This window comes from Cricetulus griseus (genome assembly GCF_003668045.3).
Source record: "Cricetulus griseus strain 17A/GY chromosome 1 unlocalized genomic scaffold, alternate assembly CriGri-PICRH-1.0 chr1_0, whole genome shotgun sequence".
NCBI lineage: Eukaryota > Metazoa > Chordata > Mammalia > Rodentia > Cricetidae > Cricetulus > Cricetulus griseus.
The window spans coordinates 8693079-8765167 of record NW_023276806.1 but is presented as its reverse complement, the minus strand read 5'-3'; positions in this window follow the sequence as shown (position 1 = coordinate 8765167).

Genomic DNA, 72089 nt, shown 5'->3' with positions numbered 1-72089 from the left:
TTTTAATCTGATTTATGAAGTTCCTATCTCAGGGTACCTCCTTTAAAATTATTTCAAATCCATCCAAGATGTTTTCTTCCTAAATCCCTCTTACTGTGGTTGGAATATGAATTTGAACTCTAAGGCTTGATTGTCAGGCATGCCAAGTGCAGACAAAATGATAATCATACACCATTTATTTCACTTTATTGCCATGTTAATTCAATTCATTCAACATTTGTTGAGTGTCCATTATGAGGCTGTCATTATGCCAAGCACTTATAACAAAATTTGTGCTAGCTATCAATGTTTTAAATTTGTTTAACAAGCAACAATAATCATATTTCAATTTTATACAACCCATTATTTTTATAGCTGTAATCTATCATCTTTTAAAAAGAAACAAGTCCAAAAGTGGATGTTGTCACCTATGTATAATTTATGGTGTTGAAATAATGATGATAATTACTGTGTATGTATTAGACTTTCATTCTAAAATTTCCAGCGATGGTTTATTTTTGCTGCCCCTTTGCTTTTTATGTCTAAGGAAATTTGAATTGCTGGAAATGAGATAAGGAAATTTGAATTGCTGGAAATGAGATGCTAAATATCTAATATTCTAAAAGTACTTTATGTCTGATTCCAAAAGAAATGACAAATGAAACTACTTTAGCCCTTACATAAAGGACACACACACACACACACACACACGAGAGAGAGAGAGAGAGAGAGAGAGAGAGAGAGAGAGAGAGAGAGAGAGAGAGAGAGAGAGAGAGAGACCGAGAACCCAATAGTAATGGAGGATTGTAACATCAAGGAAACAGATATATCTAAAACATAGCTATCACCACCAATATGATTGATGTACTGTTCTGTACTTTTCAAAGTATTTGTTGGTACTGTTATGGAGCAAGGCTATGATATAAAACTATCTATAATGATGGGGCTTTACATATTTGTGCTTTAAGAAGGAAATGAACATTTAAGTCATATTCATAGGAATTTCATTTTACTTTTGTGACAGTTGGCAATAGGAAGGGCCATAGCAGATGACTGTTTAATCATAAGGCAAGCATAAGCCTCAGGCAGCCTTTAAATTCCACATAACAGGTGGGGGTTAGCTAAACAGATACATTTCTGTCTTGCAAGAATCTTTGGGAGCCCATTCCCTGTGGAAGGATACTCCTGGCATAGATACACAAGGCACTGGATTTTCTCATGTCCTCTTTGAGGTCCTCTATCATTTTCATGAAGATGTTTTTAAGGTCATTCTCTTCTAGTTCATCTGCATTGTGATGTTCACGTCTTGCTGGTGTATGGTTCCTTGTCTCTGGTGGCGTCATTGTGATTTTTGTTGTGGAATGTGCTTTTATATTGTGCTCTTCTCATCCTTTCTTCTGGTGTGGGTAGCAGGAGTCTCTTCCTCTCCTGGTGGGTATGGGACGAAGGTTCCTTTCTTGTAGATGCAAACAGTTCCAATACTCTGATGTCTCTCTCTTGTCATGGATGGAGTTGGCAATGTTACTGGGGCCTTGACAGTGTCTAGGTGTGTTGGATCCCGCTGCAGAGTTCAGTTCTGGTGAGCAGATAGATCCCTGGTGTCAGATGTTTCTGAGCAGGGCTGCTTAACCGGAACTGGAAACCAAGATTGGGTTTTAATTTAAATAAAATTTATTTTAAAAAAGAACCCCCAGATACCATGTTACAATTCAGAAACTTGGATCCCATCTTTAACCATAGTGCTCTTTTATGGAGGATGGAGACTGGCTGGAAAGGCTCCAATCCATTGAAAGACTTGTCCTAAAACAAATAAGCAAAAATTCTTTCCTCTTAATTTTAAATGTTTTTAATTGAAATATAATTGCATTGCTTTCCCTGTATTTACCTCTCTTCTCCCCCTCCCATACAAACCACTCTCAAGTTTATAGAAAATGCATAAATCTATTACTGGGGAGCCTGGCCTCTGTAGATATATCTGTACCGAAGCTCCTGCATTTATGGCTCAGGGAAAATTAGGCAGAAACACTGTAAGAGTCAGAATACTAAGAATTCTGTGGTGAATCAGTCAGTCTTACCCATAAATGGCCATATGGACAACACTGGAACACTAAAAATCTCAATAGAATTATTTAAATTGAAGGTTGAAAATTTCTTGAGGTGCCATCTTTAGACAAAGCTAAAAAGTATTTCTAAAGACAACATTGAGGTTGTTCTAAGCTTCCACATATGTTCACAGGAACTCACACACACACTCATACACACATACACACACACACACACACACACACACACACACACACACACACACACACACATACACACACTCACTAGATTTTCTCTCACACCAAGCTCAGTCTCTCTGATGTTTAGGCAGCAGGAAAAAGGCTCCTTCTGTGTCCTTTGTTGTACCTCTATCACACCTCACCTATTACTTCCACCCTGGACAGACATTACACATGGTCCTCTCTATGTGACTGGGAAGCAAAAACATAATATTAATAACACTGCTTTTGTGACATCTCATGCTAAGTTGCTTCCTGTGGGTTAACATTAAATTCCTTCCAAACCTCCTAACTCTCTCCACGGCCATCCTGATGACTCAAGGTTTCCTGCCGTCAATCCTTCTGAGTTGAATGCACAAAGCAGAACTTTCTGGCACAGAAGTAAGGTAACCACTATTTGGAGAGTTCAAAGTTGGGCTCCTCCAAAATTTGTCCTCTGTGGGATAAAAAAACGATAATCTGCCCACATAGAAAAGTCCAAGGCAAAGGACTTTTAAGCAGTAGGCATGCTTCCTTTCTCCTCTTATTTTTTCCACTTTAGATTTTATTCATGGACAGTTGCCAAAGGTTGTGAGGGTAAACCAGGATTTATTAGGTGGTTTATAATGCAGATGTTTTAGGTTGACATAATATTCTAACTAAGGTGGGTACTCAAAGTGAAATCTTTGTTTTTCTTCCAAAGGATCTGAATTTGCCTGTTAACATGCTATTGTTCCCTGCCACTTTATTTGCCTGAACTGTTTTTCCTACATACTTAAAATGTAACTAAGATTCTTTAAGTCCATAGCATTGTTAGTAATATCAGCTTATTCTTTGGTTCTATTTATTAAATCTACCTTGATTTGTAGTGATATTTTGATTGTAATCTTACCAACAAAGCTTGCCTGAAGATCAGAGTGCAGAGACAAACTACAAGTAGCCACACACACACACACACACACACACACACACACACACACACACACACACACTAGTTAGCCACACACCTAAGCCACTAGTTAGCCATAGAAGACAGGCAGTGGTGGTCATACCTTTAATCCCAGTATTTGGGAGACCAAGGCACATGGATCTCTGTGAGTTCAAGGTCACTGTGTGCTACATTAGAGTGAATCAGTCTAAAGAGAAACAAAGCTCACACCTTTGATCCCAGTACTTGAGATATCACTTCTTTAATCCTAACACTAGAGAGGAATATAAGGAAGGAGCTCAGTGCAGTTCCAGTGAAGTCTGAGGTTTGGTGGAGGTCATTGCAGTCTGCAGTCACATGAAGGACAGGATCACACCTCTTTGGTCTGAGCCTTAGTAGAAGTAAGGACTCTCTAGTAGCTTGGCTGCTCTGGTTTTCTGATCTTCAGCTTGAACCCCAATATCTGTCCCTTGGTTTCAATGTACTACATTGAACTTTCCCCTCTACCTCTTGCATCTTTAATATGAGATAATGTATGTGTTTGTCTCATTTATGGCTATAACTGAAGTCCCAGAAATCTTTATGACCTCTACACTACACAAAATAAAGCCACAATGAAATAAGGTAAAAAATAAATATGAAAAATTAACAAAAAATTGATAGATAAAGGAAAACATGACGCCAGGGGAGGGCAGGGGAGAAGAGGAGAAATTTTAAAATAATACTTCCAAAGCAGAAGTGTCTGAAAACAAGATTAACAGTCATTGACAATGTTATGGTTTCTGTACAGCTCTGTATTACATGTTAATATTGACGTGTGGCCCATCATGAAAATCACACACACACACACAAACACACACACACACACACACACACACACACACACACACACACACGAGAGAGAGAGAGAGAGAGAGAGAGAGAGAGAGAGAGAGAGAGAGAGAGTTGGCTAACCACATGGAGAAGTTAGGGATCCTTAAGGCAGATGGTTTTCTCTTTGGCTGCTTCTGCATTTCTTTGGTTCCTGGATGGTTGCCAATAGTTCTAAGAATTACATAGTTGTTGGTTAACTTCTATTGGAAAAGCAATAATAATTTTCCCAGTCTTTTTTACAAATATCAAGACTAACTATGGCTTCTGGAGGTAGTTATTTTAACTCACAATCCCAGTTAACATTTCCATATTCTGAAATTTACCTAAATTGTAATTTTGCAAGGCCATAGTCCAACATGAAAAGAGGTTAACATTATCCATTCTCCACCTGATCATATCAATAAGTATTCAGGAACAGAGGAGGAATTGTATGTTGAGGGACAAACAGCAAATGTTCATTTAAGCTATGAATTGTGTTTTACTATTCAGATTTCATTCTGGTTTAAGTTGACCATATACCAATTTAGATGCATGTGATAGATGCTCAGTTTGAGGTCACTCCATCTTCTGTGTAAGAAGAGTTAGTTACTTACATTCCATCAGTTTCATGGCATTCTATTATATTTTACTAAAGGCAGGGACAACTAGCTTTGTCCATAAAATGCCTCATTCATAGGCCTGCTAACCTATACTCCTCTTTAAGACAACTGGTGATTTTTCTCAGAAAATAATAAAGACTTTTTGGTAGTCACCAGTCATGAGTCATAGTGTTAATGACTCTTAGTGTAAGGACACCTAGCCCATCTTCACTCTTTTTTTTTAATTAGTGTGTGAGATAGAAAATCCAGAAATATTTCCTTCTTGTTGTAATTCTCAGTATTCTGCTTTTTATTTCTTTTGTTTTCTTCCCCAATTTAATTGTACATTTGTAGTTCTAGGTGTTCTATAAAATTTATAGGGATATGTCCTAGACTTTTCTTGTAGGAAAAAGTTATATCTTCTGGTCCCTTTGTTTGTAGAAGTCAATCTCAGATAGTAGCTAACAGGCCTAGGAAACAGGGAGGATGATTTCCTGTCCGGGATCCAAACGTAATTAAATGCTGTTAGATTCAGTTCCCTGGTCTATAAAATTAAGTAATTTCAATGAGTTGTTGTAAAGACCAAATACAGTACATAAACTACACATAAAGTTCAACGATTACTGTAGAGTAAATGCTTCTGTCATTGCCATCAGCATTATTTCTTCTCTATTAGTAGATTTATGATTTGAACTTGATGTCTTTTAATTTTCTCAAGAATCTCCAAATAATATCATCTATCTTTTTAAAATTTATTTTATATGCATGTATATATGTGCACTATGTGTGTGCCTGGTACCTGCAGAGTCCAGAGGGAGCCACTGGATTTCCTGTGTGGGTAATGGGCACTAAATCCAGGTCCTTATAGGACTAACCAGTTCCCTTAAAGGCTCAGCTCCTGAAAGGTTTTTATAATTTACTATTTTTTTTGAGTTGTTACTTGGAGCACAGCTTAAGCTGTACATGATCCTGTTTCAACAAGATTTACTAAGAGTACTATTTTGACACATGATATTTACTCATTTTTAAGAGATTCATGGGAAACCAACAGGATCACTATTGTTAATTATAATTAACAAGACTGACCTAATTTTGGCTGTACCTACAACATTAGAGAGAGGTTTCTAAACATAATATATTTTATCCTGTGATTTTCTCTGCTCTAAAACTATGAAATTATCTGAAAATGCTATGAAAAATTGGTCCCCTTCCCTTTCAAAACTTATAAGTTAAAATATTTCAATATTTTGACAGCATGCTGCTGACAAACCTACAAAGGCCAAAATTATCAAGTATTATCCTGGATGAACAGAAACTTAGTTATAATAAAATGTTTTTCAGTATTATTGAATTATCTCCTTTTGTCTTTCAGCATATATTTTGGGGATGAATAATTTGTTGTTGTTGTTCTCTGATGTAAAAATTTTACTGGTATTTTATTATGGTCAGTGTGAATTTTTCTTATAGTGGTTCAATTTATGGAAAGGTATTGGAATTACATGGCACTGATTCCAACTCCAGATGTGATAACGTGTGTGTGTGTGTGTGTGTGTGTGTGTGTGTGTGTGTGTGTGTGTACTCTTTGCTGAGTTGTATCATATCTTATTCTCATTCTTTAGCTATCCATTGTGCTGCTGAGTGAATTCATCCATCCTTCATTGGTATGATGTTCTTCTTACATTATTTGTCTATTTAAGAGCTTGAAATGTATAATAATGTTGATGTTTCATTCAGAGTATTTGGAAGGAATATAGCTTATTAGTTTACATGTGGAAAGTAGAAAAATCCTGATCCCATGCATTTCTATCCATAAGGCCACTGTACTTTTTTTCAAAATCAATTCAATAATTATTACTAAATATTTCTTGAGACTTGCTCTTACTTGGACAATGATCGGACCATCACTAATCAGTATGCAATTAGGAATGCTGCACGCTAAGGAGGTCTTCAGCTCACCACCCGGTTTCACAACTGTCAGCAAAAGGAGTCTTATGTATTCTAAGAGAAGTAAAGGGTCTTTGTCTTCACCAGAAGGTATCTAATTATCTAAAGAAAAGTGATTAACTGATTATGATGAATAAATTAATCTCTAAGGAGATGCACAAATTCAGACATTCTTAATTAGAATAATTTTCCTGGGACATGTACAAAAATTCTCTGTTCTTATTAGCAATGATTAACAGAACAATAACTAATTTTTGGCAGCTCCCTATAAAATTATTAGAATCACCCTTAGGACATAGATTAAGGAGTTGTAAATCCATATCAAAGTTGTTTTTTAAAATACATGAACAAAAATGCCAGTGTGTAAGTACAATCTCTATTTCTATTCAAAAGAATTTCCCTTTCCACTTGTTATTCTATTATCACAACCCTCTTCATACTCAGAACTTATTGACATTATTCCAGTTTGTGGGGAGTAAGTGACATGTTTTATATGATGAACTAAATGTTGTCTCTTATATCAGCCTAGTGAATCCATGGATAATACTGAATTCAATTTAATTCACATGATCATTTAAACCTTTATTTTTTCCTATTTGGTTTATAATTTGCCTGTTTATGAATTCCATTAGTTTTTATTACTTATGTTTTATATCATTTACAGATTGTTATGAATTCATCATTAGTATTTTAAATACATTCTAAAATTTACTGAAGAGTTAAAATAAATAAGTTCAATATACTGAAGTCAGACTTAGCCCGTTACTGTTAAGACATATAAAAATAAATACAAACTAGTTCTGACAATTCTCAATATATCATGTATTTAGAATGGACAAATTTTCACCAAACTTGATACTTTTATTTTGATCCATCAATGGGAATCAGACTGAAGGGTGGAGAATATGAGAATGTATGTTTTGTGGTGTCTTAAGAACCTCATAATAACAATATCCTCATAAAGAGCTTAGCACTCTTTGAGATGCCATGGAAACATCTCACAGGAATAGAAATATGCTGGAGAAAAACATTCAAAATTACCATCACATAATTAAGTGAAACACTATGTTTTGGGTCCCTTTCATCCACCAGTCACATATATGCCACCTTCTTCATGAATGCGATACATTTTCTCAATGAAATGATGTCTATGCTATTCATGTAGACTTCTAAATAATGAATGTTCATCAGAATAATTGATGGTTTTTCACAAAACTGAGCCCCTCAATCAAACAGACATGTACAAATAGTATTTGTCAGACTATTTAAAGTTTGTCATGCATCCATATGCACATCTATCTAGAAAATAAATGTGGTAATATAAAATCATCAGTCATTCTGTGGGGACAAATAGCTAAAGTTTCAGATGTGTAGGTAGGATTCTTCTACCAGGTTATTAAGGGCCTGAGACACTGGGTGACCTGAAGCAAATGTGCCTGTAACACTCACTGGAGAACTATTGGAAAAACAGAGTCAGCATGGTGATAGGAGCAACAAAAGGAAAAGAGCTGAAGTCTTATATGTTCTACAGGAAACAGATATAAACAAGTTCATACACTCCTTCTCACTCAATATAAACTGCAGGTCCAACCAGTGCTCATATGCCCTCTTATAACTTCTTTTCCATGTCTACTCATGGGCCTCAGCCACACTGGCATTCCAGTCATTACACTGACAGTCATGTTACATTCATACTTCAAGGATCTTCTACTTGCCCTTGGCTCTTCTTGAGTTCTATATCCTGGCAGGAGCCATGGGACTTCTTTGGGGAGCAAGACCTGAAACTAGCACAAATCACTCTACCTGAAGCAAGACCCTGAAGACCCAGACCCACTTGGCAAGGACTGGTGGACTGTTTGCTGCATGATTCTGGGAATGACTCCACAAGTGTATGTGCTACCTGCTCTCCTTGCTTTCACTATGCTATCCATAGTGCTGGCCTGAACGAGTCACAGTAGGTCTTGAAGTGTAATATTATATGTTTGCATAAATTCTGGAAAGAATGATTTTAACCACAAGAGTCCTTGAGAAATGCTATTAATTTGATGTTTTCACAAGTTAATGGGAGCAGTATAGAAACAGAGAATGGAGCAGAACCATAGAAATCCACAATTCCTTCATTTCTAATAATTGTGCCAATACCCTAAGAAGTTAAAAGAGATAGACATAAAGACAGGGATAAACAGTGCCAAACATTAAGAGTAAGTGTCCAAGTTATGTTGGCTATAGGGTAAATGGAAAAACGTGGTCTATCCCCAGAGGAGAGAGTAATGAAAAATGTAGAATGGTTTGATCCAGCTTTTCCTAGAGGGTTGATCATGAAAACCTAGGTCCTACCAGCTGTAAATATTAACCACAATAGACAAAACTGTCTCTCACCCTGCATAATTCTCTAACTGCCTATGCTGCCAAATGGGTACACTGTTCTACCTATAGGTGTGCCTAGTCAGAAAAGTTCCTTTGTAGCTTGTAAAATTGCTTATGCTTCTAACAGGTGACATAAAGATAAAAAAGGTGATAGCTACTGGTTGGAGAGTTGGCAGATAGAAGGGGAAAGAAGCATGGAACAAACTGGCAAAACTGTAACCATTTTTAAACATAGGAAGTAAAAACTAATTGTAAAGCTATTTATGCAAACCATTGAAACTATATAAATAAAGATAGTCCAAGGTACCCAGGGCCACAGGTGGTCACAGTCTCTTCATGGCACCAACTTTATGCATCCATCCCAATTCATCGAACCCATCTCGAGCAAATCTTCCACCAGTATTCTCAAATAAAACCTGGGTTTATTCACTTCCCTTTCCCTGGGGGGAAGCAATTATCATATATTCCTCCAATTTTATTAATTATCTTTCAAGAGGCCACTTAGAAATAGGTAGTGCTCACTCTTAGATTTGAACAACCTCTGCCAGGTCCCATATTTCAACCCAGATTTCACAAGACCCCACATCAATTACCTCATTAAACACTTTTGTGAGTTGGAATAATTTAAAATGAGGAAGATGTGAAATTAATTGTCTGTCTTCTTTTTTTGAATACACAAGTTTTGAAATGCAGGTAATATTTACATTGATGATCACAGACATTGAACTTTTTAGAGTCTCTTTGGATCAACCCCCAACCCAATTCCATGAAGATTCCAAATATATGTGAGACAATTAATTTTCATATAACTCTCTGTTTCAATACTCAAGAAAATGACATTTACATTTCTAATCATATACTTTCTTAGAGCATCTTATCTTTAGCAATCAATATTGGTTTCTTTCTTTCTTTTTTTTTTTTTGGTTTATCGAGACAGAGTTTCTCTGTGTAGCTTTGGAGCCTATCCTGGCACTCACTCTGGAGACCAGGCTGACCTCGAAATCACAGAGATCCACCTGCCTCTGCCTCCCAAGTGCTGGTATTAAAGGCGTGCTCCACCAACATCCTGTTCAATGTTGTTTTTTTAAGAGAAGAGAATAATGCAGCTATTATTTATCTTTATTCTTAGAAGCCAACAGATTCATCCTTTAACATGAGGCAGAACAGGTTGTTGAATACAGAGTACTGAGGATTACTCTTAGATGAAAAGAGAGAAGCTTTTAGATGGAGGTAGTAAAAATGATGCCACTGTTGGAAAATTACTCAGTTGGAAAGTCTCCTTACTTACTAAGTAAACAGAATTGTGCAGCACTGCTGTGGTTGTTTTTTCTTTTTCTTTTTCTTTCTTTTTTTTTTTTTGACAGTAGCATCTTGCAGAATACGAAATGAGGCTGGATCATGAGGCTGGATCATTACTCCCATGAAGGAGACTCACAGCAAATCAATTTGGAATGTATGTTGAGTCCTGTAAACGTTGGGGTGTTGCCTTTTAAATGATACCCTTGCTTTGCTCCTTTCCTGGCATGGTTCATGAATGGTTGAATTAATTAAAAACTACAGATTTCTAACATGAGCATTCCACTAGGAAGTGAGTGTGTTATGCAACAAAGAACATATAAAGTGTTTTATGATTAAAACCCACCTAATGAAGGAGCACAGATCTGTTGTACAGGTATACAGAGAATTGACAACACTTTAAATTTTTCTTTTGGGTAGATTTTATGTTCTGTGTTTTCAATTAGATTTTATCTCACTGAAAAGAGGTCATAGTTACACAGATGTCTCCATATGTTCTTCAGGCATTACATTTCAACATCTACCTAAACCACAAATATTACTAAATTCCAGATGGCATGAATATACTATATTGTGCCCTATATCTATAAAATTCAAGAAAGCTTAATCTCTAAATAAGACAAGCAACTGAAACAACCTATTTAATATTGGTCACTAGATTATGTTCACTATTATAATATCATCATAGTTTTCCAATCAGTTTCCTTCTTTTGCTCATGTGATATGATTCACTTCCTGTGAATATTTTAAATCTAATATTGATCTACTGTATCAAGGCTTCCTGACCACAAGCATTGTAATGTTATGGCATATATGTGACCATCAATATAGCTATAAGCATCTGACTAGTGAGAGATAAACACTGCTCTAAATAGATGGGTTAGTAAATATCTTAGATCAGAAAAGGAATGACACCAATTTTTTATCATATTCTTCTGATGGCATATAATGTATACATAACTAATTGTTATTTCTAGAATTTTTACAATTTTCCCTTTAGAGCTTTTAAACTTCCATTCGTTAGAATTTTTTAAAAAGTCTGAATTTAAAAACTAAATCAGATGTGAGACAATGTAGATGAAAGACTTCTTTGTCCAACTACCATCAGGATACAACAAAGAGAATTTATCTAATGCACAGATACTTTCGCTTCAAAGTTTTAAAGAAAATATTTGTGTTATACATGATAGTCATACTAATATTTCTCATTTTCTTAGAGTAAGAAAATACCTTATGCAGTACAGTTAAACAGGACTATGTCGGAATAGTCAACATTTGAATGTCTTATATTTTATATTAAATGTTTCAGTCTTAAAATATCAGTGTTGATAATGTAAAAAGTTCTCTAATACAAAAAACAAAAACAAAAACAAAAACAAAAATAACCCATCAAACCATATCATTTGTGGCAAACTCATTATAGCTTTTCAGGAAGTAGAATCATGATAATGAATAGTTAAACAGGATTTTTTTAAAAAGCTATTAAATGTTTCTTTGTGAGATAGCTTTCTATTTTTATTTATGTATATGCAACTGTGTTTCTCATGAGTTTCTGTGTACCATATACAAGCAGGGCCCCAAAGAGGCTCTTGTAGCTCACCTGGGGTTACAGGTGGCTGTGAGCTATCTGATTTGAGTTCTGGAACCAACCTCAGTTCCTCTGCATGAGCAGAGAACACTCTTACCCATAAAATCATATTTTCAACCTCTTGAGTTATCCTTTACTCAGTCAAGACACAAGACTCATGATAGATGTATTCGTTATGATTCTGTATTTCCCATAGGACTTTCTTTTCATTAGGACTGTCATAGTGGCAAGTGAATGCATGCCTGACAGCAGTATCAAATGTAACTTCTTGTGTGTTTGATAGCAATAATTATCAGCTACTCTGTCAATGAATAGAAAATTGTATTTTTTTTGTCTTTCAGTACAGTTGCATCAATCACAGTGAACTCATTTGTTTTCAACATGAATATGGCCTACAATGTCATTGGAAGTGCATTTCTACACCAGTGGCTCCATGTAGCCTGTAGAAGGTCTGACTGCCTTAAGAATGCCATGAGTTCCATCTGTCTGTGAGTCTGTCATACATTTCCTAAGTGAGCCAATGTGCCAATTCTCTGAGCAAGCTATTTCCACGGGAGTTTTTAAAAGTCCTCTGTTGTCACAAGAGGAAACCCATACCTTACACTGGACAGGCCAGAGACCTATGATAGAGCCAAACACTACTGGCAGAATTTTTTTTTAATTAAAAAAAGAGTGTATATGAAATGATCCCTAATGATATTCTGTGTATTTAATTAGTCCAGATGTTATCAGAGAGCCATCATCCAGCAACTTATGGGAGAAGATGCACAGACCCACAGCTGAACACACTGGGCAGAGCAAGGGGACCCTACAGAGGAGGAGGAGGAAAGATTGTAGATCAAGAGAAGACTACAGCCCACAGAATCTACTAGGCAGTTCTCATAGGGGCCCACAGAGACTGAATTGACAATCACAAACCCTGTATCAGTCTGTGGTAAGTTCTCTGTCTATATGTTATGGTTCTATAGCTTGGTGTTCTTCTGTGAGCCCCAACAGTGGGAGTAAGGGGTATTTCTGATGTTTTTGCCTGTGTTTGGGACACGTTTCCTCCTATGGAGTTGCCTCATTCAATGTGAGGATATGAGTCTAGTCTTATTGCAATTTGTCATGCCATGTTTGATAGATATCCCTTGGATGTCTGCTCTCTCTCTCTCTCTCTCTCTCTCTCGGAATGGATCTAGGAGAGGGGAAGTGAGAAAGGGGAAGGAGATGAGAGGAGTGGAGATAGGGAAATGGTGATTGAGATGTAATATATGAGAGAAGAATTGAAATGTGGGGGGAGAAAAGTAACACCAGGAAATCACCTTGGCACTTTTCATTGTGATAGAAGAAATTATAATTTGATCATGGAATATATGCTTCTTTTACTCCAGAATTAAGTATTGTATTTGAAAATAAAGATAATTTTATTTTAAATCATCATGGATTTTTGTTTCCCTCAAATAATCAACTATAAGATTATTTTCACTTTGTTCACCACCAATCAAGACTGTTTGTTGGCCAACTATAAAGACATTTTACACTCTATAGAACAAAGTGATGGGGGAAGTACTTCTGTGTGTGTTTATCTTATTGGTTGTTTAATAAAGTTCTGTTTGGCCAATGAGACAGCAAGTTAGAGGGACTAGGAGTCAAAGAGGATTTTGGGAAATGTAGTAGAGAAGCGGTGATCTAGGTAGGAAGTGACATAGCAAGGAGAGTCATATTTGTCCCGACATGCAGGACATCAACCTGGGGCAAGAGAGTCAGGGTTAGGGAATGTGGACAAGAGACGCAAAAGAACGTCCACAAGACAGGATTCTGATCAAGTGGCAAAGTTTACTTTTCTCAGGCTAGCTTATATAGTCAGGATATGGGGAGGGGCAGAATGGGTTGTTTGTGCAGGAGGTGTTAGTATAGGCAGGATATTAGGAAGCCACAAAGAGGATGTTTGGCAGGGTAAAGAGTTCATGATTAAGAGGTCCAGGAAGGGTTGCCTAGGTGACTGAGCCTGTGGGTGGAGGACTGGGTCAGGTTGTTTCTTTTCTTGAGCTGAGGTTCTAAGGAGCTGCTATGTAAATCCTGACTATGTGGCCTGCCAAACATGACTTAGGATCTCATGCCAAGCCCTGAGATTTGGCTCCCAACAATATTTAAGCAAAAGGAGAAACAGGAAGGACCCCTTTCCCCTCTGCTTTTCCTCCAGTGGAACAATGTGATCCATCAGCAAGGAGGGATGCCAATAATGCATCTGCTAAGATAAGTCTTATAAAATATATAGATGAATGATAATTGAGACTGAGCTAACACATGAGAATTCTAGTCATTGGCCAAGCAGCATTGTACCTCATACAAGTTTCTGTGTATTAATTTGGGCCCTAACTCGGGCGGGCAGCTGGTGTAAAGAGCACATATGGCGGTGGGGCTCGCCGGCTTTTGGCGGAAAGATTTATCATAACAACAAAGCAAACTTGATTTCAAAATGAGATGTAAAATCTAAAATGAGAGTTGCTAAAAATGCTTGGACCTAGGAGACAAGAGCAGGATGGTGATGATCTGCTCTTAGAGTCTCCAGGAAACCAGGACAAGCATACAAAACTTTTCTCCCATTTTCACACCATAAGAAAATAGCCAATTAATGTGCCTATCTACAACATTAAGAAGATTCAGTAAGCCAATGAATTAATAAATTCAAATGAAACAGATGAGATCGAGTTAGGAGTCAGATCAAGTCAAGGGGATCTTGAGAGTTAGGCAGATGGAGTGGGGTGAATATAATCAGAATATATGGCACACATATATGAAATTTTCAAAGAATAAAAATATTTAATTAAAAACACAAGTGATCTTTACCTTGGGGCTTTGTAGAGTAATAGCCATTTGCATTGCTCTGTAGTTAAAGGCGTCATTTGTGGAGGATGCTGTAGTTTGCATGGCTCATGGCCTGAAGGAAAGACAGGGAACACACTTAAGTCTCTCTGGCTTTTAAAATACAGCAAAGCTAACAATGGCAAAATATTTCTATGAAGTCAAGCTCCACTTACATTTCTAGCTCACTGTCTAAAGAAACAATCAATGTCCAGTCATCACTATTTGGTTGTCTATTTAGCTTTATAAATACAGGAATAATTTCAAACAGCATCTTACCCAGTTTACTCAGAGTAGCATCATTTCATTTGAGAATGAACATCTGGGTTATTTAGGGTAATGACACAGGGATGTGAAGCAATAGGGACAAGTCCTATGTGTGGAGATGCACCAATGGCCCAGTGATTGATTAGTTGAGGGTGACCAGTGAACAACAGTTTTAGATAGATCCAGGGCCAGCATTTATGGGATGAAGTCTGGGAACTTAAAGTTTCATATCTTTAATATACATTTTATTTGTGGGAAATTATAGATGTGGCAACAGAGTTCACATTATGGAATGCTTACTCCAATGAGGGAAACTATTAAAATATATATCTATGACAGAAACTAAGAAATATTCTATATTCACAGCTGACATCTTCATTCAGCTGCATTTTTATTTGCATGGTAGAAATTAAATGCATCAATTTGAACATTCTTAACATTTTTCTTTTATTTGTAATTGAAACTTGAACTCCTATAACACAGGAGCTTGGTGAAGAAAAAGAACTATATACGTTTATGATTTTTATTGTGTCTTAGGAATATAAGCAATGCCTGGAAAATAGCTGGTGCTCTATAGGTGTGTTAATTGATTAAGTTTCTCTCTGAGAGGTTCTGTGGCAGAAGCCTTTACCAAGGAGATTCTACCTTGAATGTACACAGAAGAGCTTCTGATTCTTCTAATTGTGACTTATCTTTACAGAGAAAGGTCAATGTTGGTTGGCTTTGTTCATTAATCACTATTGAGGTTCTGTATCGTATGCTTGGGTTTGCATTTAGCTCATCCCTCATTCGTTATGGGGTCTGTGTTGCTGAGGTCAGAACACAAAAATGCCACACCACTATTCTTCTCCAGATATGGAAACAGTTGCAGTAACAGATCTCAACTCACAGGGTTCACAGGGTTAGAGGTTTCCACCTGAAAACTTTTCATGCAGCACACCCTCAATGAAATGCAGTGATTCTATGTCTCTTAATAATATTTAACTAATTAAGTAATTTTCATAAATTGGAAATTCTAATTTAAGGAGGATGGTCCCACAAAATAGAACCTGAGTTAGTTTTGTGGCAGTGGTCAGTCACTTGATTCCTATAACTTGATTGTCTCTAGACTAACACATCTTTTTTCATTTACATAGTGTCATGGTAAATTCTTTTTAAATATGTACGTAGTCAATATTTGTAGCATTGATATTTTAAGTTATTATTTATTCCAACATTTCAACATTATTTATTACAAAACAGATCAGGGGATGATAAGACTGATTTTCAGAATCTATGCTTTGACTAATTGACAACATTCTGGAGCAGTGCACATACAGAACAAGCAAACATGTAGGTTTTCAAAATTATCTTTTAATTACACAGATCAAACTATTTCTGCCAATGTCTGAATTGGAAAATTAGCTTATGTGGATGCAATTCTTATACAAATAAAAATTTAAAGTACAGGAAATTATATTCCTTCATTCTCATTTTTACAACTAAGTGAAGCAAAGGAAGAAATTTTACAAATTTGTTAAAATGTTGAAATATTTCATATTTTTAAATGCTTATAATTTGATTAAAACAATGCTACAAAAGTCAAGCTTTGACATCCTAAGCATGAAAATGCCTTGACTAATATATATTACAAAATCCAATCACTTCCACAAATCATATTTGATGGAAATGTAAAAAAAAAGAGTTTAATTGTCATTACTTACTCAGTTTTAGTTTTTAGGTTAGTATCATAAACTATTACTAGAAATTACATTTGTTGCCACTGAAATGTTCCCCAAGGTAAATGAAACACTGCTGCTTATGATATGATATTTCCATTAAACTTTAACATCTGTCATAATGTATAACACATTTGGTCTATTGGATTTCCATGACAGAATATTTTTCTATACTAGAACAATAATATATTTAGAATTCTTAAAACCATAAGAGTGACTTGGTACATTATTTCTTTATACTTTTTATTCTATTAATTATAGCATTTGTTTCTATATGTTACAAATACCACATTTATGTAATAATGTGTGGTCATCAGAAATCATTGTTATTTTATATTGAAGAACTATGTAAGAAATTTCTTTGAGGAATAATACTTCTGAAGTGTTGATGGCTTCAAGCCCCAGGAAATGTCAAGTGCTTTCAAAACCATGAGAGGCAGATTTGAGTTCAATAAAACCTTACAGAATCTCAAGCTAAGTAAAGCAGCAAGGCTAAGATTTGATCCATTTTCCACCCTCTGTCATTACCTTCTCCATGGCTTTGACATTTTGACATTTTTTCTCTGATCACAGGAATTTATATATTATTCTTCAATCACTCTTTTTTATATTCAATAAAAGAAATATAATGACATAATTCAATACACTAAAAGAAAATAATACCTGTTTCAATTATATTCAGACTTGGCTATTATTTTTGGCAGTGTCTTTTTGTTCAAATAATATATGAGATCTTTTACCTAGATGTTTAAATCTAACTTCAAAGATGCAGAAAATTCTTCCACATTTTCATTGAAAGATATCTGAATAGATGACTTTTTATTCCAGTGGTGACAACTGAAAGGTTGATGCTTTTCAGGTTTGGGGTGCACTGGGGGTTGTCCATGGTTGGAGCTTAGGAGCACTGTGCACATCCACATTGAAAACAAGCTCACTGTGTTACTTAAGGAAAAGCTTCCTCATTCAGAGTTTCAGCGTTGTAGGGAGTGGTTGTTTCACCCATCTATTGTCTATCATTAGTATGAATTTTAGAAAGTGGCTTAACTGGTTTTATTTCTATGAAAAATATCTGTTTTCTTTTATGTTGATTTGGTTATAACTCAAATGATAAACTATTGATTATAGAAGCAATAACTACATATATCATTTGATTGTCGTAATTTTTGTTTGTTTTAATTTAGAATATCGTCTTTCTAGGTTGTTCTTCCTTAGTACATTTAACCAGATTATAGAAATATATGATATATATGTATCATATATAATTTGACTACCATCTTATAAGATACCATCTGTCACACAAAGTAGTCAGGACTGATTATAAATGTATACTTATCAAAATCACTTGCAAAATAACATTACACTTGATGGAATATTTGTAGATCGAGTGAATACTGGAGTATTTAAACAGGTTTTAAATATGAGGACTCTTTCAGCACAAAACAGTATTGCTTCTATGATGCTCATTTAGCATTGACAAAGTTCAGAATACTTTATGGTATGAAGAGGAATTTGTATAGGGTTCTAGAGGTCTTAACTTCACAACTAACTTTTCTTGCTTTGCTTGGAACAATTGATACAACACATATAGCAAGATATTCTACTGAAGGTTCTTGTCTCCTGTTATCTGTATAGATAAGTTTCCTTAAAATGTCTTTAAAGTAGTATCTGTAGTGGGAATACCAGCTGCACATTTGTGTACCAGGCTATAGTGGGAATTTACCAATATGGAGACAGGTAGAAATATAAGGGTATTTAATAGGGAAAAGCCTTACTTACAGAGCAACCTAGCCAGCCGGCGTGGCAGCAGTCTGTACTGCAAGGACAAAAGTGAAACCGAAAGAGAGATGCAGTCCCATGCAAGAATCGCTCTACATCACCCTGGCCATGCCCTCGCAAGCGTGGTCAGGCATACCTGTAGCCAGCCCCTAAGTAGGCATGGCTACAGCTTCCTCTACAATTCCCCTTTTAGTCTAAAAGAGGATTAAAACTTAACAGTGTAAAGTATCCAAAATTAACAATCATAAAGGTAAAATATCTGTTTATGTCACATCCTAACTATCTATTTTAACTAAAACCTAAAGTCATCTGAAAGAGGTGTCCAAGCCTGAACACGTCCTTCCAATCCCAACCATAAACAATAAGAAGCTATGCCTAACTAGGTATATAAACTATCCTAAATAACAACAATGGGGAAAGGAGATGTAGCATCCTCCAAGTTACTTCGTGCTGAAATGGGATGATGACATCCTTGTGGGGTCTTGTAGGAAGAAAATGTTAGTATAGTGAAAGTCTTGAATGTATTGTATCCAGTCCATGTTAGATGGGATTCACTTGATTGAATATCTCGATTGAAATCCTTGACTTGATTGAAGTCAGTACCCAAACTTCTGGCGGGAGTGTCAGTTGAAATGGAGCAAGTTGGATCCAGTGCAATCGAGAAGGTGTGGCCCATTTTTTTTTTCCAGGGTGTCCAGGGATTGCTGACAGGCAGGTCTTCAGTGGCTGTGTGAGACTCAAACATAAACAGTTAGCAGAGAAATGTTTGCTTGTATGTACACATGCTGGGGAATGCAACCATGAGAGCATAACAATTATGAGAGGGTGCACACCTTGAGAGAAAGATCCAAGAAAAGACAAAGATAGTCCCCAAATTCTTCTTTTTCTGTATTACATCTTTTGGCTTCTTGAAACAATAGAGAAAGACTAAAGTTTAGTTAAATAACATGCTTGGATTTTAGAGAAGGAAAGACAATTCCACCTCTAAATCCAGCATTGGTTTAATTCAATAGGGACTAGGAAATAAAGAGAAATATAGTTCTCTGAGAGACAGCTGTAAAGTTTACCATATGGCACGTTCCTTTTGTTTGATGGTTATAGCTACCTTTCTTCTTAAGCATCTACCCCTTCAGTGTCCTTTGCCTTCTGGAGATGAGTTTTCCTGTGAAGGTAAAATCAAAACACTCCCCTTTCCTTTGGGTGGTATCTAGTTTATGAGATATACCTTAGTAGAATACCTGTCATTTGTCCTCGTCGAGAGGTTTTTCCTTTTCCACTCGAATCTTGATCAACTTTGATGGTATCCAAAGTTTTTCTTCTCCTGTAGAAACCAATGCAAAACCCCTACCCCAATGTAACACATGTCCTGGTTTCCATACAGAGGTTAGTACATCTTTGAAGTATACCGGCTGATTGAGTTCAGCAGTTTTTTCCGTAGTCCAGTGTCTTTCTGCAGCTGTTTGTCCTTTTTCATTGGCATTAAGAAAGTTTAGTGTTAATAAAGCATTATGCAACCTATGTTTGGGGGGTTTAGTCTTCCAAGCTTGTTTGTTGAGCATCTCCTTAAGTGTTCTATTAGATCTCTCAACCACTGCTTGTCCTGTAGGATTGTGTGGTATATCAGTAACATGCTTTATGTTATAATATTTGAAAAATTGTTCCAATTTTGTAGAGACATATGCTGGAGCATTGTCAGTTTTTATTTGTGCAGGTATACCCATAACTGCCATCACCTCTAGCAGGTGTGTAATAACAGAATCAGCTTTTTCAGAGTTAAGAGCAGTAGCCCATTAAAACCCTGAGAATGTGTCTATAGTATGATGCACATATTTCAAGTTTCCAAACTCTACAAAGTGAAAGACATCCATCTGCCAAACCTCATTTCTCCAATGCCCTTAGGATTACAACCTGCTGGCAATGGAGTTTGGTTATAAAAGGAACAAATAGGACAGTTTTTCACTACCTCCTTGGCTTGTTGCCAAGTGATGGAGAAGTCCTTTTTCAAACCTTTGCTATTTACATGATGTTTCTTATGAAATTCTGAGGCTTCTAACACACTTCCAATTACTAAAGGATCAATCTCATCATTGCCTTGTGCTAGTGGGCCTGGCAGACCCATATGGGATCTGATATGTGTAATGTATATAGGATTACTTCTGTTTCTGATAGTTTCCTGTAATTGTAAAAACAGAGAAGTTAATTCTGTATTATCAGAAATGAATTCTGCAGTCTCAATGTGTAACATGACTCTCTCTGCATATTGAGAATCAGAAACTATACTAAGAGGTTTTGTAAAATCCATAAGTACCATGAGAATTGCATATAATTCTGCCTTCTGTACAGATGTATATGGACTTTGAACTACTTTACTTTCCTCACCTGCTTTATAACCTGCCTTACCTGGTTTGTTAGCATCAGTGTAGAAGGTAAGAACTTCAGAAATGGGAGTTTGTCTTACAATATGTGGAACAATCCAGACTGTCTCTTTTATGAATTTAATTCTGTCAGTTTTGGGATAGTTGTTGCTAATTGTTCCCAAAAAGTCAGTAAGAGCTATTTGCCAATATTCATTATCTTTCCACAAGGAGGAAATTTCTTCATTAGTTGAAGGTACTATAATTTCTGCTGGATCTTTTCCAGTCAGTTGACGAAGTCTTAATTTTCCTTTTAAAATCAAATCAGAAATCTTTTCTATATATGTCTTTAACTTTTTATTCTGTTTATGTGGCAGAAGTATCCATTCCAATATAGTGTCTTCCCTTTGCATCAGAATTCAAGAAGGGTATTCTCTGGATGGCAAGATAACCAGAATCCAGTCTAAATTAAGGTTAATCCGATCTACATGTGCATCCAATATTCTGTTTTCTACCCATTGTAACTCTTTTTCTGCCTCAGCAGATAATATTCTAGGACTGTTTAGGTCCTTATCACCTTTAAGGACCATTTTTAAATGCTTTAAGTCATGTCCTTCTACATAAATAATTGTCTGTAATTCAGAAATTTCCCTTAATAATTTCTGAAGAGAATTAAGCGTTTGATAATGATCTCTCCTAATTTGTATCTTTTGAGTTCTGATTGTTCGTAAGTCTATCTTGTAACCTAAATAGTTAATAGAATATCCTCTTTGTATCTTTTCTGGGGCAATCTGTAACCCCCAACGAGGCAGAACATCCTTCACCATTTCAAACATACATTCCAAAGTTTCCTTATTAGAATCTGATAAAAGAATGTCATCCATGTAATGATAAACAAGAGATTGTGAAAATTTCTTACGAATTATTCCCAAAGGTTGCTGTACAAATTGTTGACACAAAGTAGCACTATTGAGCATTCCTTGTGGCAAAACTCTCCACTGATATCTCCTAACTGGCTGTGAATTATTAAGAGTTGGTACAGTAAATGCAAATTTTTCTCTATCATTTTCCTGTAACGGTATTGTTTAAAAACAATCTTTTAGATCAATGACCAAGATAGGTCATCCTTTAGGTATTAAGGAAGGTAATGGCATTCCAGGTTTCAGAGAGCCCATTGGTTGAATTACATTTTTTATGGCTCTCAGATCTGTCAGCATTCTCCACTTACCTGACTTCATTTAAATAACAAATACAGGAGAATTCCAAGGACTGGTAGATTCCTCTATATGTCCAGCATCTAGCTGTTCCTGTACTAACTTTTCTAAAGCCTCTAGATTCTCAGAGGTCATAGGCCATTTTCCTACCCAAACAGGTTCATCTGTAAGCCACTTCAATGGCAGGGCCTTTGGTTCCTCTGAAGGTCCATCATTTGTACCTAGTTTCTGTACAGCATCGATGGTTGGTAACCATCTCCCATAGCATCTTACCAGATCTTTCCTACTATCTCAAGTTGTACATAATTTGTATCTGATGTTGGAGGAATATTAATCTGAGTATTCCATTGCTGTAAGAGACCATGACCCCAGAGATTTATAGCTATATCTGCCACGTATGGTTTCAGTATCCCTTTCTGTCCTTCCGGTCCAATGCAGACCACCGAGTTAACACTCTGTCGAACTCTAGATAGAGTTTCAATTCCTAAAAATTGTACATTTGCCTCTCTAAGAGGTCATTTCTGAGGCCAAGATTTTTGGTAATAATAGTTACATCCGCCCCAGTGTCCACTAAGCCAGAAACAACTTTATTATTAATTTTCACTTTCAGCTGAGGCCTTTTATCATTAATAGAAGCTTGCCAAAATATGCGTTTCTCATTTTGTCCATTCAGACTTGATTCTTCATCACTATCAAACTACCATCTAGAGCAGTATCATTTTTCACAGTAGGCAAAGAACTATCTATTGGTCCTGTGAGAGATTGTCTCCCACTGCTACTGGGAATAACCCGACCTTTCTCGATGTGGGGACCTTCTTGAGTCCCCCCTCGGGGTTTCCAGACATTAACAGGTTTCCTTGTATGTCCCTGGTCGATCTACATTCATTGGTCCAGTGTCTGCCTTTACCACATCTTCTACACAATCCAGAAGGCAGTGGCCTTCTGTATGAGGCAATGTTAGAATTCGTTTGTCTACAATGTCTCTTACAATGTCCCATTTTACCACAGTTGAAACATCTAGGTTCCTGGTGCCTTCGTTGTCTCCAGGGGGAAGTCTCTTCCTACCCAAGGTTCTGGTTCATAGTAGTAGTAACTTCTAGCCTCTTGGTACCTATGTTGACCTGTGTAAGGTGCTTCTCCTTGCCAAGCCCTTACATCCTCACCTCTAGACCTTTTAATTTCCTGTTGCCATTTTATACCTTTGGAGATGGCTTCTCCTACCCAAGCTCCAGTATCTTGCACATTATAGTCAATGTTGGCTGCATACAAAACCCATTCTTCTAGAGGAGCTGATCTGATCTTTAAAGGCAAAAGTATTCTTTTGCATATAGGGTTTGCATTTTCATAAGCTATTGTATATATAATTGATTGTCTTGTTTCTGGATCTGTTACCTGTAATTCTACTGCCCTAGTTAACCTTTGTAAGAAGTCTTGGAACTGTTCTGTAGGTCCCTGTTCTATTCTGGTATAAGCTTCTCAGCGTTCTCCTGGCTCATGAACCTTATCCCTGGCATTTAATGCTGCTTTCCTGCATAGAGACAGTATATCATCATCATATTCAGCCTGAAGCTGTGGGTTAGCATAAATACCCTGACCAAGAAGCTTATCTAGAGGGGCTTCAAAACCTTCCTTTATGCACTGACGTGCAAGGAGCTTTGCCTTTTCCCTTACTAATACCTTCCACTGGATTTGGCATGAATTCTCAAGTACAGCTGATACCAATCGTTCCCAATCTGTGGGTGTCACCTGTTAAAGGTTGCCCATTAATTTAATAGCTGTTTTACATATGGGCTATGGATACAATATGAGACAACTGATTCTTTTATATACTTAAGATCCTTCAGCTGTATAGGTTGCCATTCATAAGCCATCTGTCCATGAGGGTGTTTTTTAGAAGCTGGCTTTTCTACCATGGTAGCTGGGTACACTAATGGTGTATGAGTAACAACCTTAGAAGAATAGTCACGATACCTAGGTGGAGTAGGTGCTTAGGATTGGCGTGATTCTGCTTCTGAGGCATCCCAATTATGTTTAAGCCTAGTAATGATGTCCTTTTGAAAAGTTTCAATCTCCTTAATCATAAAAGATTCCAAGCATGTTAGTGAATCTGTAAATTGCTCTAACTGCTCATCTACATGTTTTTCTAGGTCTTTAATACGATCATCCTTAGGCAGCATCTGGAAGGCATAGAAACTCCCTTCTAGGTATTGGAGTCTAGATTCGAGGTCATGATTTGCTGATTTTGAGTCCTCAGCAATCGACCTATGGACCTATGTAATCTGTCAGCCCTGTACTGTAAATTATCTTCCAAACATTCAAATCTAGACTCAAATTTCTGATCTGCTACCTTGGATGCTTCAATAATTGATTGAATAGCATTGTGCAATTCTTCAATCCTATCCTGGGTATCTTGCACCTTTGCATCTAATTTCTGGGTAACATTGCCTATCTGAGTTTCTAGCTGGCTACAGATATTCTTTAGCTCATCACAGTCTTCTGACAGCCTAGCCTCTAAGGCCTCAGACATGGCATAAATATGCTGCATCTCATCTTGGGTAACAGATAGCTCTGTCTTTAGCATATTGGACACCAAGCTCATCATCCAATTTCTGTTCCACTTGCTGCACAATTGTGGTCTGACCTAATCTGTTCTCCAAAACCTCATTGCGTAAAGCTTTTTTTCCTGAAAGTAGGTGGTGAGGTTATCCTTTTTGCATACCTGAACTCCTAGCACTGGCAAAGCCAAGGCAAGATTACTCTAAGTTTGAAGCTGTATAACTTGGGCTACTTAGGGACACTTCGTCTCAAGTAAGAAAGCAGATAAATAGATTGATGGATAGATGGCTGGCTGGCTGGCTGGCTGGCTGGCTGGATAGATAGGTAGGTAGATAGATAATATACAGAGAGATAGATGAAAGAATATACTCTAAAAAATGAAATAAAGGTGTATTTTCTGATCCATTGGTTTCTATGTCTATTTTGTCTGACTCACAGCATGAACCAACTACCTGGCATAGATGATATTTATTAAAGATTTTTTTCAAGTATTTTTTCCCTGTTTCAGAGTAGCTGGTTCATGTTAGATAAATTAGTCTTTAGTAAAGAAATGAATGAGTAATTTCTTGTGTCAACTAACAAGCATTATCTTATTTATATTCTATTATCAAAAAATCTGATGGGAAGGGTATCTTTCTAGTTTGAGAGTGAACTGCTTCTGTATAACAATGAGATAAAATATACAGTATTGTAGAAAAGCTTGAAGCTAATTTCTCAAGTAGAACTGAATCTGAAATATGCCTATAGGAACTTGAGAAGTTAGAGTGTCTATCTCCAACTTGAACACTGATAACACTTTACCCTGAAGAGAGCATTCATATACTTGCACGCCAAGAACTAATTTAGCTCTAGCTCTGGGGATGCCAAAGTCTGAGCTGTGCTCAACTGGTACTTTCTCGGTTTCCTTTGAAAAATTCATCTGGTTTTGTCACACTTTGTGAGAAACTCTTATGTAAGATCTTTCACTGCATCATTGTTCTGGTAATTTCTCCCTCTCCAATCCCAGGCAAACAGGAGATGAGTAATATATGCTATATGTTCTGATATCTTATAGATACATTTCAACATGGCGTGCAGACAGAACAGATGGCCCCCTTTACAGTTCCACTGAAACTATGAAGTAATTGTTCAAATTTAGCATAAAAAATTATCTTATATTCATGTTGGTAACTTTAAAGTATAACCACATTTGACCCATTTTTTAAGAAAGTGTGATATAGTAAAAATACATGTTTAAAATGTGGAATGTTTGAAGCCTATTTTTGACTGAGTCAAACACATAAATTATTTTTGGCAATTCAACTAACTGATATTAGTAAGCAAATCATTGTTCATGTCCTAAGCAAAAACTTCAAATGTGTGAAAGTCTGTCTGCTTCTCTTTTTTTAAAATCATACGTCTCTAACTGAAGCTAATATATTAATCTTTTAAATTTTATCCTGTAATTCTGATTTTTTAATTTACTCCCTAAATTCTGCTTTGTAGTATTATGTTTGCAATTTTCAGATTCAAAAATGTGTCTGTCACATCGTGACCTATATGGTGGGAAGAGTGGGAGAAAGGGGGAAATGGGTATGGTATGTAAAATAAGATTGTGTTAGAAACTAAAAAACAGTAAAATAAAATTGAAAAGAAAAAATGTCTGATAATAATGTCCTATAATCTCTCTTCCTTTATTGTGGTTGACATTGTTATTAAACAGAAATAGGTGGGGTTTTTCTGTTTTTTGTTTTTGTTTTTGTTTTTTTAGAAATATGTGTTTTGCTTGGTAACATATAAAGTTTTATTGAATAGATAACTGTTATTAGTTATTTTATTTTATTTTTTGGATTCTAATTTAATTACAACACTTCTCTCTTTCCTTCATCCATCCTCCTAACCTTCCTATAAACTCATGGTCTTTTCTTTCACTAATTGTTACTGCATGCTTATATGCTTTTACATATATACTTGTATTTGTAAACTTATCCTGTTAGGTCCATATAATATTAACTGAATTATGTTTTCACAGCTGACCATTTGACACTGGGCAACCAATTGGTGTGTGCTTTCCTGGAGAGGGCTGCATCTCCTGTGACCAGTTTTCCTCACTTCCTTGAAGGATTTGGCCTTTCTCTGTCCAGTTTGATAATTCCATTGTTTTCATCCTTATTTTGCTGAGGTTTGCTTTGTTTTGTTTTTATAGATGAGAATATCCACTGTGGTGATACATTATTTATGATTCATTAAGCTTGCCTAAGGATTCAGAAAGCAAAATCATCCACAAGCCATACTAGCCAGGCAGCCAGAAGATAGCAGGTGGAGGTACACAATTTTGATACTAAGACTCAGGATTAAGAGATAAACAGATCTCTGTGAGACCTAGGCCATACATATCTACACAAGTTTGATTCAGTACTAAAGAGAAACAGCTCACACAAAGATGATCTAAGAACCTGAATCATACTCCTTTAATCCGAGCATTAAGGACTCATGTAAAACAGGAGCAAGGCTCAGTACCAGTCACTCATTCTTTAGCCACATGGAGGGTAGGAAGACATTCAAACTCAGGATTCTCCAGCCACACTGAGGAGAGGCAGCAGGATCAGCCCATTCACCCTGATGTAGTGGTACAAGCTAGTAGTGGCCAGCTGCTTGACTTTCTGAATTTCAGCTTGAAGATTGAGCCCAAATATCTGTCTCTGGGTTTTTTATTTATTGTGGTACAATCTAGCTTTTATAGGTAACGATATTTTGTTGTCGTTGTTTTGTTATTTTTGCTACTGATTCATAATATGGTTTCCCTGTATTAAACTTGTATTTTGTACATTGTACTCTTTTTTTTTAATTTTTCATTTAACATAATTTCTTTGTTGAATTTTTGGTAATTTCACACTATTCTCCCTAATTCTGCTAACCCCCAATGGCTCCTTATCCTCCCCTAACCCCTGCAGTGTCTCCCGAAAAGAAAAACATTTTTTTCCTTTTTCTTTATTTAAATCAGATAAAATAGCTTATTTTACATGTCAATCCAGTTCCTTCTCACACCCCTCCTCCGCTGACCCTCTGTCCCATACCCTTTGCTTCCCAGGGAGGTTGAGGCCATCCATGGCGGAATCTTCAGAGTCTGTCATATCCTTTGGAGCAGGGCCTAGACCTAGGCTGAGAGAGCATCCCTCTGTATGGAGTGCGCTCCCAAAGTCCAATCGTACAGTAGGGATAAATACTAATCCACTGCCAGAGGGCCCATTGATTAACCAGACCTCCAAACTGACTTCCTCCTTTAGGGGGTCTGGAACAGTCCTATGCTGTTTTCCCAGATATCAGTCTGGGATTCATGAGCAACCCCTTGTTCAAGTCAGCTGTCCCTGTGGGTTTCTCCAGTCTGGTTCTGACCCCTTTGCTCATCATTCCTCCCTCTCTGCAACTGGATTCCAGGAATTCAGTTCAGTGTTTAGCTGTGGGTGTCTGCTTGTGATTCCATCAGTTCCTGGATAAAGGCTCCAGGATGGCACATAAGGTAGTCATCGATCTCATTATCAGAGAAAGGCGTTTAAGGTAGCCTCTTGACTATTGCTTAGATTGTTAGTTGGGATCAACCTTGTAAATCTCTGGACATTTCCCTAATGCCAGATTTCTCTTTAAACCTATATTGGCTCCCTCTATTACGGTGTCTCCTTTCTTACTCTCCTCTCTTTTTCCCCTGACTCAACCTTTCTGCTCCCTCATGCCCTCCTCACCTCTCCTCTTCTCCCCTTCTGTAAATATCTAACAATTGCTTCATTTAGAAAAAAATGAACTATACTTTTAGAAAAATTACAGAATTATTCTAAAATACATTTGAATAAAAATGAAATAAAACCTGAATCACTGTTAATAATTAATAAAATAATAATAATAATAATAATAATAATAATAATAATAATAATAATATAATCACTGCTATATGCCAACACAAGCTATGATGAAGTAATAAAAAATAGTTTTCATTTTGCTTTGTTTCCTCATATTTCCTTTAATTGTCTATCATAAAATTTATTTTATTTAGATAATAATTTTTCATGTATTTTACATATTAACCTGTTTCCCCTCCCTTCCATCATCCCTCATCCCCTCAGTACCCACCTCTGTTTCCTATCTATTCCCCCTCCCAATCCACTCCCCCTCTTTCTTCATTCAGAATGGGATAGGCCTTCCATGGGCTTGAAAAAAGCATGGCACACCAAGTTGAGGCAGAACCAAACTCCTCTCAATAAGTGAAGTCTTTTCTTAAAAATCATGTTCAAACTCTTTGCTCTGTTCCCTAGAGTAATCATATGCCAAAAATTATTTTTCATATTTTCCATTGGATAAATGAATTTTTGCTAATTTCATATGTGAGAACAATGTTTGGATCACATCTCCTCCTCCACAAACTCCCAGGCTTCTGTGATAGAGCATCTTAGTCATGCCTCCCTCCTGAAGAAGGAATACTACTCTAAGGTTTCTTTCTTCATAGCACTTTATCTATTGATAATTGATAATACACTCTTTACATTATTGATATATATGTATATATTATATTTTACTAATTACTTTTAGTGGTGTTTTAAATATATGTATTTTAAATGTAATATTTTCATGAACAATAATAGTTGAATTCAGACTAACAAAACTATATTTATTCATATATATATATATATATATAATATATATATATATATATGCCACAAATACTGAGACATTAAAGGCTAGGCTCACAACCAAAAATAGGCTTAATTTTTGACCCAATTTGTTGTCCCTGTTTTGATGCTGAAACAATGTATATACCCTACTATAAATGACTGTTACATGTTGTCATTGTGTAGAGTTTTTAATGATTTCTGAAGGTAATAATAGCTTCCTCACTGTTTTGAGCCAGGATTGTTATCTTTATTTTTTTCTGGGTTTTAAAACTAAGACAAGTCTTCATTTTGGAAAGCACACTTTTCTTGAAGTCTCAATAAATTACCTAGCTAGCATATCTAGCTCCCTTAAAGCTTTAAAATGTTTTATGATTTTGAAAATATTCATGTGTTATGGAATTTGAGCATTATTCAGTAAACAACTAATTAAATAAGAACTTGGTTTTATACCTACATTATTTATTATAACAAAAATAAATATTATTTACCACAATAAGTGTTATATGCATCTATAGGATTTTAATAAAATTAGAATGGAATGTTAAATTTTGCAGAGAGAATAGTGTGATTGGTAAACTAATGCTGCCTCTCTAAAACAATATCCTTGACTGCCAGGTGCTGAATAGACCCACAAAAGATCAGAAAACATTGATAAGTTAGATAAAAGTCCAAGACAAATATCAAGACAAGTGTAAGAAAAAGTGGATCTCTTATTTAATACTAACAAAAGATGACCATAATTTTCTTCCCAGGGAAAGCTAAGCAAAGCAATTGATGATATACTGTGTCCAAAGTAATTGCTAAAATAGATATAAAGTTTAAATAAGAATTATCCAAACATTAAAAGACACTTATGATGCTTTTTGACAGTGCACAGTAGGTGAATGACATAAACATTGACATGTCATCTACAAATAATAATCCCCTGAAGACAAATACAGATCAGCCAAATAGAAATGGCAAGCTGAAGTAGAAGATATGTTTTCTATCTCCCTTTTATGCATTATTATCCGTTACTGCCTGTTACATATTTATCCTGTATACTTGGAATGTTATAAGAATGCAAAATAATATGTTGGCAGTGATATAGGGTTGCCACAAATGCTACTGAATAGGGTTTCTTGGCTGTAACGAGACAAAAGCTAAGACAGTACCAAATACAAATAAGAAATTAGTGAAATGCTTTGCCCCCAGGAAAAGTGATTGGCACTATCTAATCATTTTATTTAAGATAACAGAGCATAGGGGATAAAACTCATATGAAGTAATGTCTAGAGAAGGCAAATTTCTCTTCACAATGGACAAAGGCAGGCAAATGATGAGAAGTATATTTCAGATTATACATACAGTCTTTAGTATCTGCTAATCTCATATAGGATGCCTATGGACTACTCAGAATCGAGTAGAAGAATAAAATAATGGTAGTATGTTTCAGCAAGAATTTTCAAGTGGACAATGAAAAGAACACTCTGCACTATTGCTGGCCTTGTTCAGCTTGAGTCTAGGTGTTCATTTTGTTGAGACTTCATGAAGGAGCTTCTCACATTCTGAGAAGACACAATCTCACAGCAAATACCTTGTGTCTCTACAGTGTCTGAACCCCTTCCTCATCAATGTTCACCATTTGCATCTTAATTGGATGTTGTGTTCTGTAAAGGTCTGTAGCAAAAGGCAGTCTCCTGATTAAGGGTGAAGACTATACTTATCTGTGCTTGTAAGGACAAATATTTAGAATGTAGTTATGGACTGTGCTGGTTTAGAAAAGTAGAGTTTGTGGGTTTTGAGAAATAGCTTTTGAAGCATGAAAACTAAAAGACACAGAGACTGATATTGGGGATCAAGATTCAAGCTGAAGGTCAGAAAAGCAAAGCAACTGGCCATTAGCTCTCAGCTCCACTGAATATTTGATCCTGTCTACTCAGACTGCAATCCAAGAATATTATGCTGTCATCAGTGTGACTGCACAATCCTGAGACTTCAATGTGACTGGAGAATGAATGCCAACTAAGAGACCCTGTTCCTATCTTAAATACCTCTGTTACTCATCATTCTTTTGTTGGTCATGGTTTCCTTGAACTAACAGAGATCCATCTACCTCTTAATCCTTAGTCCTGGGATTAAAAGTGTTTACTACCACTGCCTGATCTCTATAGCTTGAGGCTTACTTTTTTTTCTGAATCCTCAGCAAGCTTTAATAAATCATAAGGAATATATCACCACAAGTTTTCACCAGGGAAGAACAAACCAATCAGTTTTCCAATACCAAATGATCATCCCTGAAAACATCTATACAAGTAGCACTATAAAAAACGAACAGGTAATACTCATTAATATGTAACAATAAATTGCAAAAGAGGCTATGAATCTGAAGGAGAACAAGGAGTGGAATATGGGAAGGTTTTGAGAGTGAAAGGAGAAGAGGACAGATACAATAATAATATAATCTCAAAGAGTAAAGGGAGGAATTTAAAATAAAATATATCATGCAAAAGTAAAATTTCTTAGTAAAAGTTATTTAAATTATTTGCTATCTAACATTTTGCTTATAAAATTAGGGAATGTATTTCTTAAACCTCATGATATAAATATATTAACAATATTCACGTACACACAGTGAGCTCCATGAGAGTTGCCTTTTTTGTAGCTTCCCGTCTAGAATAGTTGGCACATAAAAATAGTTGTGCACATGTAAGAAAATGAATACATCAAGCATAGAAATTTTATTAATTCTTCATTATATCATCTTAGGAAACATTTATAGTGCAATAATTAGATGGGGACAATGTCTCATGTACTACACATAGTTTTCTATGTGTAGTACAGAAATGTATCACATTGTTGGCCTGCATTTTATAATACTCATTTCACCCACTTGTTAAATCTAAACTTGGATCATACTGAATGACATTGAGTCCACACGGACCCATGTGCCTGTAGAGGTCCTAACCTCTGCATTAGCCCCATGCTAACCATGTTCTATCCCCTCTCCTTCTTCTCTACTTCTCCAAAGTATATTTGCTTTCTGTTAAATAGTTCCTCCAGAAGCTGTCATCACCAGGGCTTTTTACATTTCTTGTATCGCCTGCTATAGTCTATATTGTCTACCCAGTAACAATGGAAACAGTATCTTAACAATGAGTTATTGCTATTTTGGATGTACTAATAAATACTAATATGATTTTATTTACTTTTCCAAACAAATATGAATTATTAATATTTTATTTTTAGACAGGATCTCACTGTGCACCCTTGACTGATGTGAAATTTAATATGTAGACCAGGATGTCCTAGAGCTCACAGGAGATGACTGCATTTGCCTCTTGAGTGCTGTGATTAAAGGCTTGCACTCTCACACCCAGCAAAATATTATATTTTTACAGGTCCTGAAACATGAGGCTTGGAAAATGTTAGTGACTTGGTAAAAGTCATGAACTGAAGAGTGGCATGTCTGTAACAAAACCTTCCTGAGTGACTATACTCCAGTGATTTCCCCTCTTTATTGCTTTGCTGAGCATGGACATTTTCCAGTTGTTTTTTTAATTCCTAAGGTTGAAAATAACATAATTTGCATTACTTCATCTGTAATACCAACCCAGTGCCTGATATTAAAGAAACAGTCTCAGCAGCACTAGAGATTTCAAGGTTGTTACTATGATAGCTTATGGGATGAAGGAGGAGCTATAAATAAAATGCTTTGTTAAGGAGAATACCAGGGGGAAAATGGCAATATTTTGACCACTACATGAATCTCAAACTGAAATGAAAGAATACAGACCACCAAATTAATGGACAACTTTCAAAAATGTTGGGGCTTTTATTTATTTATATTTTATTCATGTGTGGTTGCACATGTCTACATGGATGCATGTGCACACTTGTTGATGTCGGAGGACAACCTTTTGCACCATCCTGATGAATACAGACCCTGTGTTTTGAGCAGGGTCTCTCATTGGTTTGAAGCTTACCAATAAGACTACATAGATAGGACAGCATTTTCCAGAGATCTGTCTGTTTCAGATTCCCCTGCCCTGGGAACAGGTGTAAATCATTTTAACAGGCATTTTAACATGTTTTCTGAGGAGTAACCATAGGTTTTTTGGAGTACCAATGCAAGGTCTTTCCCCCTGAGCTATCCAGCCTATTTGAGATTTGTTTATGGCTTTGGTGGCAGTTTATAAGGTGGACAGGGCAATATTTGACTCTTGCTTTTCATAAGGTATCATACCAAGAGAGAACACTCAAGGAGGTGTAGCAGTGTAGATAAATGTGATGGATTTCATGTTGCATTTTCATTGTGTGCATTTTGTCCACATCCACGTCTAGTTTGAAAAGAGATTCTGGCATCAGACTGTAGAGTATATTTTAAAAATTACTTCTATCTAGTATAAATAAATGTAGATAAATTTTAAGCCAGGTTCTTATGAGGATTGGTCTCTTCATATGCATAATAGGCACTTAGCTGATAATGAAGTTTCCTCTGCAATATATTAAACCTTTATGTATTATATAAAACTCTATAATGAAGCATCTAAAATATAGTTATTGTAAGCAGAGTCTGGATAAATGTTTTCTTTGTAATAATTGGTCTAATTTTATACCATCATTATTAATGATTTCTTAAGCTTCCAATTCTTTCTCACACTTGAACTGAGAAATGGGCAATTTTTCAGGGCTATAAACATTCCTATTGAATTATAACTGCACCTATTATCTTAAGAGTGAACTTATCCTTAGGGTATAATCACTCCTTGCAATTATAAATAGTAGTAATTTTACCTTGGCTATTATAAACTGCAGTAAGTCCTGAATAATTACTGTGCCTTCTAACCTATAAATGTTGTCCATGTGAAGTCTTTTTTCTTGCCTATTTATTATCAGTGGCTTCTGTTTGTCATTCTGGAATTAGTTACAGTGTGCATTTTATGAAGATATGAATTAAAATACAACAGTTGTTGTGCACCATAGTATAGACTTAAGACCATAGCTATGAAGAAGTGAGGAAAAGTCTACCAATGACAAGTAAAACACAGAATCCTTAAGATTAGATAATAGATAATTTAGGAAGAGAAATTTGCTAATATATGCTAATATCTTGACATTTGTTCACACAGTATGAATGTATAGAAAACCTAGAAAAAGGGTTACTCTAATTTCATCTCTGCTCAATAATTTTCAAAGTAAAATATTATTTCATATTTGCCCATGTTCAATGTTAGTCAGGTCATAAATCTTAGGAGAGACCCCACTGCTATTCATTCACTAGGCCAATGTAATTCTTAAACACTTATCCTTATACCCACAGATATAGGGTGTTCTCACTCTTCATCAAAGAAGACTCCCTTTACAGCAAATGGAAATGTCACAGAGAACCAAAACACAGAGAATAATTTGTAGTGTGTTGCCCAGAATCTATTGATGTTTGCATCTCTTATTAATTAAGAATAGCTTAGAAAGTCTTTATATTTTGTAAATAGCAAAAAAAACCTTTCTTTCAAATAATAATGCTAGTACAGAAGTCACTAAAAAATAAATGGTTTATTGAGAAGATGGTTAAAGGATGAATGTTTTTATTATTATTATTATTATTGTTATTATTATTATTATTATTAATTTATTATTATTATTATTATTCCAGGAGCGGAATGTAACAATAACTCTTTCCACTCCCTGGGTTCTGCCGCCACTTTAGGGCCCCCAAATAACACACTGAGTCTTATATTAGTTACAATGCTGCTTGCCAATGACTAGGATTTCTTATTTGTGAGTTCAGTCTTAATTATCAACATAACTACTAATCTATATATTTTTATAAAGACTTATCTTACCAAGGATGTGGACCTTATGTGTACTCTCTTTATGGGATCACATGGAGCCTCTCTCCCTTTCCTACATTTCCCAGAATCCTCCTTCTCTCCTAGTCCCATCTAACTTGCTTCCCTATTGGTCAACAGTGCTTTATTTATCACCAATAAGACAAATATATACACAGAAGGACTTCTCCCATTAGTGGAAGACACAGAGTAGCAGACAAGAGTGCTTAGTGCTCCTCCAGGGGACCCAGGTTCAATTTCCAGCATGTATGTGGTAGCCAGCAGACATCTGTTTTGAAGTTCCAGGGTATCTGATGGTGACCTCTGCTGACTGACATTTGTGGTCTCATGCATGCATGTGTTGCACATTCATACACTCTGTTATGCACACACACAAAGACAAACATTTAAAAGATTTTAATTCCAAATTCAAGTATTTTATTTCAAAATGGAACAGTGTTTTAACTGGCAATGAAGGGTGTCTTAGGGTTTCTATTGTGGTGAAGAGATGTCATGACCACAACAACAATTTTTTTGTTTTGTTTTGTTTTGTTGTTCGAGACTGGGTTTCTCTGTGTAGCTTTGGAGCTGATCCTGGCACTCGCTCTGGAGACCAGGCTGGCTTCAAACTCACAGAGATCTGCCTGCCTCTGCCTCCAGAGTGCTGGGATTAAAGGCGTGAGCCACCAACTCTTGTAAAGGAAAACATTTTGTTGGTTGGCTTACAGTTCAGAGGTTTAATCCATTATCATTATGAGGGATATGTTGGCATGCAGGAAAACATTGTGGTGGAGAGGTAGGTGAGAGTTCTATGTCTTGATCCATAGGCATCAAACAGTGGTCTGTATCATTGGGTATGGCTTCAACATATATGAGACCTCAAAACCTGCCTCCACAGTAACACACTTCCTCCAACAAGACCACAACTACTCCAACAAGGTCACACCTATAATAGTGCTAGTCCCTTTGGAGCCATTTTCCTTCAAACAATCACACTCCAATTCCTAGCCTCCAAAGGCTTGTAGCCATATCATCATGCAGAAATGCATTCAGTCAAACTTCAATAGTCCCCATAGTCTACAGCAGTCTCAAACTTATTTAAAAGTCTCAAGTTCAAAGTCTATTCTGAGTTTCATACAATTTCTTAACTGTAGTCCTCTATAAAATCAAGATCACATACTTCTAGCATATAATTGTATAGGACATACATTACCATTTCAAAACATACAGAAAGGAGTATAATGAGGAAATGCTGAATGAAAACAAGACTGAACACCAGTCAGGCAAACTCTAAACTCTGAATCTTTATGACTGATGTCAAAATGCTTTTCAGCTCTCCACCTCCTTTCACTTTTGTTGACTGCAACAAACTTCTTTCTATTGCGCTGATTCCACTCCTTGTTATCTGCTCTCCTTGGCAGTATCCCATTACTCTGGTATCTCTAACATCTTGGGTTCTCCAAAGCAATACACGCTTCAGCTGCACAGCTTCATGCAGTGGCCTCTATGGGCTTCCATACAGTACCACCCCTGACACATGCCTGAGATCAGCTGCCTTTCTTTGTCATAGAGTCATATTTCATAATTTCTTTCTTCTATCATTGATTCTAAAGTCAGAACCATGTAGTCAATGCTGCCTAGTTCTGCTGCACCCTGGGACAGGAACATGGCCTCCTTATTCAATTACATCTTCACCAGCTTTCTTTTTTGGCTAGTTACATTTACTGCCTAAGCTTAGCGGTTCTTGCAGTGCTCTGTATACCAGGTTGGACACAGACTCAAAGATCTGCCAGGCTCTGCCTTTCCAATGCTGGTGTTAAAGGTGAGACCCACTGCACCTAGCTCTAAACTTTTCTTTAATTCATTTTTGTAAATTGAAAACTGGGTGGGTCTCCCAAGAGGTCAACACTCCCTTTATTTGACTTCATTTAGCTCCTTGAACACATGACAATAGGACTTAGCTCCCTTACAATTCCTGGTGCTCCTTTTCTCTACAGTTTTCTCCTTTTCATCAGTAACCTTATGAATGCTAGTAATATGGCAGTCTATACTAGGCTGTTTTGAGATTTCCTGTTAAAGGACTTAATTCAATTATCTTTACTTCAGCCTCAGTCAGATTCTTCAGACCAGAACATTAAGTAGCCATACTCTTCACCAAAATACCACAAGAATGTTATTAGGCCACATATTATTATTTTTCGCCTCTGAAAATGATTGAGCCAGGGTATCACCTCTGTCTTCAATGCTCCTACAATTATGACCGATTAAGCAGTGTAAACATTCTACTGCTTTCCTAACCAAAACTCACGAAGTCATGTTCTGTCCTATCACAGCCCCTGGTATTAATTTCTTCCTTTGATAGGCTTTCTGTTATTATGAAGAAACACCATGACCATGACAACTGTTATAAAGGAAACATTTGATTGGGTGAGTTACACTTCACAGTTTCAATTCATTGTAATCATGGTGGGACACGGGGCATCCAGTTAGACATTAGGCTGGAGAGGTAGCTAAGAGTTCTACACAGGCAACAGAATTGGTCTGTCTCACTGGACATGTCTTGAGCATATTTGAGGCTTCAAAGCCTCCCTCCTCAGTAACACACTTACTCCAACAATGCCACACCTTCTAATTGTGAAGGAAGGGAATTCTCCTTCAAACTATCCCACAGGGTATCTAACTCAATGGACACTAATTGTTTAACAGCATCAACAAACAGGCTAAGCAAAATGCTAACTATACCTGCAGTCAATGATCCCAGGATGGGAGGGGTCATCATTATGAGGCAAAAAACAAAACCCTGAAATCAGCTCTCTTATGGTTTCCTTTCAAGAATTTGCCAACCCAAAGGTGAGCTTACAAGAATCTGGAAAAATCTTTTTCAAAGCCTTAGAAAGGCTGCACAGCTCAAAATAGGGGCTGAAATCAAAAGAAGAGCCCAATCACCTCAAGATTTCTCCCAGAATCCCAATGCCATGCTCTGGCTATGAGTGAGCATTATACATACAGCATGGCAAAGGCCAACATCCATCTAGGATCAATCACATACTTTTCTAAAGTTGCTGATGTCCCATCCCGGGGGATGCTAAAGTCAGTCCCCAGGAAACAGTCTCTTCTCACCCAGCATGCCAGCAGCACTGTTCTATTTTTACAGAAGAGTCTGTCTATTATCAAGTATAAACCAAGAAGCAGAAATGAATTGATTGAAAATTAAAACTGAATTATCTGCTAGAAAAATAAATATAGGTTATATATGTAGAGTTATGCAAAACAGACTTTACATTGAATGTAGAGAGATGCACATTGATTGCCATCCCTTTAAGATAAATTACTTGAATCCATATCAGGACACGAAGTCCAGAAACAAATCAGCCCCTTAAAATGTGTTTATGAACATAAACTTCATGCTCACTATTAAATAATGCACACTTTCTTGGAAGTAAGTAATAATCCTTTCTAACACGATATATGTTAGATTCCAAAGGAAAATTTAGATTTCTAAACATAGCAATGAAAACAAGGTCATTTGATTGTGTATAATAAAACTAAAATTAATAAAATCTAGATATAAAAGTTTATTCTCCATGAAACATATAAAATTTGTCTTTGAAGTAATTTCTCAGTGAAAGAATGAAAATAAAATAAAATTATAGAATCTTAAAATAATGATAACTCTTTTAAAACCAAATATAAACTATGTATATATATGAAATAGTGTCCATGTACTTAAAGATGATTTTAATATGACTCACACATTTTAATATGGCCTGATATAAATTAAGATATGAATTTTAATAAATATATTTAGCATATACATATTTCCTCAAAGAGTGCTAAAATGTCTGTTTATTTAGAAACAAGGCATACCATCTCATTATCTCAAAGAAGAAATTATTTATTTATATATATTTAAGTTATACTCAACCTTCTAAATGTTGTGATCCTTTGGTACAGTTCATGTGGTGATGACCTTCCAACCATAAATTCTTTTTGTTGATACTTCCTAACTGAAATTTTGCTGCTGTTATGAATTGTAATGTGAAAACCTTTTGGAGATAGAGGTTTGCCAAATGGGTGACTCCCCACAGGTTGAAAACCACTGAGAGAGCAGGCGGAAGGCTTTAGCATGCAAGAGATAGCTTTACTTTGAGTCATGTCTAGTCATATCTAGTTGGGGAAAACAAAATCTCTCTCTCTCTCTCTCTCTCTCTCTCTCTCTCTCTCTCTCTCTCTCTGTGTGTGTGTGTGTGTGTGTGTGTGTGTATGTTGTGTGTGTGTGTGTGTGTGTGCATATGCACTTGTACATGCCTGTTTGCTTTTTGTTTTGGTATTTTTGTGGCATTTTGTAGTTTTATTTTGACTTTGATTTTAGTGGATTTTTCTTGTTTTTTGATTTTTTGAGATAGAGGAGAGGGAGCATGAAGTTAGATGGCAGATGGATAGTGAGTTGGGAGGCGAGAGATTCAAGTATAGTGTGTGAAAATTTTTAAGGAAAATTAATTAATTGAAAATAATTAAACAACTGGGCAGTGGTGGCACATTCCTAAAGACCAGAACTCAAGAGGTTGAGGCAGATGTATCTCTGAGAGTTCAAGGTCAATCTTGTATTATAGACCTAATTCCAGGGCAGCCAGAGCTATACAAAGAAACCCTGTCTGGAAGAAACAAACAAGTAAATATGTAAAAATTGAATTCTGATGACTGCAGAAAAGAATTTGGTTTTCTTCCTGGATGTCTACAAACACACTCACGCATCTATCTTTATCCACATACCTGATTGCCACACAAAATTTTAAAATAATTAAAATAAGTACATGAAAACAAAGAAAAGCATGATTGTTTATAATTTATCCACAAATGGTGTATTTGTCACAGAATTTTATGACTGAAAATTATCAAAGTAGAAAAAGATAAATGTTTCTTTAGTACAAAAGCTGAAATGGTGGAAGAACCCAAAAGAAGGCTCTCATCATGATGCAGTGCTGAGGCATTCCCTACAAGTCCCAGATCAGAATGAACCTTCTCACTACTTTTGTTCCACCTAAAACTGGAAACATTGTCGTTCCAATTAAGCCACCGAAAACAATCAAGGCATGCTCTTGTAAACACATGAAGCAGCTTTTGCTTATTTCCATGTAATGGTTTCATACATTCCAAATGCATAAAACCTTCAAAACTCTGGCAGTTGAATTAGAATTAGCAGAGGTAATAGGCTAGAAAGAAGATTAATGAAGGAAATCAGTTATACTGTTGCATATCTTTAAAACCAATAAAATATGACAGATCATCCAAAATCCCAGATGTTCATGAGACAAATTAATAAAAGTATTTTCAAAATATCTGTAGAAAAATGTAGAATTGCGTACTACAAGCGTTTTAAAAATTAACACTGAGATTGTGTAGCAGCAGCAGTCTACAGTGGGCAAGGTCTTTTGTAGGATCCTCTGGTCAAATCTCACAAATAGTTTTGAAATAAAGTATACACAGGTATCCACATACAAATTCAAACAATCATGCTGTATTCATGTGATCCTTGGTTAATACACGGATTTTTAAATTTTAAAAATGGAATAAATTTTTCATGAGGGAAGTCAGAGTGAGGTTCTTATACACCTCAGCTTGACACTGACCAATGAGGGACAATGGGTAAGTGACAGTCTATTTTTTTCACTCTGTATAGTGGTTACGAATTTCACTGCCTACAGAAGGACTTTTAACTTGGAACAATTATCCAGTGGAGTATCTAGCAAAGTGACTACAAATGCAACAGAGTATGAACCAAGACCAATCCTCTTTTCCACATGTGAACAAAACATTGAAACATTTTTCTCTAACATATCTAATCTTCCTGTTTCAAATTTTACAGATAACTGAACTCAGGGAATAGGAAAACTTTCTGAAGAAATAAATTGCAAATTTCACAGAGAACATATATACTTCAATGTATGTAGATTAGTATATCTCTAACAAGCACCTGACTTACGCAATATAGTTTATACATTTGCTAGAAAATACAAATAATTATTTTATATGTGTTATTGGAAAAGATAAGAGTAGTAGTTTTAAATTTAGATTTTTTCAGAAAACCATATTTTAATTAATTGGGAATTTCATATAATGCATCCTGATCACACTCACATCCCAATCCTACCAGGTCTGCCACCTCAATCCTTCCCGATCTCACCCAAAAAATAAGAAAAAAGAAGTTTCCCATATATTAAAGTGGAAAATAGTTATACTCCCACAGTCCAGCCCCCTAAAGAAAAATATCTCAAAAGCCAAAAAAAAAAAAAGAAGAGTTTAAGACAGCTCCTGCTCCCACTGTTAGGAGACCCACAAAAAGACCAAGCTATACAACTGTCACAGATATTCAGAAGGTCTTCGTCAGTCCATGCAGTCTTTCTGGTTGTTGGTTCAGCCTGTGGGAGCCTCTATGAGCCTTGGTTAATTGACTCTCTCTATATATTTTTTTATGATGTTCGTGACACCTCTGGCTCCTACAATCTTTCCTCACTCTCTTTGGTAAGATGGCCTGAGCTTGGCCTACTGTTTGGCTGTGGGTCTCTGCATTTGTTTCCATCAGATGCTGGATGAGGCCTCTCTGATGACAAATGCACTAGGCACCAATCTATAAGAATATTGTTGGGCAACATTACATAGACATTTTTTTTCTCCAGGCATGTTTGTTTCTGTCCTAAGTTTATGGGCCATGCAACCTGTGGGTCTTGGAGTGTCATTAGTGGACTCATTCTCATCACCTGAGTTTGAGCCTATAATAGTCATTGGTTGGACACTCCTAAAATTTCTGGGTCACCTTTTCCACCTGCTCCTCCCATAGGCATGGTAGATTGTAAATCGAAGGTTATGTGGCTGGGTTGGTGTCCCAACCCTTCCAGTGGACTCTTGCCTAATCACATCAGATGCACAATCCAGGCTGTGTATCCCAAGCAGGAAAGATTTATTGTTACATACCCCATCATTTTTAAGTGAGTAAACAATTTATTTTTTTAAAAAAATCATCCTCACAGACACTATATCAGAGGTAAAGTTGTCATAATTTTCGTATGTTGATAATGTATATAACAAAATATAAAAGTTCTATAAAATATTTGATCAAATTGTCTATTCCTTTTGACTTTAGAAGCTTCTCTGACTAACAAAATGCAACTTTGAGATTACTCCAAAGCATTTCAAATTTCAGAAACGTCTTTGAAATTTCATCAGGACTAAATAGTTGTGGGAATTTCCAGAATGTCAACAGTAAAGGATTTTTAGTAGACACAAGAGATTAAATTCCAATTCTTAAAGAGCATGAGTTTTTGCAACTTCTTAAAGACAGACATGGTATATACTCAGTCATATATGAATTTTAGATGTAGAGCAAAGAATTACCAGCCTACAATCCTCTTTACCAAAGAAACTAGGAAACAAGAAGGACTCTAAGGGAAAAATGGATGGACACCAGAGAATGGGAAGGGGCAAGAACTCCTGAGCCAATTGGGAGCATGGAAGTAGTGGAGAAGGAGCTGCCAGAATGAGAGGAGGACAAGAGGAGGGGAGAGGAGGAAATGGAGGAGCAGAAATGTTGAATTGGGGGAAGAATAGAGGAGAGCAGGATGAGAGATACCATATCAGAGGGAGCCATTATAGGTCTGAAAAGAGATCTGGCACTAGGGAGTTTTCCACATATCTACAAGGATGACACCAACTGACAATCTAGGCAATGGTGGAGAGGATAGCCTAAATGCCCTTCCCCTGTGATGAGACTGATGACTAATTTTTATGCATCCTAGAGCCCTCATCCAGTGGCTGATGGAAGCAGAGGCAAACATCCACAGATATACACGGCACTGAACTCTGGAACCTAGTTGCAGAGAGGCAGGTATGAAGATCAAAAGCGTCAGTACCAGGCTGGTGAAACACACAGAATCAGCTGGCCTGAACAATGGGGAGCACATGGACCCCAGACTACTGTCTGGCAGGCCAGCATGGTACTAAATCAGACCCCTGAACATGGATGTCAATGAGGAGGCCTCAGTACTCGGGGGCCCCTGGTAGTGGATTAGTATTTTTCCCTGTTGTAAGAAGGGTCTTTGAGAGCCCATCCCATGTGAAGGGATGCACTCTTGGCCTGGACACATGGGGGAGGGCCTAGGCCCAGCCCAGAATGATGTGGTGGACTTTGGGGAGCCCCTTTGAGGGCCCTACCCTGCCTGGAGAGTGGAGGGTGAATGGGGTGGGGGCAGGTGGGTGGATGGGGAAGGGATGGGGGGGAGGGAGAAGGGATTGACATGTGAAGCATGGTTGTTCCTAATCTGAACTAAAAAAGTTAATTGCAAAAATATAAAAAATTAAATTAAATTTTTAAAAAACATGATAATTAGTGATGAGTTTCTACCTACCATTCAATGATGAGTGAATCATCAAGTAGATGAAGTCATCAAAAATATATTTTACTTTTGTTGGGAGCCAAAGATCTCAGGGCTTGGCATGAGATCCAAGGCTATGCTTGGCCAGCCACATAGTTGTATAAATTTACCTTTACATAGCAGCTCCACTCAAGAAAAGAAACAACTTGACCCTGTCCTCCACCCACAGGCTCAGTCACCTAGGCAACCCCTTCCTGGACCTCTTACTCATGAACTCTTCGTTCTGCCAAACATCCTCTTTGTGGCTTCCTAATATCCTGCCTACACCAACATCTGGTGCACAAACAACCCATTCTAACACTCCCGGTATGCTCCTCGGCTGACTATATAAGCTAGCCTGAGAAAAGTAAAGTTTGCCACTTGATCAGAATCCTGCCTTGTGGTCATTATTTCTGAGTCTCTTGTCCCCATTCCCTATCCCAGACTCTCTTGCCCCAGGTTGACATTCTGCCTGTCAGAACACTTTGTAAAATCTATCAAAGGGATGATGGTATTCTATTGTAGTTCATAAATGGTTTTGGTCAATCTATGATTTTCTCATAATTACATGTCTGAATGATATTTTCATACTCAACCATGAGCTTCTTCAAAGTACAGAGGGATATAAAACAAACAACGTAAACAAATTTTTGACAATATTTACAGAAAATTAATAATGATGGCAATAATTTTTTGTTTGAAACAATTATGAATTAATTATGTAGAGGTTGTCAAAATATTGGTTTTATGTTTATTTCAGTAATAAAACTTTTATTGCATTATGCTAGAAAATAAACTCTTAATTGTGGTATTTTTGTAGAGCATAACTTATTCAATAATAATTAATTTTCTTATTATTATAAATGTAGTGAACCAAATGGGGCTTACATTTTACATAAATTAAAATATTTTCAGATTTATTTTGAATAACAAAACATGGCCAAAAATGAAATTGTAATACATACTATTTTAGGATATAAGCTGTTGTCAATTTAATACCAGTTCAGTTGTTAAAATTCCTTTCCAACACTACTAAAATAACAAAGAAAAATATGTGGTTGATTTTCAGAAAGTCAAAGAAAAATGTATGTTAAATAATTATTAGAATAACTGGCATTGGATATGGAAGAAAACCTTAAAATGATTAAATTGAATATTATATTGTATATTTTATATTCACTAAGTATTTTATATCTGACTAAATGCATCTGTAAAATGCTAATTACAATACACCCCAATGGAGGCATAGTTTATGAATAATCTCTTGTAAACTTCAATGGGATCTTAAATCAATCATGTTCTTTATTTTAGATCTTTGAACAACTCATGTGTATATATATATATATTATATATATATATATATATATATATATCAGGACACAAATTTTAGTTTCATATTTAAATATAAGACATCATTAAAATTAAAACTCTGCTCATTTTATTGATTATTTTGGGTGGGGATTCCAAAGCCTATTTCTTTTCTACTCACACCATACAGCTGATTAAGAAATGTTGGATGATGGCTGTACAGTTCACAATATTCAGTGATAAATAATATTTTTCACACAGGAAAGATAAGTGATATCAAGAAAAGCTAGTACATGGAACATAAAATTGTGATTTTTAACAATAAAATAACCCTGTAAAACATACTTTGATTATCAAGATAAGCATAATTTTGAAAGTCATAATATACAGAGATAAAAGTACATTCCTGTGGCACGTATTATTCAGAAAATGGAAGGTGATTGTTATGCCCATTCTTCAGTTGGATATGGACCTCAGTTGGAAATGATAAGGGAGAGAGAGGAGGAGGTGAGTATAAGGGGGAAAGAAAAGGATAGAGGAGGAGAGGGGAGAATGAGAGAAGAGAAGGGAAGAGAAGAGAAGAGAAGAGAAGAGAAGAGAAGAGAAGAGAAGAGAAGAGAAGAGAAGAGAAGGGAAGGAAGAGAAGAGAAGTGAGGAGGTGACCATTTCTGTAATTTCTGTTTTCCACTCGGCATGGACTATAAACAGAGATAACCAGTCTTTTACCTCCTCCCACATTTGGGCTCTGAGGAAGATTCTACTATAAAATTGCCAATTGCATTTGCAGGTTCTAGGGATATTAGAAGAGAATGAGATGAGGTCGTAAGGCTTCCTGGATGTTTTCTAAGTCTGTGGTTTAGGAATCATGAGTTATGAGTAGTGGGTGTGCTTCAGAGGTTGAATCAGAATACAGTGGTCACCTAGCAGGTAGAAACTGCAACAAAGAAAGGTGTTTGCATGTCAGAAAGTATGTCTTGAATAAAGGAAGAAGAAACAAAAGCATGTCTTGATTAAAGGATGAAGTAAAATACTGCATAGACTCTAGCAACTTTATTCTAAAAAAGACAGGCTTATTGGCTTAGTGGTCACAGTTAAGAGAATTAGGAAAACTGTGTGTTTTTCTGGAGGCTAGATGTTATCTGTTCATAAAAAGGAGAGGAAAAGAGAAAATGTTACTCAGAATGGAGGTCCATATCCAGCTATTAGCTACCCAGAGATACAAAAATAACTGCTTTCAATTCAGAGTGTTTATGTGTTTCTCAGACATGTTTTAAAGTTAGATTTTTAAGACCAAATATCTGTCTCACACTTTGTAAGCTCATTAGAAAGTTACAAAGATTTGTGTACCTAAAGTCTTCTATACAGACTTTCCAACACTCCATGTCACTGTCCTATAAGCAGGTAATTCATACTAAGTGAAAGGACACATGTGTCATTTCCAGCATTACTAGATTGTTACAAGAGGACAATGACACACAAAGCACTCTCTACACACAGGGTTATCTGAATTTATAAAAGAACATTGACGTCTATAAACCAAGGCAAAAAGACGCCAAAAGACAAAACCTGCTCATACCATGATGTTAGACTTTCAGTCCCCAGATCTTTGAAACAAATGTCTGATGGGTGAACTATGTGATCCTTGTTATTTATTTAAAGAATCTCTAGAAAAGTGGAAAATACTTTTTGCTAGAACAAAAACCAAACAGTGTAAAGGAATTCTGATGTCTCCAGGGAAGATCTCAGAGATTCAGGGGCAACACACAGATACTAATTCCAAAACTGGAGAACAAATCACTTGTTTATTTCTGTGTGAGGAATTTATTTAACAGGTCACACACAGTGACTGCTTGTGTTAGAAATTGCTCATCAGAATCCTGAAATATCTGGACAAAGGGCCCTATTGCTTCATCTGTCAAGCTGTGGTTATTACTGGTGAAATGCATATTGCATTGATCATAAGAAATGGGGCAGCACATGTTTTAGAGACAATAAAATGAGAATAGGAGAAGCCAGGCAACTTTAGGAAGAATATTCACAAGCAGACGTTCAATACCAAATACTAAATAAAAACTAATTTTTGTTTTAAAAGTCAGTAAGGCAAATACTCTTGCTTGAAAGAAACAAATTGTTCTTTCAGCCTACAGGGTAGGTAAACATTTGTTCAATACCTGTTGCCTTAACTGTTTTCTCTTTCGAAACTGCATAATTAACTAAGCATCTATTATTGAATGTAGACACTGAAGGGGATGGGTCCTACAAATGTGTCTTCTTAACAGCATGACTGCTTTCATACAATCGACACCATTCTTTTTGTTCCATGAATCAAAAGTTAAGCATTGTCTTGGCCCCTTTTTTTTCTCTTTCCTTTTCTAGTTTATCTGACATCCAGGAAAATCTACATTTTATGGCTGGGAAGGGTTTCGAATGTCTGTCTTCCCTGATGCACACTTATGCATTTTTGTTGTCTTCTCTTGTGTCCTGTGGTGGTCTTCTAAATGACAGTGTCTGTGACAAGTCCCATATGCCCTCATTATTTTCAGGCACAAGAACAGGCCCAGATTGGCATCTAAGGTCCATTCAAAAAATATCACATACCTGAGCACATGAAATTCAGAAGTTTCACCAGTCTAGGTTAGAAATCTCAAGCAGTGAGAGGGAGGAACCTGGCCTCTTCCTAAGTTTGTTAAAGCAGTTGCAATGTCTATTCTTTCCTGACATAGACGGAGTGAAAATCCTTTTAAAATGTCTTACTTGATTGGTTATCATAACCAGCATGAGATACTTCAGTTGATAAATGTCCAGAATTCCAGAATGTATATTTCTAACTGGTAAATCCCCACAGAAACATTTGGAGTGAATGTGTTTCCTCTAACTGTACTCAGTATCTCCAAGCACTGAGGTCATGTCTTTGCCATTTTGGTTGTCTTATTTGGTAATACATCTTAAAAGACATCAGACTCCTTGGCAGTAGTGGTCAGGTCTACCAACAAAACACATTCTATCATATCTACTATCTGAAATCCATCAGTTTATCTCCATTTTCTCAATAATGTTAGGGCATTTTGTGGTTCTTAAACTCCAGCGTTGTACCAAGTATTCTTTCAATAATTTTCCTTGAAGTGTGCCTAACTTAACTGCTATTGAATAAGTGCCCCTCCATTGTCTATGATGTCACATGTACCCAACCCACTGATGGTACTCAGAGTGCCGTTTTCCAATCATTTCTATGGTAAACATGTTAAGATGTTGATACAGTTCAAGAGCTAACGTTAGTCTATTTTCATAATGTCTCAGAATGTTCTGTGCTAATAATCTGTCTCTTTGACAGATTTGTTATATCAATTTTGGTTTTTGCTCAAAACTTATCAGAGAAAGAATCTGTCTCATTTTAGTGTCTGGTGACAAAACCATATTTTTACTATGTAGATAAAAGACATAAAACCATAACCTAAAAAAAATGCCAAAGATGAGGATCACAGTTGTTGTGGTCAAGTATGCCAAAGGTCAAATTCCTGCTTTCTTCCCTGCTAGCTAAGTAACACATTGCATTGTTGACTTTCTAAGAGACCCAGTTATTACTTCTATATAATAGGGCTTGGTGTGGCAAAATGGCTTAGCAGGTGAAGGTACTTGCTTCTAAACATGGGAAATTGGTGTTCAGTTCCCCAGAATCCCCAAGCCAGCTGTAGTGCACACTCACAACACATATACACCCATACACATAAAAAGATACATGTATTAATAATAATAATAATTTTAATATTAATAAAATAACAATATAATTTAAATAGTGCTAATAATGTGTACCCTATAGTAATGCTGTCATAATTCAATTCTTAATTATAAAACATTTATCTAGTGGTGTAAATAGTATGCAAATTGCTTCTATTGTCCCAATCACTTGACCCAAGATGTGATACCTTTCTGCATTTATGAACAAGTCATATTCATGCTAGTGAACATCCTCAGATTTGCATGGCTAATACCTTGCCCCGAGGCAGGTCTGAGACTCCAGAAATTCCTCCTTTCAAAATGTTTGTCAGTCGCCCTGCACTAACAGAAAATTTACTGCCCTGTTGAGAGGAATCCAAAAAAACAACATGTTTTTAGCACTTACCTCTGTATTTGCTATAAGCCTCTTGTCATCACCCAATCAATTATAGCCAAAATATAATTTAATTTTTATTCTTTCAGTATTTTCCTGTTAATAGCATGCTCCCTTCTCATAGCTTCCAATTGCTTTAATTGAATAACAAAATAAACAAATGAATTATTAACAGCCTAGCACTTTTGCCCCCATAAACATTTTAGGTATCTCCTTAATCATTTCACCTCAGACTAACTTCAACTTTTAGTATTACTTGAATATCTTTATGTATGGATAAAGGATTTAACACAGGTATTGAACACACTAGAAAAAAATTCCCTAATGTTGGCAAGTGTCATCATTGATGGGGGATGTCCTTCTGTATATATACTTTTCTTATTGGTTGATGAATAAAACACTCTTTTGCCAACAGCCAGGCAGGAAGGATAGGCAGGGCAACAAGAGGAAGGAGTGAGAAGAGAGAGGGAAGCCACAGATTAACTCCATGTAGCCCTGTAGCCGAGGAAGGAATAACAGAACAGGACACTTCTCGGGGTAAAATAAGATCATGTGGAAATAGTTAGATTAAGAGAAATGGGTTAATAATTAAGACAGAGCTAGCCAGTAAGAAGCCCTAGCCAATAGTTCTATAATTAATATAAGTCTGTGTGTTTATTTGGGGCTGAAGGGCGGTGGGACCTGGCTGGAAAAAAAAAAAAAAAAAAAAAAAAAAAAAAAACTCTAGTTACATGCCATAACATGGATGAACTGGAGGAAGCCAATTTTTTTAATACTTTATTCTATTTTGACAATGTGTGACAGTAGGTTGCCGGGGCTAGCATTGAACTTGCTCTCTAGCTGAAGCATGTGTGTGATCCTCATGCCCCAGATTCAAGTAGCTGTGATTAGAGGGTTGTATTACTATGTCCAGCAGAAAAGTGGACTGACTCAAGGAAAAGGCCCAAACCATAACTTCAAAATAAAAGTAGAGGGAGAAGTGGCAGCTGCTGGCATGCAGTTCAATTTGAAGTTCACCACTTATGCTAACTTATTTTCTCTATGTAATTGCTCATGTAACTGTCCTTTGAGCATTGAAGCAACACAGCTTCCCTAAGAAATGTGTTTGCTATGGTGTAGACATTCATTTTATGGTGTTTACAATGAAGTACATGAGCACATCTTATTGTAGGTTTTCAGATGAAGAAATTTTTGTTTCCAAACATTAAATTGATGAGCCATTGTAACAAATCTTGTTAATTATTTTCATACTGTAAATAACTGGCTTCTTCAAAATAAAACCTCTAAACTTCCCTGTTGGATTCATAACTGTCATGAACTTGTAGAAAATTTAAAATTGTACACACATTTTGGCATAAAAATGGTACTTAGCAGTTTTGTGCAGTCAAGAAAACAAATGCATTCAGTCCCTAATATTATAAATATGTAGAATGAAGAAAAACTATGGTGTTGCTGTTATTTGTTTTGTTGTCATGACTGTTTATGCTTGATTTTGCTTCATTTACTGTGTCTATGAGTATCAAAGTCCATACTCATTAGGGGACTGACTGTTTTAGGATTTTCTCAAAGACATCAAAACAGCTCCATAGTTAATATTATTTAGTTTCTTGTCTTTAAAATTGCTGGAATCTACTCAATAATTTTGTTAGTCATAAATCCAACGACAGGTTAATTGTCCTGTTGCATAAGATACATATTAGTCCCCTTCCCAATAACTATTTTCATGAGAGTTTGAAGTGTCATCATTTAGTATAAAATAAAATCAGTAGATAAAATGGTTGTGTATGGATTACACGATCTAGAATGGAAAATAATAGTGAATTGTGAGGAGGATAAGATTAATAAAACAGGGGGCAGGCAATTACTGTTTGTGGATACAGCTTTGTCAAAGTGGCCAGAAAAAGCCGTAAAAAACAGATTTTTAAAAATATAGGTATGAGCCGGCGTTGGTGGTGCATGCCTTTAATCCTAGCAATCGGGAGGCAGAGGCAGGCGGATCTCTGTGAGTTCAAGACCAGCCTGGTGTCCAAGAGCTAGTTCCAGGACAGCCTCCAAAGCCACAGAGAAACCCTGTCTCAAAAAATGAAAAAAAAAGGTATGAAATGATATATAAGCTATAAATATATAAATAATTTGGTAAAAGTATGCTTCTAGAAGTTGAAACGATAAATTCAGGGATGTTGTATGTGAACAGAAAGAGAAGGTGAACAGAGTGAGGAGGCAGAGAGAAGAGTCAGAAAGTAAGGCAAGTGACAGGGCATTGGAGAGAGGGTATAATGATCACTATCAGCCAGAGAAAGAGCTTTAGCTTGTGCTTGGACCAAGACAGAGGGACAGAAGATGATGCTCTTCTCAGGAAGTCTGCTGCAATGTTTTCACTGTGACTCCTTTGATCCAAGTATGTGGGAAAGTGAGCACAGAGTGTGGAGGGGTCTGCAGAGAATTGAGATGATAGTGATAGGTTTAGAACCATCTGATTCTTCAATTACAAGCAGAGCTGCTATACAGAAGGTTCTTGACATTTAAAGTAGATCACAAGAGATTTCACAAAGGTTAGAAATTAAATTCTGAAGAAATCAAAGATGTTCCAAAACAATGTTGAATCTAGAATTGCTAATGTCTGATATGGGCTAAGTGGGAGGAAGAAAAGTTTTTATCGAAGAAATAAAGTATGTTTTTTGGATGGATTAAGTTGAGACTTACAAAATAAAAAAGTTGAGTTAACCATTGAACACAATTGTCTGGATATACAGAAGTGTTCTGTGCTGCAGGCAGACAAAGATACATTTGTGATACTGTGGCATATTTATAGAATTTAATTCATGACACCTTTACATCCTATTCTATATTACATAATCAAAATTTTTACTTTTGGAAGTAAGCATGCTGGTATGTCATTTTATCCCTGGGTACATATCAAATAGATGTCTTATTTTTTTCCTATAGGCAAGAGTGCTCATAACCACACATCTTATTATCCAGGTGAAAACATCTCCCATGCCTATCCCAGATAAAAAGGAATCATTGAATCCTCAACTAATCTATATAGTAGGATGTGATTGTGATGGCTGACTTTGGTTGTCAGCTTGACACATCTGTGTAAAGGCAATGCCAATCGAAAACTTTTCCTCATCAGCTTGTCCCCTGGATTTGTCCTTGTGATGATTTCCTGGTTGTTAATTGCTGTGAGAGAACCCAGCTTAAAACAGTGGCATCCCTAGAGAGGCAAGCCTGGGATGCATAAGAAAGACAGGTTTGTGAGCCAGGAAGCAGCTTTGCTACATGAACCCTGCTTCTGTTTCTTCTTGGGTGCCTACCTTTACCTCCTTCAATATCTAATAGGCTGCTACCTATAAGGAGAAGATGAAGAAACCTTTCCCTGTCAGTATGGTTTCAGTCGTGGTGTTCACCTCAGCTGCAGAAAGCCAAAGTGAACAACTATACAGTAAGGAGAGTCAGTCAGCTACACCCACCCACAGTGGATAGATGCGTGAGTAACATGGGTGAGTCACACACACATTGTTGAACTGAAGACAGACTTAGAATTACTGTTCTTTTCTATTTCTGTATAATGTGAGAAGTAGAAGCACTTTAGTTTTTTTTTTTTTTTTTTAGTTTTTTTGTTAGTTTTTTATCATAAGCCTCATTCTTAGTCTTAAAATCAGTAGTGGTTTACTATGGTCATTTTGCAAAACAACTGCAATCTCTTCTTTAAAGATTTGTGCCGCTTTCTGTCCCATATGTTACAAAGATATAAAAATGTCTTCATTGATCCTGATCTTCACCTACTAGCATTGAAAAAATTGTTTATAAGAGCAGATATATTCACACAATATATAAAAGTAAATATCACTTTATATATATGATAGGGGATAGGAAACCGTAAACAAGATGGTTTTTTCTAATGCCAGAAGCAATAGCCTATCACCTATGTGTAGCCGGACTTTCTGTGGACCATCACCTTTCAAATACTGACAAGGAGACTTCTTATTAAGTATGAAAGTTTGGCCTTACCTTAGTCCTGTTCCCAACTAGCTCTTACAACTTAAACTAACCATTTATTATAGTGGGAAATCGCCAATACAGAGTCAGGTAGAAATATAAGGGTATTTAATAGGGAAAAGCCTTACTTAACAGAGCAACTTAACCAGCCAGCGTGGCAGCAGTCTGTACCGAAGTACCAAAGTGAAGCCGAAAGAGAAACACAGTCCCCTGAAAGCCTCGCTCTACGTCACCCTGACCACGCCCTCGCAAGCATGATCAGGCACACCTGTAGCCAGCCCCTAAGTAGACGTGGCTACAGCTTCCCCTACAATTTATATTTGTTTATTTTATGGTCTGTGGCTTGTTACCTCTCCTCCATACTGTATGTCAGACCTCCCCACATCTCACAAATCTCTGATTCTCAGATTCTTCCCCCAAGTTCCTCTCTCTCCTAGACTTCCATCCAATAATCTCCTGCCCAGCTTTTGGACCATTTACCTCTTTATTAAACCAATGAGAAGATGCCTTAGGCAGGTGAGGTAAAACAGAGACACATCTTCACACAGTATGACGAAATATCTCACACCTGTGGATCTAGAGAGTGTGTGAAGAGAAGTGTGTGAACTTTGTGGACATGCTGTGGTGACAGCTATCAAACTTCTGGTTGATGCCATCTTCAAAGGGAAAGTAGACTCCAATTAGAGAAGATGTCACAGTGGTGTGTTAGAAGATAAAGGAGAAGAAAGTCAATTAAATTTTCCTTCAGTAGGAGGGACTTACGAAGAAATATAAACAGACTATTAGCCCCTACCTTGATTAGAGAATTAAAACATAGGTCTCCCTCCCTCCCTCCCTCCCTCCTCCCTCTCTCCTCCCTCCCTCCCTCCCTCTCCTCCCCCTCTCTCTCTGCCATTATTTAACTATGTCAGGAAAACTTTCTTATTAAACACCACCATTGCTCCATATTGATTCACTCTAATAATCTCTTGTTTTTGAGTGTCAGGCAAGAATTCTACTTCAGCTGAAGGGAATTCTCTAAGAATCTTTGCTGGCTGTTAGGCCACCATCCGTGTGTCACCTAGGACTAATACTGAGACCACACTCTTTATTAGTGTCTGAAATAGCACCATAAATCCTTTTATTTCAAAAAGGAAAATTGGACCATTGCAACTCAACATAAACAACTGAATTCTCACTAGCTTTGGAGTTTCATATATTGCAAACCAATAATGAATTGCTTCTTACTTTTCAAACATGTTCATTTGCCTTTGAAAGCTAATATTTATCATAGTTATTGTTTGTAAGACTTCAGAAATATTTAAAATTTATGATAATTTAACTTCATTTCAGCTGAATGTAATATCAAAATTAATATAAAATATAAATGTTCATTTAGCAGGTAATAGAATTATCAAAATATGCTTAAATGAAAATAATATATAATTAACTTTTCCCTAGTACAGGAAGACTATCAAACAGAAGTAATAATACTAATATTCAATGCCTGTGTCTTAACTATGTAACCTGTCAAAGAAAGAGTGAGTAGCTCCAAAATATCTGTTAAACATTTAGAAGTTTGTGAACATATTTGACTTTAGAGAGTTAGTTTTATGAATTTTGTGGAATAATTAAATTTTTAGATTTAGTTATTTCATCTCATCTACATATCCTTTTAAATATACATGTTCAAACAGTTTTCTACTGTTGTTACATATTGTACTGAGATGTGCATATTTATATAGAATGTGGACTCCCCAAGAGGATATTGAAATGCAGTTTCTTATTCCTAAAGATTTTTCATAAGAAACAAAAAAAGATTGCTGTGCAAGTTTAATGAGTTTAAAATTACTTCAACTTCTTTAAAGTTCATTAAATTCGCTTTCTCTCTGTGCCACTGATACAGAAGTGATTTCCCAGATCTGTAGCATTCTGTGGAGACTCCTTCAGAATGCTGCAGCCTGCTGGTGAAGGACAAAATTGGACATTAAGATTCTGTGCTCATTCTGCAGCCCATTCAGTCCCTCTCTGATCTGTTTGAACATATTATTAATCTGCTGAATGTGGTGTTTGGGACAAAAGTTTCATCAGATGAAAAGAATTAACTGAAAATAAATCATCTGAAATAAAAATGGATAGTGTATTGTTATTATTCATGCAATCATTTTCACTGTTTATAATTAATTATACTTGATACTTTTTTCTATGTCTCTCTTCACTGTATTTTATACTCCTAAATAACCAATTTTATGTTTTCACTTTTTTTTTACTTAGCCTATGAAACCATTAGTAAGTAGTTATACATCTATAACATTGCTTACATTTTGCCTAATTTTAGAAAGAAGGTTACCATAGTAACTTAACATTCATTTAATGCTCCAAAAATATTTGTTGAACTTGTTTAAAGAGAGGACAGAATTATGCAATTGCTAATCCTTCAGTGATTCCATTTTACATAGGAAGATAATGTTTATGCCAGCTGTGGAATTGGATAAAATATAAACACTTGAGAAACAATTAACTGCTAAAAATAAAACAAAAACAAAAACCTGAGCATTATTCTTAACTTCTGGATATAGTATTTCAAACAAATGAAGTGACTTTTACATCATCTCAATTGTTGCTGCAGATATGTGACTCATCACTGGAAGACAATGAGATTTATGGAGGTTCCCTTCAGGAAGGAATGTGACTAAGTCTTGGCTTCTTCCCTCATACTGTGAGCACCTGTGGAGGGCATTCTAGATGCCGTTACCCATTTATCTGTCATGACAATATTAACAGTCCCACATAGTTTCTCTTTTTAACTACCAAACAACCATCTATGTCCTCTGACCCAAGCAGAAAGTTTGTGGTTGTGGATTTTTATTCTCCTGTCTTGACCTGTCAGCACTGCCTTTCTTCCACATTAAAAAGAGAATCTGTGCTTCAATAAGAAATGAGCTAAAATAATTTGACAAAGCAATGTATTGATGAAAATTTCTGAAAATAAGTTATGTCCATATGGGATAATATAATCAAAATGTACCCAGCATTCAGGTAAGTTAAGGTGAAGAAAACTATGCAGTAGCCAAAGAAGATTGTTTTGCTAAGAAGCAGATTCTAAACATGTATGCTTTTATAGTGTTTTCAGACAATGGCCATATCTATGCAATTATGCTTACTTAAAATATCCATTTTAAAACATAAATATACTCTCTAATGTAGAGAAGTGATTTTACACCTGCCATAGCCACCACTCCTAAAGTTTTAGTTTCCTGGACTGGTAAAACATGTTAAGGCCTGGGTCAAATCTCCAGAAAAGAAAAAAATTATAGTTTCTATTTTACCAATGTTCCTGAGTTGCTGGATGAATGTAACAGATAGAGTGAATCTAACATCTTTTTCTCAAAAATCAACAGGAAAAATAAATAGAAGCTAAAGTCTTTTATAACAGAACTAAAGGATGAGAAAAGCAGAAGCTTCAAAACATGGTCTTCAAAACAATGCATTAAGTCAAACATCTTTCTAAGTCACGTCAACTTCATAAGAACTAACAACAAAATGTCTTCCCCTGAGTATGGGGGCAGTGTCCACCATGTGCAACAGAAAGCTAAATAAAGCAGAGGATGGAACTGGACCTGATTGAGTCCAGAGGTGCAGACCCAAGGAGACCAGGCACTGTATGTGAAAGGAAGTATCCATTTGGGTGTTGCTGAAGAGGAAGTTTTAATTCTAAATCATGAAATCTACCAATATTCTGGATATTTTAATGGTATGATTCATTCAACTGTGAACAATTAAAGGGGGCATCCCAGTCTCTATGCATCCATGTAATGCTCTAAAACAGTCAACTTTTCCATAGCTTACAATCCCACAGAAAAACCTGGGCACAGAATGTCAAACTGTCGTAAACCTTCATTGATGATGTGTAAAATGGCTGACTAACCAGATTAGGACAAATAAAACATTAGTTAAAAATTCTTCTTGCTCTTGATCAAAAAACAGGTGTTCTTTTTCTCTTTGAGTGTTTCATCTGGATCTTGATAGCTTTTGTTTCTGAATAGGAGTTAGAAAAATAAACACTGAGATTTCTGAAAAGAAAAAAATTGGCATGAAAATCTCATGTCTTCTTAGGAAAGCACCTCGCTCAGTGTACTTTCCGCAATTATTTCCCAGGCTTGGAGAATGCCAGCCTGCTGTGCTTAGATGGCAATCATTTACATGATCATTCTCTATTCGCTCCCAAAGCTTCCCAGTGGACACTTCACAGAAGAGAGACTCCTGGGCAATAAAAGCATAGATTGGAAAACAGTCCAGATAAATGCTGTTACAGGCAGATTTCACTTTATCTATTCAAACGTTGTGAGTTTGTTTTGGGCTGTAGGTTCAAACAAGCTTTAGAATATTTCCAAGAAGTCATTTCCTTTAAGTAACTACCTAAGTTTAAAAATAAACTTTTGTCAGCAGAAAAAAATCGTTTAGCTAAGTGTTTGCCATCCTCAACTGTAGTAGGACAGAGAAATCAAACTCCATCAATTGCATGATAAATAGCCTGGTATGTGGAACATTCCAGTGGAGGATGGCCAGGTGAGGAAATTACATTGGCTACAATTTTATCCTTTAAAATGTAGCCATGGCATTTGGGTGTGAAGTAAAGGCCATATTCATTAGGTTGCCTGGTGGGGGGGATGGATCTTTTCTAGTTTAGCCTCACTTTGATTCCAACAGTGAAAAAAATTCCAAAATTCCTGAATCCATATAGGTGTAAACGGTAGAGTCCCAGGAAGGTGAGTTCAGTTCAGTCACTCAGCTAATTGAAACCCACTGACATCCAAACTGACCTGCTTTTTTCTTCTGCTAAAGCCTGAGTCTCCTATCAGCTGGCGGCAGCAATAAAAACACACTGGTTTGTATCTGAGCATAAGCATGTGGAGGAAAATGGAAGGATTTGACATAGAAAGTGGTAGGTGGTACCTCTGAGCCACACGCCATGTCTTTTCTTTATTGCCTGCAATGACATGTCAGAGTTTACACAATTTTAAAATATCATTTGCACACAGGCATGTGTATACTTAAACTATAGTTTTAAAAACTTTTGAAATATTAGTTAAGAATAGTTTGGCAACTCAAAATCTAACGTGTTTTCTAGAATTCTGGTCTATATGCAAAGATATAGGCTTTTTCCAAGCTTTCTTCAGTTACACTAACTTAGAATCTGCACATGGAGAGCATGCTACATGTTAGTAGTAATTTTCTGTTCCTTTATATTTTTTAATCATACACTTACTAACACCTACATTAGACTATTTTCTCATAAATCTGTAACAGTTTTACAAGACTTTCCGATTTTTTATTTTTCAGGACACTTACAATGACAACTTGTATTCTACAGATTCTGGTTTTCTATTAACACTTGCTACTATTTCCTTCTCTTCCTTTGCATCCTTTTCTGTACCATCACTGAACCAGCACACCAAGGCCCTAGAAGGGAATGAGTGAGACATACATCCTAGTTATTTATTTAAATGTTTTATTTTTGTTTTACATTATGTGAATGCAGCTGTATCTGTGTATGGATGTACACATGTGATTGCAATGCTCCCAAGGACCAAATGAGGACAGAGAGTCACCTGTACCTGCCATAGCCACATGACCTTGTGTAGGGAAAATAACTGGGACCTCTATAAAACAGTCTGCACTGCTAATTGTTGAACACCTATCTCTCCTGCCACCTTGAAATATGATTTGACTCTCCACTGATTTTGCCTCATTACTTCCAATATTTCTTTTGAATTCCTATGAAGATTTTTAATGGCAGAAAGTACATGTTTACCAGTGCTAACAGAAGACAGTCTCAAGCTCCAGGTGAATTTTAGGCTGAAATTTTGCTGTATTTTCTTAATTTGTGACTTCTCAAGTTCTTCACCTTAAAGTTGTGGATAGAACATTTCAGGATGCCTAGGTTGTGTTAGTTTTTCCTCAAAGATTACCAATACTTGTTCTATTAGAATCTTTTAAAGTAAAATTTAGATTTGGATTTATTTGTTGTTTTGTTGAGGTTTTTTAAAAATGTTTTCTTTCTTTGGAATCTTGTATTACCCCCTAATTTGAGAGCTGTGTGTTTAATGAATGCCATAGTATTTTGGAAACCCAAGTTCAGGGAGCCTACCTGAATCTAACACTCGCCGGAGAGACCAGAATCCATGATTCTTAATATGTCATGATTTCTTCTCTTTCTGTCCACATCTCAACCTTCTTGTAAATTTTTTGTTTGTTTGTTTATTTTTTATTTTGTATTTATTCACTTGCTGTTTGATTTCAATGGGAACTCTCTACAGATAAATATTCCTCTTCCTAGGCAAAGAACTGCAGGAATTCCTGTTCATATTCCCATGGCAGGCTAAAGTGTACCTTTTCATAACTGTTACTCAAATCTTAACTGGATCAGCTTTTCTAGTTCTGAAAGACTTTCATCTCATTAGGACATAATTCAGAAAACCCTCAGACAGAATGTGTAGATGAATACAATATTTTAGTCTTCATTTCTCATTTGTTTCATTGATATCATCTTTTGATGTTATGCTTCATGAAAACACATCCCACACATTTTATCTATTTTTAAATAATTGTTATTGGAAAGGTATGTCTGCTATTCTGTCAATTACTCTGTCATCTATTTATGCAATATTTATAAACCTTAACTTCCAAAATACATTGAATCCCTCCTTCTAAGGAGCACAGACCTTCTCTTCACAGTCAGTGGCAATACTTTTATCTTCAGCTGCTCAGATGCATTCTTGAATCTTATGCTCTGTACCCAATTTATCCGCAAATTCACTTTCATCCACCATTAAGAAAAACCCATAATATTCATCTTCTGATATGAAATTGCAGTAGCTTCCATATTGAATTTGTCTGTCTTGACTTTGAGGAGGCCATTATTTTCTTACATAGTGATTTGTTGGAATGTTGGACAAAGGATACTGGTGATGAAACTTTTTTGCTAGTTTTTCATCTTAGGACAAAGAACATAAGTTGAAGTCCTCTCAGCTACCTGCACTGATGTAGTATCTTACTTAGGTTTCTTTGTTTACTATATTTCATTTGCTCACTCTTTTTGTTCATTTCACCAATGTGCTCTTCAAAGAATTGGCAGTAGACAGAGATTATTCATTTTCCACAATGTCTCCCTAAGATATTTATTTGACAGCATTCTTTTTTTTTGACACAGCTTAAATATTACTTACGAATGAGTTCATCAGTGCATTCATCAACCAAATTACCATGTAGTCCAACCCTTAACTGTACCATTCTCAACACATGAGCATCAATGTTTCTTTTTCTCAAGCAATTGATTGACTCAAACTCACAAAAGAACTTAAATAAGCAGGAACATCCAATAGGTGTTTATACTACAACATTTGCTTTTCTCTTTGCTGTAAAAATTGCACTTTCATTTTGAGAGTACGAATCTGAATCAGACATTGTGGGTGGTGGAATCCATACCACCAATACAGGCTGGTTAACAGTTACTATCTTTTAATTAGAGAATTGTTGAATCTGCTTCAAGCTATCATGCTCTAGCTTCTTGTGATTCACATTATGCAATTAATTTTAATCACCAGAAACACCGTGAGTTAAACAGAATCTATTTTTACAAAAGTACTTACAGCCTTTCCTTGGGAAATGACTCTTGTCTGGTTCAAATGAGATCTCTGCCTTCTAATATCTTATTTTGATAAGAGCAATCAAGTTTTTTAAATATGTATTAATGTTAACAATACAATGAAATCAAGACACATTAAAAGACTAATTCATTGCCAAACAGGGTGGCATGCTCCAGTACTTGGCATGTTGGGGAAGGAGAAATATTTGTTCCAGGGCAGCCTTGGCTCCACAGTAACAATTTGTGCTTTTTTAAAATGTTGCATTCAAATATTAAAGAATCTCATTATGTGAACATTTGAACTTTATGAATCTTGTAAGTTTTCTTTTAGGTGTTTTATTTACCATATATCTTTAGTTCTTCAAGATTATTTCCAGATAGTATGATGCAGTATTCTTTGGCCTGCTATAAATACATTGCATTTTCCTTGAACAAATCTGGTTACAACTTTTGCGGAATAAGACCTACACAGATTTAGAGTTTCCTTACAGCATGAGACTTTCATTTAGCCATTGCTGCATGCTCAATGGAATGTAGAGTGAATTCTAATTGGTCTTAATAAAAACCAAAAGTCAGATTTAGTGGTAAATGATGAAAGATCTCAGAGACAATGAAGCAAGCCACAGCCACAATTTACCTATCCAACTCCTCAGCCTGAAAAATGGTGAGCACCTGTCTCCTCCCAGAAATGTCACTTCCTGTTGCTTAGTATTGGGATTAAAGGCATGTGCCTCCAAAGTACTTAGACCAAAGGCATGAGTACTGGGATTAAAGGTGTGTGCCACCATAGCCTGGCCTCTATGCTTAACTAGTGGCTAACTCCACACTCTGATCTCCATGTAAGTTTTATTTGTTAGAGCACAAACAGAATATCATCATATAAAAGTGGCCTGTGACACCCTATGGAAAGAATTGAGACTTCCATCTAGTAATGCAGAGAAACTATAGCCCTACTATGAACAAGGCAAGCAGTCACATGGATCTTTTCAACCAGGGACTAATTATGTCACCCTAAATGTTACCTGTGTCCCCTAATCAGAAATTTGTGAGATACTCTGATACAAGGGATCCTGATGTTAGACTGCAAAACATTAGGTACTGCTTGGGCAGGATAATTGGTTGTGATTTGTCATTTGCTACAGATAGCTAGTATCTCCAAATATTTATCTCCAAAATAAATATCTGTACATGCTATTAGGATAATGTTTTAGAGATGGACACTGACACAGGCTGAGATTTAAGCAGATGGAAAGATACTAAGTGGTCATGAACAGAGTTGTTGGGACTCGCTCAATTCCACTGATGGTAATCAAAATGGATTGGTATCTTTCCAGTACTTAGCCCAAGAGCTGTCTGTGTTATGCTGGAGTAAAGACTTTGTGAAATCATACAATGCTGTGATTAAAATGACCAGTTTGCTCAGTTATACAAAGCTAAAAATACAGGTTTCATCATATAATACCTGAAATTGTACTTTCAACAGAAATGATCAGGAATGTGGACATGGATGCAAATTTATCCAATTGCAAAATTTTGTTTTAAAAAAGGTTTTTATTTGAATTAGTGTTATCATTTATTTTCTTTTATGTGACACAGTCTTTGTTTTTTAGAAGCACAAGTCTGATGAACCATATATTTTACCTGTCATTGTAGAAAAATAGAAAAATTTGTATTTCATGGACGGTGGGCAATGGCTACTCAAGTCACCAAACACAAACATCTTCACATTGCAAGTCATGAAGTTCTGAAAGAATTCAAAGTGGTTTGTGGGGCGTCATACTTGAAGACATGCAATATTAACATATGTACTAGCCATTTTCCATCACTATGGAAACATGTCTGAGAAAATCACCTTAAGAAAGATTTATTTGGTTCATGTTTCAGCAATTTGAGTCTAAGGTTACTTGGCACATCACTGCATGATTATGTTAAGTCAGAACATCACAGCAAAGAGGTTGGTAATCAGTCAGAGATAGGATGTGACCTTGTATTACATGTGTTCCCTAGTAAATAATCGGTCTATTTGACTATTTCCTGTTATTCAGTTCAGTATGGACTCACAAAGGATACTCCCTGAGCCTAGACCCTATCCCAAAGTATATGACAGTCTCTGAAGACCCCCTATGGAAGACCTCCCCCTCCCTGGGGAGCAGAAAGGGTATGGGATAGGTAGGGAGTTAATTGTAGGGGGCAGGGGAGGAGGGGAGGGAGAGGGAACTGGGATTGACATGTAAAACAATCTTGTTTCTAATTTAAATAAAAAGGTGGATCAATCCATTGATTACACCAGAGCCCTCATGAGTCAGTCTCTAAGATGCCACCCCTGAATACTGCATTAGGAATCAAGGCTTCAACACATGATTTGTGGAGATTTCTTTCATATCTACACAATACCATCAAGGGAAAGATTTAATATAATCAGTGCTTTTATTTTTCAGTGAGGATATTGCTAAATTGGAGCTTTACTATAATTTACTATAAAAGACACAACAAAGGAAAATACAAATTCTATCAATAAAACCTGACATTTTTTGTGTAATTTGTACTGTGACAAAAATTTTAACCTTTAATTGCTTTTGCAACATTAGTCAAATGCAAATGTTATGAATGTATGTAACATGGTTATATATGTTTCTGACCTCATAGCATCCAATTAATAGTAAGGCTCAAGGAAGATGAGCTGAGGCAGCAGACTCACAAAGTTCAGAATCTCTAGTCAAGCAATTAGTATCACGAAATCACCACTGCCAATCAGCGCCTGCCAGAGATGCACACGGTGTCTCCAAACAGTCATCACATTGCTACATATGGTGGCTTCCATCTGAGTCACCGCATCCCCAGCTAAGTTCTTCTCTTTTCCCTAAGCTTCTGAGCAAGTTTAATTTTTTATTGCAGCCTCTATGCAGAAAACTCAACAGGCATTTGAGCTCCAAACATGGCAGGAGTTAGCCTCTTTTGTACTTCCCCCCTATAGAGGGCTGACTATTTGGCTTCTTTTCTACTAGTGGGCTTTCCTTAGATACCCTTCTCTGGCTGCTGGCAAACTAGGTAACTGCCTTGGAACCCACTCAGGCTTCTACTGTTCTACCCCATATTAAAAAATGGGAAATATTATGACAACGGAGAGAATTAAGTCTCTGTATGATTACACAACACATGATTTAAAAATGGAACAATTAAATAAAGGGATAATCAACTTAACCTGGAATTACATGTTAATTATCATCTTTATAACTCTTGTTATTAGTTTGATAATTATTGGTTTATCTCTAAAAATTGGTTAATATGAGTCCTAAGATACAAGTTTTTAGAAACTTTTTAAAACAGAGATAGAGATATTCAGATCCAGATAGGTGAATGTAAAAGGAGAACAAATTTCAGCATTACATTATAAGGTCAAAAAGGAACAGGCTACAGTTTTCAAACTACCATGCTTAATTTATCTAGTCACCTGATACAGAAACTGCCAAATGGCAGGTACACCAAAGGCTGTGCAAGAACTGAATGGCCTCCTCTGGAAATGGTAGATTTAAGGAGATTCAAAGAAGTGATAGTCTCATGTGTCATACATTCATCTTTGGTGAAGCAGATGTTAAACCCATGGTAAGCTTGTGATTGAGTTATCCCCCTAGACTGGAGAGATTTGGTTACAGCAGTCTTGGAGCCTGATCCTCAATTACAGTGGAGGAACTTGTGGAAAGATGAGGCTAAAATCATTGGACAGTGAAGTAGGGCTAGAGGTACAGTAATCTCCCAAGATCAATTTCTTAGGGACTGAGATGATGCTAATATACAAAGGTAATATCTATGTGATGACCACTATATGCCATACAGCAGCTTTGAATGCTTGTGACAGAGTTGTAGAAGTAAGAAATAGAATTGAGTAATTTACTAAAGTAATGCATATGCCAAAAAGAAAACTTCACTGATTTCTTACAAAGACAGACTTCAGCAGTAAATATAATGAAAGCAAATTCAGAAGTCAGACAAATAATAATTGAATCTCTGGATTTTGAAAATGCTGTTAAATGCAAGATAAGCACCCTTGGAGGAACGAATCTGAGATATAATCAATATTGAATCTCATAACCGTCATAACTATGATGATGCTTGGATAGGAGAGGTGATTGCAAGAGGTTTGAAGAAAAATAAAAATGTCAGGTGTTTCAATTCTTGTAAACAAGGGCTCCTAAAAAGGGATTGGAAACTGGTGTTTTCTAGAAACAATCATTTTCCTAAGCATAATCCAAACATAATACCCTTCCTTTCTAGATTATGGTGAAGGTGTGGCAAGGGCAGACATTGAATTAAAGAATGTTGATCAACAAGGGACAGTCAAGGTAACATTTTGCCATTGGAAAATGCCTTGAGGGGCATCATGAAGGCTCCCATTTCAAATTCGGTTCAGTTGTTCCGTCATTGTGGAGGGAACTGCTTCCCAGAGCAATTAAAGAACTTAATGCCTATTCTAAAAAACCATACTGCTCTGGATGATAGAATTACTTTAGAAAATAAAACAAAAATTTCAGGAGAAACAGCAAATCAAAATTGATAAAATTAAATTTGAACAAGAGAGACCTCTGGCCACTCAATCTAAATTAAGTTATAAAACTAACAAATGCTTTACATTTTATCAGATATAATGTGCCAAAAGGGAAACTCCCCAAAGTTAGGGTTGAGAAGGGTTTTGTTCTTGTCTTTTCAGGAAAATTAAAACAACCATCTTAAGGAATTTGAAGACCTTTAGAGAAATAAGCTTCCTAACAAGAAAGGAGAACTACTGGGGAAAAAGTGACCAAGAAAAGATATAGTCTGAACTAATGCTGTCTCTGAAGTCACCAAAGAAGATGATGGGATCAATTGGATGATTCCACTAGGACTATGATAACATCGATAAGCTGGAAAGCACCACCTAAAGTGGCTAGCTGAGACGATCCCACCTCAATGACTACTCTAGCCAGGACATAAGACAGGCCATGCACTTGCCCATTATACAGAGACTGGACAGTCATTGATACAGATACCTCTCTGAGGGCTTGACAATTATCCCCAATTTTTTTTCTTTTCAGGATCCTTTAAAGTTGCCTTTGCACCCATACTTCAGAAAGTAAATTTAGGAACATGATGCCCACATACCAAAGAGGTGGGGTAGGAATGTTTGGTCCTTCACTATGGAATGAATATTTGTCATTGTTTAGGGGAGTTGGTTACAAGTTTTTATTGGTAATGGTCAGGAAAAAAGCTGAACAAAAAAGATTATATTCTGAGTTCATGATTTGAAAAGAAAATGGGAATATAGATATGATAGAATAAGGGTAGATTATTGAATTCAGTCTGAAAAGCAAATAGAAATAGAGATATAATCAAATAAGGGTACATTATTGAATCTACTTTTAATCAGAAAAGAAACTAGTAGTCTTCAATATTTTACATTGATATGGATTTTTGTGTATTGATACAAATTTAAGATTAGTTTTGTAGGAACATAGTATATATGAGTTTCTACTCTTGTACAAGGTATTGCACCTATATAGTCCATCTAAAAATGTACTGCAAATTTCCAATCCCTGAAAGTTATTATTACATACTATTTAGGATAATAAGGAAATGCAGATTATTAGTTAGTCACCTATTATATTTGAACTTACAGTCATATTAGGTATGTTTTCAAGTTTAAACAGAGATCTGCAGAATATATTTAAGATGTTTAATAGCATAGATTTTTATGACAATAAGACATGTCTGCTTCTGTCAGCACCAATCTACTTCAGAGAATATGATGGGCATTAGAGAAGTTCCACGTGCAATTTACTTTTTTTGTGGCAAAGTTTGCCACTGGGCAAGAAAGTGTCCTTGCTTTGGCTACTAATAGTGTGCTGTCCAAATTCGACAAGCAAGACACAAAAGAAAGTTACTGCCAAAATTTGCCAATAGCATGTAGAACAGCCCTTCAGAACATACTGCTTATTTAAAAAGTCTGTCATATATTATAGGTCTGTAGGCTAACGATGGATGCCCCAACACTGTAGAAGAATCTTGGGTGACTCTGCAGGCTGCCTGCTGCTTTTGTCATTTCCCACAGTATTTGGAAGTTGCTTGCTTGCTCCTCATGCTTGTTCAGGTAAATTTATTTCCTTGTATGGTCTCTGATTGAGCTGAAGTCTTTATAGTTATAGTTATTGTTTTCCTTGTTATAAGATTCTGAAAAGAAGTTCACTAAATAAAATGTAAAGGTTATAAGAATGAGAGGCATAATAATAGTTTTAGTAATTTAAGTTAGAACAGAAAATGTATTAGTTACAACCTTTTGGATTCACAAAAATAGGATAGACAATGAAATATTTTCTTTGAATTTGTCAAATTTTATAGATTAGACATTATTGATATATCTATTGCCTGTATATGTTGTGTATAGTTATTGTACTTATTTTATATAGTTTTTCTTACATTAGTTATCACATTTTTTCCATTTTACACAAAAAGATGAAAATGTGGTGATATTTTGTTTGTACCCTACAAATAAAGCTTGCCTAGAGATCAGACTGCAGAGATAGCCACTAGTTAACCATAGAGGCCAGGTAGTAGTAGCACACACCTTTAATCCAGCCCTTGGGATCTCATGCCTTTAACCCAGTACTTGGTAGATACACACATTTAATCCCAGCAGCAGGAAGGAGAAAACAGGAATTGATATGGGAGGGTGGAGAGAGGAGTATAAGGTAGGCAGAGACAAGAGACCCTTTTCAGGCTGAGGAGTTGGCTAGTTAAGAATGGGCTGAGGCTTGCTCCTTTGCTTCTCTGATTTTTCAGCATTTACCCCTATATCTGACTTTGGGTTTTTATTATTAAGACCAATTAGAATTCATGCTACACTTCCATCTCCAAACAGTGTGAGTCATTCACTGAGCCATTACTGTGCTCTCAATGGAACCTGTCATACTGAGAAGGTAGCCACATACTATATAGCAAGACAGAAGCGACAATCTTAGGAAACCTAACCACAGAGACACATGGCACCACCTTGGCAGTGTTGTATGTGCTGATGAGCAGGTCACATGTTTGTCTCCGCAGTACTGAGAAGCCATCATACAGGAGGATAAAATGGAGTCTGGAGATGTTTTGAGCAATAGCTCAAGTGAGTACCACATTGATTTGCATTTTCATTCTGCTGTTGGTTAAAATTCTTGATGTACTTCTTTGCTCTTGTTGCTTTGGTTTCTACAATTATTTGCATTTTAAAAATACTTAGGCTAATATCTATTGTTTTTACATGTGTGTATGTGTGTGTGTGTGTGATTATATGTTTATTTTAATAGCTGGGAATCTTTAATGTGAGCCCATACTTATAACTAGCCTGTTCTGGTGTTTTTTGTTTGTTTTGTTTTGTTTTGTTTTTGTTGTTTTTTTTTTTTTTTCTTTTTTGAGTTTTTTATTCTTTTTTTGCTATTGACTTTTTAAATGTAAATTAGAAACAATCTTGTTTTACATGTCAATCCCAGTTCCCTCTCCATCCCCCCCCTCCTCTCCTACCCCCTAACCCCCATCCCATCCCCTTTCTGGTCCCCAAGGAGGGTGAGGCTTTCCATGGGGGATCTTTAAAGTCTGTTGCATCATTTGGAGCAGGGCCTAGGTCCTCTCCTGTGTGTCTAGGCTGAGAGAGTATCCCTTTATGTGGAATGGGCTCCCAAAGTCCATTCCTATAATTGGGATTAAATATTGATCCAGTATCAGAGGCCCCATAGACTGCTCAGGCCTCCTAAATGACAACCAAGTTCAGGGTGTCTAGGTCAGTCCTATGCTGGTTTCCCAGCTGTCAGTCTGGGGTCCATGAGCAAAGAGGTCAAGCCCAGGCTGAAGAAAACCATAAAAACATCTAACCTGAACAAAGCAGGAGCTCATGTACCCCAGACCATTCTGTTTTTTTTTTCCTATTTTAAAACATGATTAATGAGCAATATAGAAAAATTGTAAAGAATCTTTAAATACATAGCAGTAGTTTCTTATAAGACAAAGTAGCCTATGAAGAACCATCTATATCTACCTGTGGGTGCATATGAAGTTATCTAAATGTGAAAACAAAATGAAATCACTTCATCATTAATTAGGTTTTTATTTACATTCTGTTATTGTTTGTATCTTCTCAAAAGTAAAAAACAAATGTGGTTCTTAAATACTGAATTTTTATGACGAATGGAAAATTTTCTAGATGTTTCTACCATTTTTCAATCCTAAGTACATATATCTCAGAAATATTGCTGGAAAAGATGTCTGAGATCTATAATCTCAAGAGAAATTCAGTACATCTGGGTTGTAACCCTCCTGGAAAATTTCTTTTGACAATAATGTTGAGTATGGGAGCTCCAATAAGTTTCCTCTGGCATTCTAAGTGACTTGTTATAGGCATCTTCTGCACAAGTGCTTTCAAACTGGCCTGATTAATCTGCTAATTGTTTCTTAGTTGTCCAACAAAGATTAGCTCCTACTTCCTGAACCCACCCTGACTTTCTCAAGAAGACTGAGGCCTATGAAGTCTTGATGGGCTGTGCTGTACCACTCTAATTACTAGAAGGCGACAACCAACTGGGATTAATGAGTTTTGTAGGATATACTGTCCAGCTAGAAACGCACACCAGAGCTGATGTTTCAGTCCTGCCTTGAAACAGTGCAGGCGAAGTTGTCAAGCTGAAGACTTAGTTAGCGATTCACGTAATGCTGAGGGAGACTATTTTCTTGTTCTTCGTGTTCTTAACTGACGGTTTAGGCCAATCGACATTACGCATCGCTATACATTTCATTAGCTGTAGACATTAATCATATCTGTAAAACAGCTCCATGGCAACGTTCAGAACCAGAGATTCATCCTGTGCTTACACACAATTTCACCATGGTAGTCATAACACTTTTTGAATTGTACCTGGCATTGCACAAGTAATATAATGATATAGATTTCATATCAGACACTTGATCCCTGCCGTTGCTGACATTTCCCTGCTTCACACTGTTACTTTACAGTCTTCAGGCATTCTTGGTTCTTAGTATAATCGAAGAAGGGTAAGAAGGAAGGTTCGCTTTGCATCTGTAATATGTGTCTTTGCTTCTAGTCGTGTCTAGAAAATCATTTAGATGTCTATGGAGAGGTCTCAACAATGGACTCATTATTTAGAGGACTGAATGATTTTGTTCCTCCAAGCCTCCTTCTTCTCAAATACCAAACAGTCCAAGGAATAAAGGGCTATGTGTACAGTTTTTCCCTTTTCTCTGCTCACATCATATCCTCAATTACGAATTGGAAACAATGAATTCATGTTGCTGTTCAGCTCACTTTCTCCATTTTACATAATCTAGTATCCCACCCCATCTCACCCCATCCCAGGAATGTTGTCATACATGGTGAGCTGGACTTTTTACTTCAATTAATGCAATTGAGATAACTCTGCACAGGCATTCCCAGAGATTCATCACTCAGGTTGTTATAGATTCTGTCAGTTTGACCATCAACGCTAACTGTCATAGAGTGTAATCCTGCAAATTATCTAATATCAAATATTCTATAACCTATTTAAATAGAAGCATTCTGAGAAACTCATATAGCATCAAGGATCTTAAGAGGCATAAGTGCTAAATTCAAGGTTTTGCTAGATAGAAATTGACATGGACCATTATATGTACAAACTTGGAAATTTATAAGACACATAATAAGTGTAATATTGTGTAACACAGTTCTTGCTGTCAGGGATAGTTGCCTGGTGAAAGCTGATCTTTCCTGATAATATGGCCTCTTAAGACTGGCTCCTCAAGAGGGAGGTGTCATTGTGTTCTCACATGCAGCAAAGCAAATTAGGCGAAAGACCCGAATGCTGTGGGTAGCACTGAATTTTGCTCCCGTTGATGATTAATGGCTTAGTCACTCCTTGGCACCTTACTTCTTAGTTTTGATTGGCAATACTTGTTATCAAAATGTCATATTTCAATGGTATTATTATGGAAATCCAATATGGTTTCTAGCACCTCATTTTATTAAAAGGTGGCACTATTAGTGGCTGAGTTACAGCAAAAATGACCAAAGTATGAGGTTAGTCATCAGCCAGATTAAGTATAGTTACTGACTAACTGCATTCATTGTACTTTATATTAGCAGACTATTTTATAAAACAGACATTTCTGCATAAAAAGAGGAAAGGTAAAATCACCTCAGTACTTTCAAAGGATTCTTTCAAGCCATTTAAATCCCAGAATTCTGATTCAGTCACTTCACAAGCTGGTCTTTGAGGAATGCTCAGAATTCTTGTAGGAAATCTTGTAGAAGTTTCAGAAATCAATGAATTCTTAAAAACAGGCTAGTCTTGACAAGGAAAAGAGCATGAGGAAGAGGTTGTTACTATATTTTATCATAAAATTCAGATCACACTGCTAGCAATCTAATTTTTCATTAAAATTTTAATAATTTATGGGAGTCTATCCTAGCTTATTATTATAACGCTGGGTATAATGTTGAAGAAATATGCATTTTATTCATAGTCCAGCAAGTCACCCTTTTATTGCAGAATATTCCCAGAAGGACACAGGGCTTTCTGTGTATAAACCATGTGTAACTGACATCCACATCTCAGGAGAAATGTGAAACAAGGAAGGTCTTAGGAGTAACTCTCAGTTTATTCAGAGCAGAGGGCACATGGGACAGAAGAGTCAAAGACTTGCAAGTGACAAGGACAAAACAAATATAAAGGGAAATGTAGCTGATGCAGGCCCTGAGGTACTCCATGCTTGCATTGTAAGCCTTGCCAAGCCTGGGGGTGAAGAAGAAGGTCAGTAACCTAGCAGGCCTCTGGATGGCAGAAAATGATACAAAGTGTGACTGTGGTTGTCTAAACATGGTGAAGTCACAATGATGGTGAAGAATTATTTCCACATTGAGAGAATGTGAGCTGTGATTAATAATTATGTTAAACCTGAGTAAGTGGATTCCATAGTGCACACTCTGTCCTCTTCACTTTCTTTTGAGAAGCCCTGGCCATGATACCTGGCCATGGACACATGATTATTTAGGAAAATAAAGACTAGTATGAATTTAGTATGTGGATTCTGAAATTAGATGAAAAGCTTTTATTTTCCAGCATACAATTTTGATAACTGGTTATATAGGAATTTTGAAATCAAAGCAAAAAGAGGATCTACTATAATCTTTCAGAGGAATGGAAAATGTTTCTATTTTTATTGAGTAGCTGTTTTTACAATAATTGTTATTCAACATTAACTTTAGTGGCTTGCCAAAAAAAAAGAAATTTTGTATTTGAAGCACTAAGATGAAATTAATACCTAGTAAATACAAACATGAGGTATGTTCCTTATAATTGCACCAACCACTTCAGTCTGAAAATGGTGTTGTTTTGTGGGATTATAAGGTACAAATTTTGAGGCATTTTCTTGTCCTCACAAACAAATACTCACAGTGTCTACTGGTCAGCACTCCTTTCTGTGACCTCGCCTGTAAACACATTTTTAAAGAATCATGAAATTAATATTAGGATATAATCTGTAGTGTTTATATATTGGGAAAATAGAATTGTTAATGTCAGTTTTTTTTCTTAAACTAATTTAAAAGACAGAGAAAGAAAATCTAGAAATGAGATGAAAGTT